This window comes from Ahaetulla prasina, chromosome 4 (assembly GCF_028640845.1).
Source record: "Ahaetulla prasina isolate Xishuangbanna chromosome 4, ASM2864084v1, whole genome shotgun sequence".
Lineage (NCBI taxonomy): Eukaryota > Metazoa > Chordata > Lepidosauria > Squamata > Colubridae > Ahaetulla > Ahaetulla prasina.
Genome location: NC_080542.1, coordinates 148,154,580 through 148,215,527, shown reverse-complemented (window position 1 = coordinate 148,215,527; position 60,948 = coordinate 148,154,580). Strand labels below are relative to the sequence as shown.

General features: G+C 45.5%; 2 protein-coding genes across 2 annotated transcripts; one reads left to right on the top strand and one right to left on the bottom strand.

Annotated features, from left to right (window-relative positions):
- Nucleotides 1-20,169: 20,169 nt before the first annotated feature.
- LOC131196752 (cathelicidin-related peptide Oh-Cath-like) lies at nucleotides 20,170-24,762 on the top strand. The gene is made up of 4 exons (XM_058179992.1): nucleotides 20,170-20,400; nucleotides 21,209-21,316; nucleotides 23,768-23,902; nucleotides 24,517-24,762. The coding sequence occupies exons 1-4, from the start codon at nucleotides 20,215-20,217 to the stop codon at nucleotides 24,637-24,639; spliced, it is 552 nt and encodes a 183-aa protein (XP_058035975.1). The 5' UTR covers nucleotides 20,170-20,214; the 3' UTR covers nucleotides 24,640-24,762.
- Nucleotides 24,763-30,064: 5,302 nt separating this feature from the next.
- On the bottom strand, nucleotides 30,065-33,895 carry LOC131196753 (cathelicidin-related peptide Oh-Cath). The gene is made up of 4 exons (XM_058179993.1): nucleotides 33,624-33,895; nucleotides 32,718-32,825; nucleotides 30,921-31,055; nucleotides 30,065-30,310 (listed from the first exon to the last, which is right to left on the bottom strand). The coding sequence occupies exons 1-4, from the start codon at nucleotides 33,807-33,809 to the stop codon at nucleotides 30,188-30,190; spliced, it is 552 nt and encodes a 183-aa protein (XP_058035976.1). The 5' UTR covers nucleotides 33,810-33,895; the 3' UTR covers nucleotides 30,065-30,187.
- Nucleotides 33,896-60,948: the final 27,053 nt, after the last annotated feature.

Below are 60,948 nucleotides of genomic sequence, written 5' to 3'. Positions count from 1 at the left end.
AAGAGAATTCTCCTAATCCATGGGACTTTGAGAACGGTAGTCTAAGGCAGCTGAACAATCTCTGGTTAGGAGGGGGAGGGGGGGCGTATTGAGCCTCACCTGCTAAGGCTTAAAAACCAATGTACAGGTAGTCCTTGATTTACAAGGAAATTCATTTAGTAACTGTTCAAAGTTACAGCACTGAAAATAAGTGTCTCAAGACTGATTCTTGCACTTATAACGGTTGCAGCGTCCTGGGGTCACATGATTGCCGTTTGCAACCTTCCCACCTGGCTTTTGACAAGCAAAGCCAGATTCATTTCACGACCGCATGATTCGCTGAACAACCATGGCAGAAAGTCATAAAATTGGGGGCGACTGACTTAACGAACGCTTGGCTTAACAAATGATGTTCTATTGTTTGCTGTTAGGATGGTGCTGGTTATCCAGCTTGGAGATATGTGGACTTCAATGCCCAGAATCCTCCCCCAGCCAGGCGGATTCTGGGATTTGTAGTCCATACATCTCCCAAACTCCCTAAGGTTAAAAAATTGCATTAGAAAACAATGTTTTGGACAGTTTGACTCTTTTTTTTCCCTCCCAAAATCATGAAATGATTTTAATTGTTTGGCTTCTTACTGAAAATTTTAGATTGCGTGCCTCAAAACTTTGAAGTATCCAATATAAAATTAAAGTATTTTAAATTTATATACATATATATATATAATGAAGTTGAAGATGATGAGCGAGACGTTGTCGAAACGTCACCAAGATACTCTCAACCTTACACGGGAAAAGACCTGAAAATGCCAAGACCATATATACACACACACACACACACATATATGTAGGTCTTTGGTTATTCGGGTTCTGGTATTCGGAGAATACCTGCATAAAATTTTACGCGGGAGAATACCCAAATAACCAAAGACCTACATACAAACACCCGTGAAACCTCCGAAAACACACACACACACATGCACGCACGCATGCATGCATGCATACATACATACATACATACATATATATATATATATGCGATATTGGAAGTGTCTTGGCGACACTTCCAATTTTACACGGGAGAAAACCCGAAACAACCAAAGACCTACATACAAACACCCGTGAAAGCCTCAGAAAACAAATATATGTATATTTATTTTTTAACAAAAAATAACAATAATACATATTATACATCGACATAAAACATATATTCCTTTTTTACATCAGCTTAATTCAAGCTTTATTTGAAGTTTTTTCCCCAACCCATCTCGGGCTTTTTGCAAGCGTAATGATGAAAGGAAAAAAGGATGAGAAATTTATTAGAAACCAACCAGAATCTCTCGTGTTGTGGTCCTAGAGTTCTTCCCCACAACTCCATTCTGTAACGCAGCGCTGACCCGCATTCCGGGCGTATGCGTGCTGATTTTTAAAGTTTTATTTTATTACAATTTGTCAAACGAAAACAGGAATAATATAAAAATACGATGACAGGGACGATAGGCGCGTCAGTGCGCTTATGCACGCGCGCTCCAGGACCTTTTACGTACGAAGTGAGGTCCGCGGAATTGCACGTGCGAACGCGCCGTATCCGTTTCCACGCAAGACTCCCCACCGGAATAGAGAGACCGGGTTTCGGCTCCAGCGATGCCAGATTTTTTCCGGCGTTGGCCTCTTTGGAAACTGGCGCGAGGGAAGAGCGAGGGAAGAGCGGGGCTCTTGGGGCTAACACCGAGGTTAGCCGCGGGATGCATTTCAATCCTCGCCCCGTTTTCCGCTTCGGGACCCAAAGAGGACAAAAGCCCTTCGCCACATAAGCGGCGAAGAGCCGGTTGCAAATGCGACCCCCGATCTCCGGGGCACGGACGGCGGCGCCCCAAGTCCGGGCAGCGCGCCCCTCCGTGCAAAACGCGGGGATGGTTGCAAAGGATGGGGGTGCGCAAAGTGGGTGAGGGTCGCGGAGGGGCTGCCCCGCCGTTCCGGCCAGAAGGGACCAGAGCGCCCGTCGGCGCCTTACCTGCTGAGGCTGCTCCGCTAGTCCTGCTCCGGCTGGCGCGACGGCGACGGGGTCTGAACGGCTCTGGGTGCTGCCCGCCGAGAAAAAGGAGTTCCCAACCGGATACCTACCCGCCCCCCGGCCCTGCCCCGCCTTGCCCTGCCCTGCCCTGCCCTCCGTCTGCTGGAGCCCTTGGGGGTGGCGCTGCTGCCTGGCTCTGTCACCGCCGGGCACGGTGGAGGGGATGCCCGACTGGAATTTTGCAAGAGACAACCCCCCCCTCTTTCCCCTTCCCAAAATCTTTGCACACCTGGGAATCCCTGCAAAAGGTCTTCGCACTCAGACTCTGGTCCAGAGTGGGTAACTGGGTGGGGTAGGGTGGGGTCTCCGTGGCTGGAGAGAAGGAAGGGGAGAATAAGAAAAGAGAGAGAAAAGAGGGAGAGAAAAAATGAAGAAAGAAAGAATGAAGGATAAGAGAAGATAAGAAAGGGAAAGTAGAGAAGAGGAAAGGAGAAAAAGAAGAGAAAAAGGAAGAAGAGAAGAAAGGGAAGGAGAAGAAAGTAGAGAAAGAAAATGAAGAGGAGGAGGAAAGAAAAGATGCAAAGGGAAGAAGATGAGGGGAGGAAAGAGAAGAGGAGAAAGAAAAGAGAAGGAAGAAAGAAGCAAAGGGGGGTATAGGAAAGAGAAGGAAAGAGAAAAGGAAACAAAAGGAGAAAGCACAAGAGAAAAGAAATGCATCTTGCTGGTTTCATTTCATTTTATCTGGCTATATACATCCTCTTTTCTGGGACACAAAAGTATTTCCTAGCAAATAAACTTTTTATAAATTCCCTTAAAATCTGAACTACTGAAGTGCCCCTTTTTCGAGAAAACAGCCTAGAAAGTCTTAAATGGATTCAGAGCCTTTGCAAAAGTTATACTTTGTTTTTCTAGATTCATGGAGATTTTCCATGGAAAATGAAACTGAGAAAAAAAATTGCAAGAAAGGGCTAGATTGACCTCGAAATTCCTCTAACGGAAATGGATTTTCAATGTCAGTGAATTGTTTGCTGTCAGGGCCAGATTAATAAATCAAGTAATCTCATTTGGGGCTGCAGGCAGAGAGTTTACTAATACAAGCTTCTCCTTTGCCTGAAAGGAGGTTTAAAATTTGGGAAAAAGTGGATTTTATTCTGACCTCTTAGAACGGTGCTTCTCAACCTTGGACCCTTTATATTATATTGACCATCAATTGTGTTGTAAATGTTGTACCTTGATGAACGTATCTTTTCTTTTATGTACACTGAGAGCATATGCACCAAGACAAATTCCTTGTGTGTCCAATCACACTTGGCCAATAAAAAAATTCTATTCTATTCTATTCTATTCTATTCTATTCTATTCTATTCTATTCTATTCTATTCTATTCTATTCTTTTTATGTACACTGAGAGCAGATGCACCAAGACAAATTCCTTGTGTGTCCAATCACACTTGGCCAATAAATAATTCTATTCTATTCTATTCTATTTATTATAGAGGGCTGGATGTCAATTCCCAGAATTCCCCAGTCAGCATGAAAGGGGGGGGGGGAAACACCCCAAAACTCCATCCAACCTTCTTTTCTACTGACTTTGGTTCCGAACCGGAGGCGTTTTGAAATGAACCTTCCCATTTCAAAGATGGCTATTGCCGGATGAGCAAAAGCCCAATTTTACAAGAAGCTGAAAAGGGAAAGCGCTAGGAGTTTTCTTAAAAATAGTGGGGCCGTTTTTAATAAGGGCAAAACCGCCTACTGAGTGGTGTGTGCGTTTTCCTCCTTGCAAAGGATAGTTAAAGGAAATTTTAATTTTCTCAAAACCATCTGGAATGCGGTTGCTAGCATTGATGAAGCCTGCAAAAATGCAGGTGCGTGCAAAATATAAGGGCTCCTGCCCTGACCTGGTGTGTGTGTGTGTGTGTTGGACTAGAAGACCTCTAAGATCCCTTCCAGCCCTATGATTATATTCCTATTCCTTGTGAAAGGAATTGTAGACTAGAAAGTTTTTGCTCTAGGAGGAACCAGATCAGCTGGGGAATCTGAAGTCCACTGCCTTGGCTGGGGAATTCTGGGAGTTGAGATCCAGGCATGCTGGTTGGGGAATTCTGGGAGTTGTAAGTCTACGCATGCTGGGTGTAGGATTTGGAAAGCTGAAATCTAACACATGCGTGTTAAGGGAATTCTGGGAGTTCAAGTCTTAAAGTCGCCAAGATCGAAAGACACGGATCCAACGCTGAAATGAGCGCCTGTCTTATAATAGAATAAAATAGAATAGAATTTTATTGGCCAAGTGTGATTGGACACACAAAGAATTTGTCTTGGTGCATCTGCTCTCAGTGTACATAAAAGACAAGAGACATTCGTTAAGAATCATTAGAATAGAATAGAATAGAATAGAATAGAATTTTTTTATTGGCCAAGTGTGATTGGACACACAAGGAATTTGTCTTGGTGCATATGCTCTCAGTGTTCATAAAAGAAATAGAATAGAATAGAATAGAATAGAATAGAATAGAATAGAATAGAATAGAACAGTGTGGCCAATTCTATAGAATTCTATAGAATTGGCCACGTGTGATTGCACAGACAAGGAATTTGTCTTGGTGCATGTGCTCTCAGTGTACATAAAAGAAAAGATACCTTCATCAAGGTACAACATTTACAACACAATTGATGGTCAATATATAACAACAGGGACTAGCATTTTAAGAAAGCCGGTTTGCCTGTTTTCCTTTCAAAGTCTATACATCAGATACGTTCCTTGATAAGCTTGGTTAAAATGCCTATGTTTAAGCCAGGTATAAGCTTTAAGAAAACGCGCTAGAGTCATTAGAAAAGAGGCTAAACGTGTTCTTTTGCTTTCTGGTCTCTGACACGTGTCTCTTTACCTCCAACTTCGATAAATGTTTTCAAGTCGGAGTAATTACATAGAGCTGCCTCCAGAGGGCAGCACACACTTTCCCAAGGACCAGAGCCTTCCCACAGCTCAGCTCTGAGCTACAAATACTCTTTTCTTTCAAAATAACATTTTCTATTCAGCTCTTACGGTTGGCTCCCCTAAGAAGATGAACTGTTTAGCTGGGTGATTGTCTTGCAATATTATATTAATTCTGTTTTTTAAGAAGAGACTGGACAGCCAAATTGCCTGAAATGGTAGAGGGTTTCCTGCTTGAGCGGGGGCTGGACTAGAAGACCTCCAGTGTCCCTCTATTCTGATTCTGATTCTGGACTGGGAAGGACTTGTGTTTATAGAAATAATCTCAATAAACATCTGATTAAAAAAAAATAAACCTTTCACCCAGTGAAAAAGTTTAAAAAGTTGTCTTGTTTAAAAAAAAGGAAGTGTGAAGGTCTATGGACAGTCCTTGATTTATGTCAGTTCATTTAGTGACCAAAGCAACAACGGCACTGAAAAAAGGGACTTTTTCACACTTACAACCGTTTGCAGCATGATCAAAATTCAGAACTCTTGCCAACTGACTCAGGTTTACGACAACTGCAGCATCCCAGGGGTCACGCGATCCCCCTTTGGCGACCTTCCGACGAGCAAAGTCAACGGTGAAAGCCAGATTCGTTTAACGACCGTGTGGCTTCACTTCACAACTGCAGCGATTCGTTTAACGACCCTGAATTGGAACCCTGAATTTGAATTTTTAAAGAAAAGACTTGAAATGGTATCCGATCTCCTGCTTGAGCAAGGGGGTTAGACTAGAAGATCTCCAAGGTTCCCTTTTAGCCGAAAATATGAATCCCCAATCAAGTGATCCAACCGAAAGTCAACACATACAGTTAGTCCTTGAGTTACGATCGCGATGGAGCCCAACATTTCTGTCGCTAAGTGAGACATTTGTCAGTGTCACCCCATTTTACCAGCTTTCTGGCCACAGCTGTTAAGCGAATCACTACAGTTAAGTTAAGTTAGTCACACGATTGTTAAGTGAAACTGGGTTTTCCATTGACTTTGTTTGTCCAAAGGCTGTAAAAGATGCTACTACCCTCATTAATATGACTCAGTTGTCAAACATCTATGTCAGGGGTGTCCAAACTTGGTCCCTTTAAGACTTGTGGACTTCAACTCCCAGAGTCCCTCAGCCAGCAAAGCTGGCTGAGGAACTCTGGGAGTTGAAGTCCACAAGTCTTAAAGGGACCAAGTTTGGACACCCCTGATCTATGTGGTCACTCATGAAGGTCTGTAAGTTGGGGAATAGTTTCTAAGTTGGTTTAAAATTTATAGATCTGCCAGAAAAAAAATTGGAAAGGAATGCAAATACAGGAAATCCTGAGATAATGGATATTATGAAGGACAAACTGGACTTCCTTAGGAAGCTCTGTTTTTAAGAATTTTTCAACAATGGGTGAGTGCAGAGAAATTTACATTTATGAACTTCGGGGGGTAGTCCTCGACTTACAACAATTCATTTAGTGACCGAAGTTACCACGGAACTGCAAAAAGTAACTAATGAGGTTTTCAGTGATGTTGTAACTTCAAACAGTCACTAATTGAATTGGTAAGTTGAGCACTACCCGTATTTCAAATGTATGTTAGAAATTCTGCACTATATCCTACAGCATCTTGAGTCTCCAAAGACCTATGCAAGGGTCCTTTTTGTAGACTTTAGTTCAGCATTCAATACCATCATTCCAGACATTCTTCTAACTAAGCTAAACCAGCTACAGGTACCGGAACAGACTTGTAAGTGGATCACAAGCTTCCTAACAAACAGGAAGCAGCAGGTGAAGCTAAGCAAGATCACATCAAATACCTGTACAATTAGCACAGGGGCCCCCCAGGGCTGTGTGCTCTCCCCACTTCTCTTCTCTCTGTATACCAATGACTGCATCTCCAATGATCCATCTGTTAAGCTGCTGAAGTTCGCAGATGACACAACAGTGATTGGTCTCATTCGAGACAATGACGAATCCGCATACAGATGAGAGGTCGAACGACTAGCCTTGTGGTGCAACCAAAACAATCTGGAACTGAACACACTCAAAACCGTAGAAATGGTGGTAGACTTTAGGAGAAACCCTTCCATACTTCCACCTCTCACAATACTTGACAACACAGTATCAACAGTAGAAACCTTCAAATTTCTGGTTCTATCATATCGCAAGATCTAAAATGGACAGCTAACATCAAAAACATCATTAAAAAAGGACAACAAAGAATGTTCTTTCTGCGCCAACTCAGTAAGCTCAAACTGCCCAAGGAGCTGCTGATCCAGTTCTACAGAGGAATTATTGAGTCTGTCATTTGCACCTCTATAACTGTCTGGTTCGGTTCTGCAACCCAACAAGAAAAACACAGACTTCAGAGGATAATTAGAACTGCAGAAAAATCAATTGCTACCAACCTGCCTTCCATTGAGGACCTGTATACTGCACGAATCAAGAAGAGGGCCTTGAAAATATTTACAGATCCCTCACATCCTGGACATAAACTGTTTCAACCCCTACCCTCAAAACGACGCTATAGAGCACTGCACACCAGAACAACTAGACACAAGAACAGTTTTTTCCCGAAGGCCATCACTCTGCTAAACAAATAATTCCCTCAACACTGTCAGACTATTTACTGAATCTGCACTACTATTAATCGTTTCATAGTTCCCATCACCAATCTCTTTCCACTTATGACTGTATGACTATAACTTGTTGCTGGCAATCCTTACGATTTATATTGATATATTGATCATCAATTGTGTTGTAAATGTTGTACCTTGATGAAGGTATCTTTTCTTTTATGTACACTGAGAGCATATGCACCAAGACAAATTCCTTGTGTGTCCAATCACACTTGGCCAATAAAGAAATCTATTCTATTCTAAATGTAAATGCAACATTTACATTTAGTGAGCATTTAATGACTGAAGTTACAAAGGCACTAAAGTGACTTAAGATAAGTTTTCACACTTACAACCGTTACAGCTTTCCTATGATCACATGATCAAAATTCAGACTTTTGGCCACTGACTCGTATTTATGACGGTTGCAGTATCCCAGGGTCACATGATCCTCTTTTGCGACCTCCTGACAAGCAAGACAAGGAGGAAAGCCAGATTCACTTAGCAACCATAGTTAACCAAGTTAGCAATGTAACTTTAGTGACTGTTCAGAGTTACGACGACACTGAAAAAAGCGACTTACGCCCATTTTTCACACTTGGAGACCGCTGCAGCATCCCCAGGATCACGTGATTGAAACTCAGATGCTTGGCCACTGACTCGCATTTATGACGGTTGCAGTGATCCCCTTTTGCGACCTCCTGACCGGTAAACCCAATGGGAAAGTCCGATTCACTTAACAACCATGTGTCTAACTTAACAACTGCAAGGATTCACTTAACAATGGTGGCAAGAACGGTCATTTAACGGGGTAACAATCACTTAACAAAGGTCTCACTTAGCAACAGATTGGGTCGATTGTGGTCATAAGTTGAGGACTGTCTGTATTTGAACCTGGATGGATCAGAGATAATGAGATGATTGTGGTAATTTTTGGTAGATAAAAAAACCCGAGTAAAATACAATAACGGATTTATTAACAAAGTTCAAAAGGCCTGAACTATTTTCTCTTCATATACACAATAGATGACAGGTCAAATCGGGTTGCAAATAGATCTCAAAGTTTATAAATTTTGAACCTGTTTTGCTAGAGGGGGACGTCATTGTTGCTACAATATTCAGCTAAGCTAAACTAAAACGTGCGTTTTTGTTTTTTGTCCTTTTAGTTCATATTTTTTCAGTGTTCATGACTAGTTTTGTTTCACTTTTGCTCATATTTTCTCCCCTTTTGAATAAAATCAAAATTAAAAGTCAGAAGAATCCAAGGGCTGGAAGGGACCTTGGAGGTCCTCTAGTCCAACTTAGTCCAACCCTACCTATACAGGTAATCCTTGATTTAATAACCAGAATTGAGCCCCAAATTCCTGTTGCTAAGTGAGACATTGGTTGTGAATTTTGCCCCATTTTATGACCTTTCTCGCCACAGTCGTTATGTGAATCACTGCAGTTGTTAAGTCAGTGACACGGTTGTTAAGTGAAACTGGGTTTTCCGTTGACTTTGCTTGTCGGAAGGTTGCAGAAGGAGATCACGTGACCCTGGGATGCTGCGATCGTCATAAACATGAGTCAACTGCCAGGTGTCTGAATTTTGATCACGTGACCACAGGGTGGTTGCAACGGTCGTAAGTGTGAAATATGGCCGTAAGTCACTTTTTTCCAGAGTCATCGTAAGTTTGAAAGATCACCGAATGAACTGTTGTAACTCGAGGACTACCTGTAACCCCATGGACTGTAGCATCCCAGCTTGGTGGCTTCCATAGGTCACATCTACCTGACCCACCAGAGCAGGGAGGGGAGGGAATGCTGCGGGTCCCATCCCCGAGGGAGATACACCTGGTGGGGCCCAGAAGAAGGGCCTCCTCCGTGGTGGCTCCCTCTCTCTAAGACTCTTCCGGAAGGCGCTGAAGACCTGGTTCTGCCAGGGGGCCTGGGGATCCCAGAGCGGGAGGGAGCCCATGAAATGGCTCCACTGATATGCTGTTGCCGGGATGGGAGGGTGATTTTATTATATTATATTAATTATTTGATTCTTTTTTTTATTAGTTTTATTGCTTTAAATGAGGTTTATTTTTAGTTTTTTTTTTATTATTAGTTTTATTGCTTTACATATTCTGTAAGCCGCCTTGAGTCACCATGGGCGAATAGGCGGCAATATAAATTAAATAAATACAAATAAATATATATATGTAGGTCTTTGGTTGTTCGGGTTTTCTCCCGTGTAAAATTGGAAATGTCTTGGCAACGTTTTGAGCAGCCTGCGGCAAGCCTGAAGATGATGCATGAGACTCTCGAAACGCTACAAGACATTTCCAATTTTACACGGAGAAACCCAACAACCAAAGACCTACATACAAACACCGTGAAAACCTCAGAAAACAAATATATATATATATGTATATTCTGTCTTCCTCTTTCTTCCATCTTCCTTCTTCTTTCTTCTGTCATCTTCTGTTTCCTTTCTTCTCTCTTCTCTTTTCTGTCTTCCTTTTTCTTTTCTTTTATGTACACTGAGAGCATCTGCACCAAGACAAATTCCTTGTGTGTCCAATCACACTTGGCCAATAAAAATTCTATTCTATTCTATTCTAAATGTAAATGCAACATTTACATTTAGTGAGCATTTAATGACTGAAGTTACAAAGGCACTAAAGTGACTTAAGATAAGTTTTCACACTTACAACCGTAACAGCTTTCCTATGATCACATGATCAAAATTCAGACTCTTGGCCACTGACTCGTATTTATGACGGTTGCAGTATCCCAGGGTCACATGATCCTCTTTTGCGACCTCCTGACAAGCAAAGACAAGGGGGAAAGCCAGATTCACTTAGCAACCATAGTTAACCAAGTTAGCAATGTAACTTTAGTGACTGTTCAGAGTTACGACGACACTGAAAAAAGCCCATTTTTCACACTTGGAGACCGCTGCAGCATCCCCAGGATCACGTGATTGAAACTCAGATGCTTGGCCACTGACTCGTATTTATGACGGTTGCAGTGATCCCCTTTTGCGACCTCCTGACCGGTAAACCCAATGGGAAAGTCCGATTCACTTAACAACCATGTGTCTAACTTAACAACTGCAAGGATTCACTTAACAATGGTGGCAAGAACGGTCATTTAACGGGGTAACAATCACTTAACAAAGGTCTCACTTAGCAACAGATTGGGTCGATTGTGGTCATAAGTTGAGGACTGTCTGTATTTGAACCCGGATGGATCAGAGATAATGAGATGATTGTGGTAATTTTTGGTAGATAAAAAAACCCGAGTAAAATACAATAACGGATTTATTAACAAAGTTCAGAAGGCCTGAACTATTTTCTCTTCATATACACAATAGATGACAGGTCAAATCGGGTTGCAAATAGATCTCAAAGTTTATAAATTTTGAACCTGTTTTGCTAGAGGGGGACGTCATTGTTGCTACAATATTCAGCTAAGCTAAACTAAAACGTGCGTTTTTGTTTTTTGTCCTTTTAGTTCATATTTTTTCAGTGTTCATGACTAGTTTTGTTTCACTTTTGCTCATATTTTCTCCCCTTTTGAATAAAATCAAAATTAAAAGACAGAAGAATCCAAGGGCTGGAAGGGACCTTGGAGGTCCTCTAGTCCACCCTAGTCCAACCCTACCTATACCGGTAATCCTTGATTTAATAACCAGAATTGAGCCCCAAATTCCTGTTGCTAAGTGAGACATTGGTTGTGAATTTTGCCCCATTTTATCACCTTTCTCGCCACAGTCGTTATGTGAATCACTGCAGTTGTTAAGTCAGTGACACGGTTGTTAAGTGAAACTGGGTTTTCCGTTGACTTTGCTTGTCGGAAGGTTGCAGAAGGAGATCACGTGACCCTGGGATGCTGCGATCGTCATAAATATGAGTCAACTGCCAGGTGTCTGAATTTTGATCACGTGACCACAGGGTGGTTGCAACGGTCGTAAGTGTGAAATATGGCCGTAAGTCACTTTTTTCCAGAGTCATCGTAAGTTTGAAAGATCACCGAATGAACTGTTGTAACTCGAGGACTACCTGTAACCCCATGGACTGTAGCATCCCAGCTTGGTGGCTTCCATAGGTCACATCTACCTGACCCACCAGAGCAGGGAGGGAGGGAATGCTGCGGGTCCCATCCCCGAGGGAGATACACCTGGTGGGGCCCAGAAGAAGGGCCTCCTCCGTGGTGGCTCCCTCTCTCTAAGACTCTTCCGGAAGGCGCTGAAGACCTGGTTCTGCCAGGGGGCCTGGGGATCCCAGAGCGGGAGGGAGCCCATGAAATGGCTCCTCTGATATGCTGTTGCCGGGGTGGGAGGGTGATTTTATTATATTATATTAATTATTTGATTCTTTTTTTTATTAGTTTTATTGCTTTAAATGAGGTTTATTTTTAGTTTTTTTTTTATTATTAGTTTTATTGCTTTACATATTCTGTAAGCCGCCTTGAGTCACCATGGGCGAATAGGCGGCAATATAAATTAAATAAATACAAATAAATATATATATATGAGTCTTTGGTTGTTGGGTTTTCTCCGTGTAAAATTGGAAATGTCTTGTAGCGTTTGTGAAGTCTCATCGTCATCTTCAGGCTTCAGCCGTGCTTCTGGGAGAAGCAGCTGAAGCTGAAGATGATGCATGAGACTTCGAAACGCTACAAGACATTTCCAATTTTACACGGGAGAAAACCCGAACAACCAAAGACCTACATACAAACACCCGTGAAAACCTCAGAAAACAAATATATATATATATATGTATATTCTGTCTTCCCTCTTTCTTCCATCTTCCTTCTTCTTTCTTCTGTCATCTTCTGTTTCCTTTCTTCTTTCTTCTCTTTTCTGTCTTCCCTTTTTCTTTTCTTCCATCTTCCATCTTCTTGGGCTAGAAGATGTCTGAGGTCCCTTCGAACTCTTTTATTCTGTTTTTCTGAACGCACGACTGTGGGGCACTGCAACCATCATAAATATAGGTCATTTGCATTTTAATCATGTGAACACCATGAAAGGTTGTAAGTTTTGAGGATCAGTTGTAAGTAACTTTGTTCAGGGCTGTTGCAATATTGAATGGTGTCTAAACAAAGGGTTGTAAGTTGAGGGCTACTTCTACATATATTGGTGAAGATGCTGTCCTAGAAACTAGGAAGTTGCAAGTTCTAGTCTCACTTTAGGCATGAATGCCGACAGATGGACTTTGGGCCAATCACCAGGAGACGGGGAGTGCTAGTCCCGCCTTAGGCACAAGAGCCAGTGAGTGGGCCAATCACCAGGAGACGGGGAGTGCTAGTCCCGCCTTAGGCACAAGAGCCAGTGAGTGGGCCAATCACCAGGAAACGGGGAGTTCTAGTCCCGCCTTAGGCACAAGAGCCAGCTGAGTGGGCCAATCACCAGGAGACGGGTGTCCTAGTCCCGCCTTAGGCACAAGAGCCAGTGAGTGGGCCAATCACCAGGAAACAGGGAGTTCTAGTCCCGCCTTAGGCACAAGAGCCAGCTGAGTGGGCCAATCACCAGGAAACGGGGAGTTCTAGTCCCGCCTTAGGCACAAGAGCCAGCTGAGTGGGCCAATCACCAGGAGACGGGGAGTTCTAGTCCCTCCTTAGGCACAACAGGCAGCTGAGTGGGCCAATCACCAGGAGACGGGGAGTTCTAGTCCCGCCTTAGGCACAACAGCCAGCTGAGTGGGCCAATCACCAGGAGACGGGGAGTTCTAGTCCCGCCTTAGGCACAACAGCCAGCTGAGTGGGCCAATCACCAGGAGACGGGTGTCAGCCAGCTTGCTGCATGGAAGTGGGGGTGGGGTGGGGCTCAGTTGAGGATTTTTCTTTGGAGCTTTGCTTATCTCCCCAAGGTCATTTCTTCTAGCTCTGGTATTCAGCAACCAGAGACAATGCATTTGAATCCAAGACTTTCTCAAAGCATTTCCTGGCCGGTCCTTGCACTCCGCTTGCCTAGCTACAATGTGTTTTTTTGTTGTTGTTTTTTTAGCCCTAGAGGTTTGTTTCAATATGATGCTTGGTGCACTTTTTTAAAAAAAAAATTTATTTTGTCACAGCATTATATACAAGCACATACAATGAAAGGGAACAATAGGACAGGAACGGTAGGCATGTTTGTGCGCTTATGCACGCCCCTTACAGACCTCTTAGGAATAGGGTGAGGTCAATAGTAGATAGTTTTTGGTTGAAGTTTTTGGGATTTTGGGAAGAGACCACAGAGTCAGGTAAAGTATTCCAAGCACTGATGATTCTGTTACAGAAGTCATATTTTCTGCAATCTAGATTAAAGCAGTTAACATTAAGTTTAAATCTATTGTTTGCTCGTGTATTGTTGCGATTGAAGCTGAAGTAGTCTTTGACGGGAAGGACATTGTAACAGATGATTCTATGAGTTAAATTCAGGTCGTGTCAAAGGCGGCGGAGTTCTAAATTTTCTAACCCCAGGATTTCAAGTCTGGTGGCATAAGGTATTTTGTTGTATTCGGAGGAGTGGAGAACTCTTCTTGTAAAATATTTCTGGACACGCTCAATTGTATTTATGTTAGAAATGAGGTGTGGATTCCAGACAATAGAGCTGTATTCAAGAATTGGTCTATCAATTGTTTTATATGCTCTGGTTAGTAGTGTAATCTTTCTGGAGAAGAAGCTACGCTTTTGGTTCAAGTCTTGCCTGACACAAGTTGCAGTCAGTTCTTTCCTAGTAGAACTACCTTTTCTCTAAATCTATGAAGCCAAGGGTTTTTTCTGTCGTAGGAAACAGCCCTGGCAGATGGCGAGTTCTAGTCCAGCAGGCTGGGTGACTTTGGACTACTTCCTGTCTCTCAGCCCAGCCCACCTCACAGGGTTGTTGTGGGGGAAAACAGGAAAAGGAAGGGATATTGTGGCATGTTGTCTGCCTTGAACTATTAATAACAATAATAAAGGTTTATGGAAACATCTAATGACAGATGATGGGTGCTACTAGACTATTGTGAATGTTGTCCTCAGCTGCCCTGACATTTATCGTTATGCCGATTAGTGGTTTTATTAAGTTTACCTTGGTTAGCTGCCAAGAGTTGCCGTTACAGGTGGCTGTACAAATGCATTCAGGTGAACTAACTGCACAGAGAAAGTCTACCAAGGTGGTGACTCAGAATCAACATAATTGATTCTGAGTCATAATTAGGAACATAATTAGGAGACTGAAGGAAGACGAGAGAAGAGAAAAGACTGAAGAGAGACAAAATAAGTCAGAAGGAAGAAGACAGAAGAAAAAAGAGAGAAGATTTAGAATTTAGAATAACAGAGTTGGAAGGGGACTCTGGAGGTCGTCTAGTCCAACCCCCTGCTTAGGCAGGAAACCCTACACCACTTCAGACAAATGGTTATTCAACATCTTCTTAAAATTTTTCAGTGTTGGAGCAGTCACAACTTCTGGAGGCAAGTTGTTCCGCTTATTGATTGTTCTAACTGTCAGGAAATTTCTCCTTAGTTCTAAGTTGCTTCTCTCCTTGATTAGTTTCCACCCATTGCTTCTTGTTCTACCCTCAGGTGCTTTGGAGAAGAGCTTGACTCCCTCTTCTTTGTGGCACCCCTGAGATATTGGAAGACTGCTATCATGTCTCCCCTAGTCCTTCTTTTCATTAAACTAGACATACCAAGTTCTTGCAACCGTTCTTCATATGTTTTAGCCTCCAGTCCCCTAATCATCTTTGTTGCTCTTCTCTGCACTCTTTCTAGAGTCTCTGCATCTTTTTTACATTGTGGCGACCAAAACTGAATGCAATATTCCAAGTGTGGCCCTACCAAGGCATTATAAAGTGGCACTAACACTTCACGTGATCTTGATTCTATCCCTCTGTTTATGCAGCCCAGAACTGTGTTGGCTTTTTTGGCAGCTGCTGCACACGGCTGGCTCATATCTAGATGGTTGTCCACTAGGACTCCAAGATCCCTCTCACAGTTGCTATTATTGAGCAAGGTACCACATATACGGTACCTGTGCATTTTGTTTTTTTTGCCTAAATGTATAACCTTACTTTTTTCACTGTTGAATTTCATTTTGTTAGATAGCGCCCAATGTTCAAGTCTGTCGAGATCTTTCTGCAACTTGAGCCTATCTTCTGGAGTGTTGGCTATTCCTGCCAGCTTGGTGTCATCTGCAAATTTGATGAGTTCCCCATCTATCCCCTTGTCCAAGTCATTGATGAAGATAGTAGACAGAAGACAGAAGACAGAAGAGAAAATACAAGAAGAGAGAAGACAAGAAAGAAGAAAGAAGACAGATCAATCAATCAATCAATCAATCAATCAATCAATCAATCAATCCCCCCTTCCTTGAAGTCACATTTATCCAAGGAACATTCTTCTTCTGCTGAACAGACCACCTCTTTGATGGTGAACTTCAGCTCTTGGGTACCTTCAGAAAGAAGACATGGGCAAGCAAAGGTGTTACTTTGAAGCCCCCCCTGCATCTTCTCCCATTTTAGACTGGGATCATTTCTGAATGAGTCTTGGTGGAGCCACCTGAATGGGGCTGCAGAGAAGAGTCCATGCAGGTTCCAGATGCTTTGCATTCAAGACCTGTCATCCTGATTGACTAGAGATGGAGGCTGTTAAGCAAGGAGAACACAGTGGGCAGAATCTTTTGTGTCAGCTAGTTCCCCAAAGTCTCAGGATCGCTTCCCAACCTTCGCCCCAACCACCACCAGCAAGGTCTTCCAGAAGAAACCTTCCATCGTTGGTTCTTCTGCTACGAAGCTCCTCAGCTGATGTGGTTCCTGAGACCAGGAGGTCTCCTTTTATGTCCTGATATGCAGGTCATCTTCTTGATGGCTGTTGGCCAAGGGTTTCCCAACCCAGTGAATTTTCTTTCCTTCAAAACGGGCTCTTTCCTTAAGAAGAGGGGACAGATAAACTGGGACTTTTGAGACTTATTTATTGTCCTCAGTGTTCTTCTGGCAGGTCTCCAGATCAACATTCGCAATTTCCCAGCATGGCTAAGGAATTCTGGGAGTTGAAGCCCAGCTATCTTACGTTGCCAAGGTCTTCAGATCAGCCTAAATTCCACCATGGAATTTTGTATGGGTCGTCTATTCCCATGCTCCTACTCTACTTCAACTCCTTATAGACTTCATCTCCCATAAGAAACTTTCTTTCTCCTTCTCCTTTTCCTTCTTCTTCTTCTCCTTCTCCTCTTTCCCCTTCTCCTTCTCTTCCTCCTCCTCCTCCTTCTTCTCCTCCTTCTCCTCTTCCTCCTTCTTCTCCTTCTCCTTCTCCTTTCTTCTTCTCCTCCTCCTCTTCCTCCTCCTCTGCCTGCTCCTCCTTCTTCTCCTTCTCCTCCTTCTCCTCCTTCTCCTCCTCCTCTTTCTTCTTCTCCTTCTCCTTCTCCTCCTCCTCATTCTCTTCCTCCTCCACTGCCTGCTCCTTCTCTTCCTTCTTCTTCTCCTTCTCCTCCTTCTCCTTCTTCTCCTGCTCCTCCTCCTTCTCTTCCTCCTCCTTCCTTTTCTCCTTCTCTCTCTTCTCCTTCTCCTCTTCTTCTTCTTCTTGGAAAAAAACAGGCCACTTGCCTTTTGAAAAAGCACCTTTGAAAGAGCATTTGTGTTGGCTACTAGTTATAACTTTATTTATTAGTTTGTTTTTGAAGCTTGGAACCACATCTGCTCTTTTTCAATCCTCAGGTATTTTCCTGGTGCTTTGAGATTTTTGAAAGATACGATAGGCTCACCTGTTGATTAGAAGACCTCCAATTCGGTAATTCTGTATTCTGTACAGACAGAGAAGATTCGGAAAGATCCCGTCTCAGATCCCCCATTTCCCCCTCTCAGACCTGCATTTGGGGGCCGTAATCAGACACCAGCTTTGCCAATGTAAACTCAGATTTGTCACAGAATTAAAGTCTGAGCTGAGGTGGGAAGGGAAAGATTGCAGCATGCAGAAGTGACCCGTTTAGGGAAATAGTGAAATGGAGAAATTGCAGAAATGTTTTTGTTTTAAGAACCAGTTAATAAATGCTGAAACGAGGCAGAGTAAGGCTGTTTCTTGCAAAATGCGATTCCTGTCAGGAGGGAAATGGACTTTTACAACAGTGGTGGGAATTCCTTCCTGCTTTCTCTGGGTGAAATTTGGGGTTTCCAGTTTTTCCCCCTCAACATATTCTTCTTTTGTTCTTCCTTTATCTCCCTTTTATTTCCTTCATTATGCTTAATCTCAATTGGAGGTTCACTTTTCTTAGCCTTCCTCCTTTCCTTTTCTCCTCTTCTGCTTAAATTCTGATTTTGATTCTCATTCTGATTTATTTTTATTGATTTTAACTTTAAAACATTAACTTTCATTTTTTTATTTGTTTTTATTAAATGGATTCTTTGGAGAATTTCCCCCCTGTTTTCAAGACCTTGGCTTGCTCTCTCTCTCGCTAGGTAGGTGAAGTAAGAAGCTAATTCACAGGTAGTTCTCGACTTACGACCACAATTTCCATTGCTAAGTGAGAGACAAGTGAGGTTTGCCCCATTTGATGCCCTTTCTTGCCATCGTTGTTAAGTGAATCAATGCTGTTAGTTAGTTAGTTAGTTACAGGGTTGTTAAGTGAAGGTCGCAGAAGGGGATTGTGTGGCCCCGGACGCTGCGACCGTCATAAATCTGAGTCAATCGCCAAGCTTCTGGATTTTGATCACGTGATGCTACAACTGTCGTGAGTGTGAAAAATGGTCATTAGGCACCTATTTTGAAATTCTGTTGTAACTTTGAACGGTCACTAAATCAATGGTCATAAGTCGAGGACTGCCTGTATTGGTTTGTTTTTATCTCCGTTTCCAGGTTCTGCAAAGAGTCAGAACCAAATGCTCCCCGTTGCACTTCTCACCCCACACCGGCTGAGTTGTGGGTTCGGTCTTTTGCGAGGACTTTCCCCACGAAGTTCAGGTGACTCAACTTTTCCTCTCTGGAGTTGGCCTCATCACAACCCTCCTTCGAAGGGTCTTACGACAAACGGGAGGGGCAAACCCACAACAATTAGGCCTTGCACAATCAGTCTCCTTTGCACAACCGTGTGATGTCACCCTCGACAGTGCTTGAAGGTGGGTAAATATCCCTCTTCTATCTCTCTCTCTCTCTCTCTCTTTCTTTCTTTCTTTCTCTCTCTCTCTCTCCACCCCTCCATCAACTATCATCACTCTGTTCATCTCTCTGTCTGTCTCTGTCTGTCTGTCTATCATCTATCTATCATTTCTATCCATCTATATATCTATTGTGTCTATCATCTCTCCCTCCCTCTCTATCCATCCATCCCAGGCAGCCCTCAACTTACAACCGTTCATTTAGTGGCCATCCAAAGTCACAACGGGCACTGAAAAAGTGACTTAGGGCCGCTTTTCACACTTACGACCGTTGGCAGAACCTCCATGGTCCCCTGATCAAAATTCAGACGCTTGGCAACTGAATCGTATTTACGACGGTGGCAGTGTCGAGGAGTCACGTGATCCCCTTTTGCGACCTTCTGACGAGCAAAGTCAAGACTGACTTAACAACCCTGTGACTGACTTAGCAACGGCAGCAATTCACTTAACCGGCAGGGCAAGAATGGTCGTAAAGCGGGGCGATACTCATAGCACTGGGACCTTAGAGGTCTTCTAGTCCAACCCCCTGCTCAAGCAGGAGACCTTATGCCAGTCTGGACAAATGGCTGTCGAATCCCTTATTTAAAAAACCCCCATAGAGACCTTATAGCAATGATTCCTCAGCCCATTTTTGAAAACCTCCATTGATGGAGCAGCCACAATTTCAGGCCCACAAATCTTAAACTTGCCAATTTTGGGAAACTCTCTACAGACTTTAGACTCTGCAGAGGGCTACCAAGGAAACCTTTCTCTCCTTCTCTTTCTTCTTGTCCTCCTTCTCTTTCTCCTTATCCCTTTCTCTCTCCCCTGCCCCCTCCTCCTTCTCAGAGAAAACCAAGTTGGAAGGAACCCTGGAGGTCCAATCCATGTTCCAGCAGGAGACCAGTGGTGGGTTGTTACCAGTTTGCCCCAGTTTGGGCAAACGGGTAGCTGCAGCGGCTCCACCCACCCACCTGGACAGTCTGTGCATCCGCAGAAGCTTCTGAGCATGTGCAGATGTAGCACGCATGAGCAAAGTAAGCCTGCCTATGTGAGCGAGCCCGATAGCAAAGGTAAATGAAACCCACCCCTGCAGGAGACCCTTCTCTCTCTGATCTCCTTCTCCTCCCCTTCTTCCTCCCCCTCCCCTCCTCCTTCTCAGAATAACGGAGTTGGAAGGGACCCTGGAGGTCTTCTAGTCCAACCCCCTGCTGAAGCAGGAGACCCTCCTCCCTCTCCCTCTCCTTCTCCTCCTTGGCAATTCAAAGAGCACCTTCACATAGGTTGACCTCAACCCCTCGGCCCTCCCCAAAGTTCCCCAGCCTGAGATGCTGGGGAAATGCCAAGATTGAGAAAACCTGATCTGGAAACCTGCCAGAAGAACATTTAGGATAGTGAATAAATTTCTAAACCCTGCTTCTCTGTGTGCCCCCCCCCCCAGCCCCGCCTCCTTTTCAGGAAGGACCTTGGAGAATTCAGTGGGGGGGAAACCCCGGTGGCCTCCCAGCAAGGAGATGACCTGCCCATCAGGGTATATAAGGAGGCCTCCTGGCCTGGGGACCCACATCAGCTGTGGAGCTGCCTAGCAGAGGAAGCCAGGATGGAAGGCTCCTTCTGGAAGACTTTGCTGGTGGTTGGAGCTCTTGCAGTCGGTGGGACCTCCTCAGTACCACACAAACCCCTGAACTATGATGAGGCCGTGGACCTTGCAGTGAGCATCTACAACAACAGATCTGGGGAAGACTCCCTGTATCGTCTCCTGGAAGCTGTTCCTCAGCCTGAGTGGGTAGGTACTCTCCAGTTCAGGTCCACCGAGGACTTGATCCTGATCTGTGTAGAGTAGAGTAGGGTAGACCCATCCTTTGTGGGAAGCCGTCCTGAGTGGTAACTGAAAAGGAGAGGCCCACTCAGTCTGTTCTCCCAGCACGGAGATCTTGAGGAGCCTTCATTTATGGTCTGCCTACCCTTCAGTTTGGGTCCATTGTGGGTTTGAAACCTAGAAACATAGAATAAAAGAGCTGGAAGGGACCTTGGAGGTCTTCGAGTCCAATGCTCTGCTCAAGCAGGAGATCCTGTCTTGTTCTGGACAAAAGTCTTTTTCTTGAAGACCTCAACCATAACTTCCGAAGGCAAGTTGTTCCATTGGTTGATTGTTCTGTCAGGAGCTTCTCTCCTTGATTAGTTTCCATCCATTGTTTCCCGTCCTGCCTCCGGGTGCTTTGGAAAATAAGTTGATCCCCTCTTCTCTGTGGCAGCCCCTCAAATATTGGGAAACTGCTATCGTGTCACCCCTGGTCCTTCTTTTCACTAGACTAGACTTGATTTGTCCTGCTTACACTTTTTGTAGAGTAGACCCTTCTCTCCTGGGAAGCTAGGTGAAATGGGGGAATGGGTTCCACCACGAAGATCTTCAAGATCCTTCAACTAGGATCAATCAGGATCCATGGTGGGCACAGAAACCAGAACTTCTGGGACCTGCATGGACTCTGCTCTGTAGATTTATCCTGGTGGCTCCATCAAGACTCCAAGGGAACGTGGGAGGAAGGTCAGGTGGCCTCCAGGCTAACCACCTGCTGGACTGTGTCTTCTTTCAGGATCCTCTTTCTGAAAGCAACCAAGAGCTGAACATCACCCTCAAGGAGACGGTGTGCCAGGTAGCAGAAGAACGTTCCTTGGAGGAATGCGGCTTCCAAGAAGACGGGGTGAGTGGCCGATGCCAAGCAGAGTTGGAAATGTATTTTAGAAGGAGACAGGGCCATGGGGCTTCTGTAGGGCCTTCCTTGCAGAGATGAAGCTACTTTGGTCCTGTGGGGTGTCCTTCCTCTCGTTTCTCCAAGTCAACTCTTAGTCCATGGATAGAGGAGGGACCCATGACAGAACAACAGAGTTGGAAGGGACCTTAGAGATCTTCCAGTCCAACCCTTTGCTCAAGAAGGAAACCCTTTTCTCCTTCCCCTTTCCCCTTACCTTTTCCTCCTCCTCCTCCTCCTCCTAGAGTTGGAAGGGACCTTAGAGATCTTCCAGTCCAACCCTTTGCTCAAGAAGGAAACCCTTTTCTCCTTCCCCTTTCCCCTTACCTTTTCCTCCTCCTCCTCCTAGAGTTGGAAGGGGCCTTGAAGGTCTTCCAGTCCAACCCTTGCTCAACCCCCACCTCCTCCTACTCTGACTAATAGAGCCAGAGAAGGGAGGTCTTCTAGTCCCACCCTCTGTTCAAGCAGGAAACCCTTTCTTTTCTTCCCTTTCCCTTTCCTCTTGTCTTCTTCTTCTTCTTCCTCCTCCTCCTCCTCCTCCTCCTCCTCCTCCTCCTCCTCCTCCTCCTCCTCCTCCTCCTCCTCCTCCTCCTCCGCCAAATAACAGAGTTGGAAGGGACCTCAGAGGTCATCTAGTCCAATCCGCTGCCCGAGCAGAAACCCCTCTACCTTTCCAGACAAACGGCTGTCCAATCTCTTCTTAAAAACCTCCACATTCCTGGGAGGGAGGAAAGAAAATTCCAGAGTTATAGAAGAGACCGAAAAGTTTAGAAGCCAAAGTCGGCTCCTCCCTTAGAAGTTTTTCACAGGGTGCCTTAAATAATTCACATAGTTGCTCACACTTTGCTAAGGTTTCGGTCTGCAGGTGTGCAGGCATAAAAGAAGAGACTACTTATAGAAACATCAGCATTTCTTTGGTCCTGTGGGGTGTCCTTCCTCTCGTTTCTCCAAGTCAACTCTTAGTCCATGGATAGAGGAGGGACCCATGACAGAACAACAGATTTGGAAGGGACCTTAGAGATCTTCCAGTCCAACCCTTTGCTCAACAAGGAAACCCTTTTCTCCTTCCCCTTTCCCCTTACCTTTTCCTCCTCCTCCTCCTCCTCCTCCTCCTCCTCCTCCTCCTCCTCCTCCTCCTCCTCCTCCTCCTCCTCCTCACACAGTTGGAAGGGGCCTTGAAGGTCTTCCAGTCCAACCCTTGCTCAACCCCCAACTCCTCCTACTCTGACTAATAGAGCCGCCCTCCCACTCTCTGTTCAAGAATGAAACCCTTTTCTTCTTCCCCTCCCCTTTCCTCTTGTCTTCTTCTTCTTCCTCCTCCTCCTCCTCCTCCTCCTCTGCTGCCAAATAACAGAGTTGGAAGGGACCTCAGAGGTCATCTAGTCCAACCCGCTGCCCGAGCAGAAACCCCTCTACCTTTCCAGACAAACGGCTGTCCAATCTCTTCTTAAAAACCACCACATTCCTGGGAGGGAGGAAAGAAAATTCCAGAGTTATAGAAGAGACCAAAAAGTTTAGAAGCCAAAGTCGGCTCCTCCCTTAGAAGTTTTTCACAGGGTGCCTTAAATAATTCACATAGTTGCTCACACTTTGCTAAGATTCCGGTCTGCAGGTGTGCAGGCATAAAAGAAGAGACTACTTATAGAAACATCAGCATTTCTTTTCCTGGTTTCGGGAACCTGTCAGGACAATAAGAGATTCACCCAACAGCAGCCTTGGAAGGAATTCCCCTGAAGTATAGGCAGTCCTCCACTTACAACAGTTCATTTAGTGACCGTTCAAAGTTACGGCGGGGCTGAAAAAAAGGGTTATTAACGTAACAAGTGCAGCGATTCACTTAACAACGGTGGCAAGGAAAGTTGTAAAATGGGGCCAAATTCATTCAATGAACATCTCGCTTGACAATTTTGGGCTGAATTGTGGTCATAAGTTGAGGACTACCCATACTTATGACCGTCTCTGCCTCCCCACGATCACATGATCAAAATTCAGATGCTTGGCAACTGACTCAGATTTATGACGGTTGCAAAGTCCCGGGGTCACATGATCCCCCCTTTTGCAGCTTTCTGACAAACCGGAACCCAGGTCCCCTGAATAACTGACATAACAGCTGCGGGGATCTGCGCAACACGGTCGTAAAACGAGGCGAGGCTCATGGGATCTTGCTTAGCCCTGAGAGAGAAATGTTGGGGTTGATTCTGGTCGTATCTGGAGGACCCCCTGCAGCTAGGGAGACCTTGGGGCTGAGCCATCTTAGCTTGTCTAATGTTCTCCTAGCAGGAGGTGGTCGGAGGGAGGTCAGGGGGGATCCCAGATTCCCGTGTAGGAAAGGAGGTTGTGGTCTCCGTGTAATGAAATCTGGGCACTGTCATCCTTCTCTCCCTGCCGTCTTCTCCTCCACAGATGGTCATGGGATGCACGGGCTACTATTTCTTTGGGGAGGCTCCCCCAGTGCTTGTTCTCACCTGTGAACCTGTGGCTGAAGAGGAGGTGGAGGAGGAGGGGAACCAAGAGGAAGAGGAGGAGGAAGACGAGAAGGTAAGAAGATGCCATGGTAGCCGGGCGGGGGGTCTCCTGGGAGGAGCTCCAAACCTAGAAGGAGGGTTGAACCGTTGGCCAAATGGAGGAGACCCCACCTCACTGGAGGCCATCCGCAGGGCACGTGATTTGGGAGAGGAGGTTCCACTTGTATGGTATCTACCAAGCTTTGGTTCCACCTGAATCAGCAACCAGCCCAGTCTTGAGATATGCTGGAAAGAGAATTCAGTCCTTTCTGGAAACAAGAGGAGAGGATATTTGTAGCTCAGGGCTGAACGGAGGAGGAGGTTAAGGAAGATGAGGAGGAGGAGGGGGAAGGAGAGAATGAAAGAGGAAAAGTGGAATGAAGGAAGGAAAGAAGGAAAGAGAAAAAGGCTGAAAGAGGAGGAGGAGGAGGAAGAGGAGGAGGAGGAGGAGGGGGAAGGAGAGAAAGGCAGAGGAAAAGTGGAATGAAAGAAGGAAAGAGAAAGAGAAGGAAGGAAGGAGGGAGGGAGGGAGGGAGGGAGAGAGGGAGGAAGGAAGGAAGGAAGGATGGATGGATGGATGGATGGATCTCAAAAGGAAATTAGGGGAAGGAGGGGAGCCCTGACCATGGTCCTTCTCTTCCTCTCTAGGATCAGCCCAGGAGGGTCAAGAGATTCAAGAAATTTTTCAAGAAGGCCAAGAAGAGCCTGAAGAAACGTGTCAAGAAATTCTTCAAGAAACCGAGGGTCATCGGGGTCTCCATCCCCTTCTAAGAGTGGATTTGGAAGGCCCCTCCGCTCTCCAGGCCAAAGAAAACCGGCAGTCCGTCCAATCATTCCCCCAAAAGATGTTCCAGCAATAAATAATGTATAAATAAATAAATATATATATACTCACGTATGGCTTTTTCCTTCTTTCCGATGTTTAAAAGACTAACAGAATTAAGGAGTTGGAAGGGACCCTGGAGGTCTTCTAGTCCAACCCCCTGCTCAAGAGGAGAACTTCTACTATTCTGGGTAAATGTTTCTCCAATCAATTAGGAACATAAAATCACATGACTGGATGGGACCTTGGCGGTCATCTAGTCCAACCCCCTGCTCAAGCAGGAGACTTTATGCCATTCTGGACAAATGGCTGTCCAATCTCTTATTTTAAAAAAAGCCCCACAGAGACCTTATAGCAATGATTCTATTTCAAAACAGAATTCTATTCCAAATAGAGTCTATTCAAGAGAGTCCATTTTTGAAAACTTCCATTGATGGAGCAGCCACAATTTCAAGCTTACAAATCTTAAACGTGCCACTTTTGGGAAACTCTCTACAGACTTTTAGACTCTGCACAGGGCTACCAAGGAAACCTTTCTCTCCTTTTTCTCACAAACAGATTAATGCAGGCAGTCCTTGACCTACGACAACAATGGAGCTGAGCGTTTATGTTGCTAAGTGGGACATTTATTAAGTGAATTTTACCTCATCTTATGACTTTTCTTGCCACATTTGTTAAGTGAATCCCTGCAGTTGGTAAATTAGGAACACTGTCATTAAGTGAATCTTGCTTCCCCTTGAATTTGCTTGTCAGAAGGTTAAAAAACGGACAAGGAAGGATGGATGGATGGATGGAAGGAAGGAAGGAAGGAAGGAAAGACAGATAAAAAGTGGAATGAAAAAAGGAAAGAGAAAGTGAAACAGGAGAAGAAAGGAATGGAGGAATAATTTCTGCAGAAAACATGGTCATTTTCCACTTGTCCAGCTTGGATCAGATCCAGGCTTTCTAAATTTTTATGCAAATTCAAATTTGAAATAGAATCCAAGATCCGAATCGATGTGGGAAGGAAAAGATCCATTAGGGAAATGGGGAAACGGCAGAAATATTTATAATGCAGTGTTTTTTTTAAAGGAAATAAATGCTGAAATGGGACAGAATAGGTCTATACTTTGCAAAATATGACTTTTTTGTTTAACAATTTTGTATTATTCAAAAAAGTATAATCACAGGAAAAACTTGTAAAAGTCCAGCCAGGGGTTATGAAATAAGTCAGAAGCCAAGTAGACACAAACCCAGAGACTGGAAAGCTTCGAAAAGTGCAATAAACACCCAGGCATGCTTAAGAAAACGAGCAGCTGAAGGGAGAAGGTGTTAAACATCAAACCTTCCTTGATTCTCCTTACTGAGAATTGCGGCTTTCAACTCACTCGCCTGTATTCCTTCCAAAAGACAATTTAGGTCCTTCTTAGTCCTCCCTTAAAAAAATAGGGAGCAGCAAAGCAGCCAAATTACCAAATTTAACGGCAAAGTCAGCAGCAGAAAAATAAACTCTCTCCCTTTATCATGCCACAATGCAGGAGGCTGCTGGCTTAAAAAATGTTTTTATAGAGACAGGTTAAAGAATTATAAGGAATGGTGATATCCAAGTTATTATTTTGTTTTGAGCCAACTGATAGACTCTTAATTATTTTACAACCCAAAAAATTGATATTTCTTGGTAAGTCAATGAATGAACCATCATTAGAGTATTAAAAGAAAAGTAAAGATCCATCTGTTAAACTACTGAAGTTCGCAGATGACACAACAGTGATTGGTCTCATTCCAGACAATGACGAATCCACATATAGACGAGAGGTCGAACGACTAGCCTTGTGGTGCGACCAAAACAATCTGGAACTGAACACACTCAAAACCGTAGAAATGGTGGTAGACTTTAGGAAAAACCCTTCCATACTTCCACCTCTCACAATACTTGACAACACAGTATCAACAGTAGAAACCTTCAAATTTCTGGGTTCTATCATATCGCAAGATCTCAAATGGACAGCTAACATCAAAAACGTCATCAAAAAAGGACAACAAAGAATGTTCTTTCTGCGCCAACTCAGTAAGCTCAAACTGCCCAAGGAGCTGCTGATCCAATTCTACAGAGGAATTATTGAGTCTGTCATTTGCACCTCTATAACTGTCTGGTTCGGTTCTGCAACCCAACAAGAAAAACACAGACTTCAGAGGATAATTAGAACTGCAGAAAAGATAATTGCTACCAACCTGCCTACCATCGAGGACCTGTATACTGCACGAATCAAGAAGAGGGCCATGAAAATATTTACAGACCCCTCGCATCCTGGACATAAACTGTTTCAACTCCTACCCTCAAAACGACGCTATAGAGCACTGCACACCAGAACAACTAGACACAAGAACAGTTTTTCCCCGAAGGCCATCACTCTGCTAAACAAATAATTCCCTCAACACTGTCAAACTATTTACTAAATCTGCACTACTATTAATCTTCTCATTGTTCCCATCACCAATCTCTCTCCACTTATGACTGTATGACTGTAAGTTTTTGTTGCTATCATTAAGGGTTAAATTGCAACCTATGACCATCATTTGTGTTGTAAATGTTGTACCTTTGAGGAAGTTTTTTTTCTTTTCTTTTTTCTTTTTCTTTTATGTACACTGAGAGCCTATGCACCAAAACAAATTCCTTGTGTGTCCAATCACAGTTGGCCAATAAAAAAATCTATTCTATTCTATTCTATTCTATTCTATTCTGTTCTGTTCTGTTCTGTTCTGTTCTGTTCTATTCTATTCTATTCTATTCTATTCTATTCTATTCTATTCTATTCTATTCTATTCTATTCTATTATGTTCTATTCTATAAACAAATCAATACTCCCCAAATCAGATTCTTCAAAATAGACCTTCAAACTTCCTCCTTTTTATAACTTTAAAAACAGGACAACCTTTCGAAGATCACTGATAAGAGAGGTTTGTTTTTCTGTTAGTTGTTTAATTGAGATTGTTTCTATGGCCACCCATTGGAAAAACAGATTAACACAGGCAGTCCTCGATTTATGATCACAATGGACCTGAAAATGTTGCTGAGTGAGAAATTTGTTAAGTGAGTTTTGCCTTATTTTATGACTTTTCTTGCCACATTTGTTAAGTGGATCAGTGCAGTTGATAGGAACACGGTTCCCTTGACTTAGCTTGGCAGAAGGTTGCAAAAGGCAAGGATGGAAGGAGGGAGAGAGGGAGGGAGGAGGGAGGGAGGATGGAAAGAAGGAGATATATAGGGAAGGAAGGAAGGAAGGAAGGAAGGAAGGAAGGAAGGAAGGAAGGAAGGAAGGAAGGAAATTGTGAGAGATTTATTGTGACAATGGATTGCTAAACTGCACCTCTCCCCGGCCATCAACTGACCATAGCAAAACCAAACACCAAAATCCAGGTTGTGGGCAAAAGGATCTGTTTAGTCACACTTGGCCATAGCCACAAAAAGGCTGCACACACACCCTCCACACAACGAAAGGAAAGCCAACAGATACCAAGAAGGACAATTAAGATTGTGTCAGCGTTCCAGAAAAAAAAACCCCTCTTCTGGTAAAGGCTCCGAAGCAAACATCTTTCAAAGTTCTTTTACTAGCATAGTCAAACTGGCACATCTGGATAAAGTTCGAATCTGGAGATCCGGGCTTTTCCTCAGTAGTACAAAACCCCAGACCAGCCCCCCCCCCCCCCGACTCCTCTGCCGATCACATGCCGGATCACGTCCCATCTCGAGGCATCACTCCCACCCCTCCGTCTCCAGATGCAGGCTCGGCCTGACCTTGACCGGCAGGAAGAATGCTATTGTGTCTAAAGGCCCCTTTCTACTAACCCCCCCCCCTCCTATTTTCCCACACAGGAGAAAGTGGCAGCGTGTGGAAGCCTCCGGCCAATATGGCTTCCAAAGCTGACAGATTGACCACTTGAGAGAGTCACGTACTAGGACCAGCACATACACAAATCCCCCCACCCCCAAGGACCAGCCCCACTATAACACAATGTCTGTGCACCCCATTTCCTTTGTAGCTGCCACGAAGAACAAATCTTGGGGGGAAAATGGTTCACCTCCTTTCCCCAGAAACACTTTTTGAATCTTTTAACCCACCCACCCTCCCTCCCTCCCTTCCCTCCTTCCTTTCTTCTTTCCTATCTTCCTTCCTCCCTTCTTCCCTCCTCCTTCCCTCCCTCCCTCCTCCCTCCTTCCTTCCTTCCTTCCTTCCTTCCTTCCTTCCTTCCTCCCTCCCTCCCTCCCTTCCTTCGTCCCTCCCTCCCTCCCTCCCTCCCTCCTTCCTTCCTACCTTCCTTCCTTCCTTCTTTCTCTCTCCCTTCCTCTCTCCTTTCTTTTTCCTATCTTCCTTCCTTCCTTCCTCCTTCTTTCCTCCTCCTTCCTTCCTCCCTCCCTCCTTCCCTTCCCTTCCCTTCCTCCCTCCTCCCTCCCTCCCTCCTCCTTCCTTCCTACCTTCCTTCCTTCCTTCTTCCCTCCCTCCCTCCCTCTTTCCTTTCTTTTTTCCTATCTTCCTTCCTTCCTTCCTCCCTTCTTTCCTCCCTCCCTCCCTTCCCTTCCCTCTCCTCCCTCCCTCCTTCCTTCCTTCCTACCTTCCTTCCTTCTTTCCATCTTCCCTCCCTCCCTCCCTCATTCCTTCCTTCCTCCATCTCTCCCTCCTTTCCATCCTTCCTTCCCCCCTTTTCAACCTTCTGACAAGCAAATTCAAGGGGAAGCAAGATTCACTTAATGACAGTGTTCCTAATTTACCAACTGCAGGGATTCACTTAACAAATGTGGCAAGGAAATTCATAAGATGAGGTAAAATTCACTTAATAAATGTCCCACTTAGCAACATAAACGCTCAGCTCCATTGTTGCCGTAGGTCAAGGACTGCCTGCATTAATCTGTTTGTGAGAAAAAGGAGAGAAAGGTTTCCTTGGTAGCCCTCTGCAGAGTCTAAAGTCTGTAGAGAGTTTCCCAAAAGTGGCACGTTTAAGATTTGTAAGCTTGAAATTGTGGCTGCTCCATCAATGGAAGTTTTCAAAAATGGACTCTCTTGAATAGACTCTATTTGGAATAGAATTCTGTTTTGAAATAGAATCAGTGTTATAAGGTCTCTGTGGGGCTTTTTTTAAAATAAGAGATCAGACAGCCATTTGTCCAGAATGGCATAAAGTCTCCTGCTTGAGCAGGAGGGTTGGACTAGATGACCTCCAAGGTGCCAACCAGTCGTGTGATTCCATGTTCCTAATGATTGGAGAAACATTTGCCCAGAATAGTAGAAGTTCTCCTCTGAGCAGGGGGTTGGACTAGATGACCTCCAGGGTCCCTTCCATCTCCCTAATTCTGTTAGTCTTTTAAACATCGGAAAGAAGGAAAAAGCCATACGTGAGTATATATATATATATTTATTTATTTATACATTATTTATTGCTGGAGCATCTTTTGGGGGAATGATTGGACGGACTGCCGGTTTTCTTTGGCCTGGAGAGCGGAGGGTCCTTCCGAATCCCCTCTTAGAAGGGGATTGAAACCCCGATGACCCTCGGTTTCTTGAAGAATTTCTTGACGCGTTTCTTCAGGCTCTTCTTGGCCTTCTTGAAAAATTTCTTGAATCTCTTGACCCTCCTGGGCTGATCCTAGAGAGGAAGAGAAGGACCGTGGTCAGGGCTCCCCTCCTTCCCCTAATTTCCTTTTGAGATCCATCCATCCATCCATCCTTCCTTCCTTCCTTCCTTCCTCCCTCTCTCCCTCCCTCCCTCCCTCCTTCCTTCCTTCTCTTTCTCTTTCCTTCTTTCATTCCACTTTTCCTCTGCCTTTCTCTCTTTCCCTCTCCTCCTCCTCCTCTTCCTCCTCCTCCTCCTCCTCTTTCAGCCTTTTTCTCTTTCCTTCTTTCCTTCCTTCATTCCACTTTTCCTCTTTCATTCTCTCCTTCCCCCTCCTCCTCCTCATCTTCCTTAACCTCCTCCTCCGTTCAGCCCTGAGCTACAAATATCCTCTCCTCTTGTTTCCAGAAAGGACTGAATTCTCTTTCCAGCATATCTCAAGACTGGGCTGGTTGCTGATTCAGGTGGAACCAAAGCTTGGTAGATACCATACAAGTGGAACCTCCTCTCCCAAATCACGTGCCCTGCGGATGGCCTCCAGTGAGGTGGGGTCTCCTCCATTTGGCTAACGGTTCAACCCTCCTTCTAGGTTTGGAGCTCCTCCCAGGAGATCCCCCGCCCAGCCACCATGGCATCTTCTTACCTTCTCGTCTTCCTCCTCCTCTTCCTCTTGGTTCCCCTCCTCCTCCACCTCCTCTTCAGCCACAGGTTCACAGGTGAGAACAAGCACTGGGGGAGCCTCCCCAAAGAAATAGTAGCCCGTGCATCCCATGACCATCTGTGGAGGAGAAGACGGCAGGGTGAGAAGGAGGACAGCGCCCAGATTTCATTACACGGAGACCACAACCTCCTTTCCTACACGGGAATCTGGGATCTGTCCTGACCTCCTTCCGACCACCTCCTGCTAGGAGAACATTAGACAAGCTAAGATGGCTCAGCCCCAAGGTCTCCCTAGCTGCAGGGGGTCCTCCAGATACGACCAGAATCAACCCCAACATTTCTCTCTCAGGGCTAAGCAAGATCCCATGAGCCTCGCCTCGTTTTACGACCGTGTTGCGCAGATCCCTGCAGCTGTTATGTCAGTTATTCAGGGGACCTGGGTTCCGGTTTGTCAGAAAGCTGCAAAAGGGGGGATCATGTGACCCCGGGACTTTGCAACCGTCATAAATCTGAGTCAGTTGCCAAGCATCTGAATTTTGATCATGTGATCGTGGGGAGGCAGAGACGGTCATAAGTATGGGTAGTCCTCAACTTATGACCACAATTCAGCCCAAAATTGTCAAGCGAGATGTTCATTGAATGAATTTGGCCCCATTTTACAACTTTCCTTGCCACCGTTGTTAAGTGAATCACTGCACTTGTTACGTTAATAACCCTTTTTTTCAGCCCCGCCGTAACTTTGAACGGTCACTAAATGAACTGTTGTAAGTGGAGGACTGCCTATACTTCAGGGGAATTCCTTCCAAGGCTGCTGTTGGGTGAATCTCTTATTGTCCTGACAGGTTCCCGAAACCAGGAAAAGAAATGCTGATGTTTCTATAAGTAGAATTTAGAATAGAATTTTTTTTATTGGCCAAGTGTGATTGGACACACAAGGAATTTGTCTCTTCTTTTATGCCTGCACACCTGCAGATCGAAATCTTAGCAAAGTGTGAGCAACTATGTGAATTATTTAAGGCACCCTGTGAAAAACTTCTAAGGGAGGAGCCGACTTTGGCTTCTAAACTTTTCGGTCTCTTCTATAACTCTGGAATGTGTTTTCTCCCTCCCAGGAATGTGGAGGTTTTTAAGAAGAGATTGGACAGCCGTTTGTCTGAAAAGGTAGAGGGGTTTCTGCTCGGGCAGCGGGTTGGACTAGATGACCTCTGAGGTCCCTTCCAACTCTGTTATTTGGCGGAGGAGGAGGAGGAGGAGGAGGAAGAAGAAGACAAGAGGAAAGGGAAAGGGAAGAAAAGAAAGGGTTTCCTGCTTGAACAGAGGGTGGGACTAGAAGACCTCCCTTCTCTGGCTCTATTAGTCAGAGTAGGAGGAGTTGGGGGTTGAGCAAGGGTTGGACTGGAAGACCTTCAAGGCCCCTTCCAACTGTGTGAGGAGGAGGAGGAGGAGGAGGAGGAGGAGGAGGAGGAGGAGGAGGAGGAGGAGGAGGAGGAGGAGGAGGAGGAGGAGGAGGAAAAGGTAAGGGGAAAGGGGAAGGAGAAAAGGGTTTCCTTCTTGAGCAAAGGGTTGGACTGGAAGATCTCTAAGGTCCCTTCCAACTCTGTTGTTCTGTCATGGGTCCCTCCTCTATCCATGGACTAAGAGTTGACTTGGAGAAACGAGAGGAAGGACACCCCACAGGACCAAAGTAGCTTCATCTCTGCAAGGAAGGCCCTACAGAAGCCCCATGGCCCTGTCTCCTTCTAAAATACATTTCCAACCCTGCTTGGCATCGGCCACTCACCCCGTCTTCTTGGAAGCTGCATTCCTCCAAGGAACGTTCTTCTGCTACCTGGCACACCGTCTCCTTGAGGGTGATGTTCAGCTCTTGGTTGCTTTCAGAAAGAGGATCCTGAAAGAAGACACAGTCCAGCAGGTGGTTAGCCTGGACCTTCCTCCCACGTTCCCTTGGAGTCTTGATGGAGCCACCAGGATAAATCTACAGAGCAGAGTCCATGCAGGTCCCAGAAGTTCTGGTTTCCGTGTCCACCATGGATCCTGATTGATCCTAGTTGAAGGATCTTGAAGATCTTCGTGGTGGAACCCATTCCCCCATTTCACCTAGCTTCCCAGGAGAGAAGGGTCTACTCTACAAAAAGTGTAAGCAGGACAAATCAAGTCTAGTCTAGTGAAAAGAAGGACCAGGGGTGACACGATAGCAGTTTCCCAATATTTGAGGGGCTGCCACAGAGAAGAGGGGATCAACTTATTTTCCAAAGCACCCGGAGGCAGGACGGGAAACAATGGATGGAAACTAATCAAGGAGAGAAGCTCCTGACAGAACAATCAACCAATGGAACAACTTGCCTTCGGAAGTTATGGTTGAGGTCTTCAAGAAAAAGACTTTTGTCCAGAACAAGACAGGATCTCCTGCTTGAGCAGAGCATTGGACTCGAAGACCTCCAAGGTCCCTTCCAGCTCTTTTATTCTATGTTTCTAGGTTTCAAACCCACAATGGACCCAAACTGAAGGGTAGGCAGACCATAAATGAAGGCTCCTCAAGATCTCCGTGCTGGGAGAACAGACTGAATGGGCCTCTCTTTTTCAGTTACCACTCAGGACGGCTTCCCACAAAGGATGGGTCTACCCTACTCTACTCTACACAGGTCAGGATCAAGTCCTCGGTGGACCTGAACTGGAGAGTACCTACCCACTCAGGCTGAGGAACAGCTTCCAGGAGACGATACAGGGAGTCTTCCCCAGATCTGTTGTTGTAGATGCTCACTGCAAGGTCCACGGCCTCATCATAGTTCAGGGGTTTGTGTGGTACTGAGGAGGTCCCACCGACTGCAAGAGCTCCAACCACCAGCAAAGTCTTCCAGAAGGAGCCTTCCATCCTGGCTTCCTCTGCTAGGCAGCTCCACAGCTGATGTGGGTCCCCAGGCCAGGAGGCCTCCTTATATACCCTGATGGGCAGGTCATCTCCTTGCTGGGAGGCCACCGGGGTTTCCCCCCCACTGAATTCTCCAAGGTCCTTCCTGAAAAGGAGGCAGGGCTGGTGGGGGGGGGGCACACAGAGAAGCAGGGTTTAGAAATTTATTCACAATCCTAAATGTTCTTCTGGCAGGTTTCCAGATCAGGTTTTCTCAATCTTGGCATTTCCCCAGCATCTCAGGCTGGGGAACTTTGGGGAGGGGCGAGGGGTTGAGGTCAACCTATCTGAAGGTGCTCTTTGAATTGCCAAGGAGGAGAAGGAGAAGGAGAGGGAGAGGGAGGAGGGTCTCCTGCTTCAGCAGGGGGTTGGACTAGAAGACCTCCAGGGTCCCTTCCAACTCAGTTATTCTGAGAAGGAGGAGGGGGAGGGGAGGGGGAGGAAGAAGGGGAGGAGAAGGAGATCAGGGTGGGTTTCATTTACCTTTGCTATCGGGCTCGCTCACATACGCAGGCTTACTTTGCTCGTGCGTGCTACATCTGCACATGCTCAGAAGCTTCTGCGGATGCACAGACTGTCCAGGTGGGTGGCTGGAGCCGCTGCAGCTACCCGTTTGCCCAAACTGGGGCAAACTGGTAACAACCCACCACTGGTCTCCTGCTGGAACATGGATTGGACCTCTAGGGTTCCTTCCAACTTGGTTTTCTCTGAGAAGGGGGAGGGGGCAGGGGAGAGAGAAAGGGATAAGGAGAAAGAGAAGGAGGACAAGAAGAAAGAGAAGGAGAGAAAGGTTTCCTTGGTAGCCCTCTGCAGAGTCTAAAGTCTGTAGAGAGTTTCCCAAAATTGGCAAGTTTAAGATTTGTGGGCCTGAAATTGTGGCTGCACCATCAATGGAGGTTTTCAAAAATGGGCTGAGGAATCATTGCTATAAGGTCTCTATGGGTTTTTTTTTAAATAAGGGATTCGACAGCCATTTGTCCGGAATGGCATAAGGTCTCCTTGCTTGAGCAGGGGGTTGGACTAGATGACCTCCCAGGTCCCATCCAGTCGTATGATTCCATGTTCCTAATGATTGGAGAAACATTTGTCCAGAATAGTAGAGGTTTACCTTTTGAGCAGGGGGTTGGACTAGAAGACCTCTAAGGTCCCATTGCTATGAGTATCGCCCCGCTTTACGACCATTCTTGCCCTGCCGGTTAAGTGAATTGCTGCCGTTGCTAAGTCAGTCACAGGGTTGTTAAGTCAGTCTTGACTTTGCTCGTCAGAAGGTCGCAAAAGGGGATCACGTGACTCCTCGACACTGCCACCGTCGTAAATACGAGTCAGTTGCCAAGCGTCTGAATTTTGATCAGGGGACCATGGAGGTTCTGCCAACGGTCGTAAGTGTGAAAAGCGGCCCTAAGTCACTTTTTCAGTGCCCGTTGTGACTTTGGATGGCCACTAAATGAACGGTTGTAAGTTGAGGGCTGCCTGGGATGGATGGATAGAGAGGGAGGGAGAGATGATAGACACAATAGATATATAGATGGATAGAAATGATAGATAGATGATAGACAGACAGACAGAGACAGACAGAGAGATGAACAGAGTGATGATAGTTGATGGAGGGGTGGAGAGAGAGAGAGAGAGAGAGAGAGAGAGAGAAAGAAAGAAAGAAAGAAAGAAAGAAAGAAAGAAAGAAAGAAAGAAAGAAAGAAAGAAAGATAGATAGATAGATAGAAGAGGGATATTTACCCACCATCAAGCACTGTCGAGTGTGACATCACACGGTTGTGCAAAGGAGACTGATTGTGCAAGGCCTAATTGTTGTGGGTTTGCCCCTCCCGTTTGTCGTAAGACCCTTCGAAGGAGGGTTGTGATGAGGCCAACTCCAGAGAGGAGAAGGACATGCTGAGTCACTTGAACTTCGTGGGGAAAGTCCTCGCAAAAGACCGAACCCACAACTCAGCCGGTGTGGGGTGAGAAGTGCAACGGGGAGCATTTGGTTCTGACTCTTAGCAGAACCTGGAATCCCAAAAAGGGAACTCTTGAATCTGTGTCTCACGATATCACCTGGTTTTATTATGTACTCCTTTGTTCCACTGATTTTATTTTGCCTTTATTATTTTTATAAACCATTCAAGGGGGCTAATATTCCATCCTCCTATTTTCCCCACAACAACAGCCCTGTGATGTAGGTTGGGCTGAGAGAGAAAGACTGGCTCAAGGTCACCTGCTTGGCATTCATGGCTACGGCAGGACTAGAACTCCCCGCTTCCTGGTGATGGGCCCAGACAGAGTCACCCAACTGGAGTTCAAATATAATGCGGGACCATAATGACCTCTGAGATGCTGGACTAGTTTCAATCTATGATTTATAAAAATAATAGAGAATTTTTTAAAAATTCAAAAAGGGGAGCCTGTGAGTTACGTGCTTCTGTGTTATTGTGACTATTGCTATCCTCAACCGCAATGGGTTGCATGGTGATGATTGCTGGTTTTGTAAAGTTTTAATTAGACATTTGCACAGAGTTGTTGTGGCAAAACAGGTTGATGTACTAAAGGATTAAAGCGAATAAGCCACAAAAAGAAACTCTACCCAGGTGTTGGCTGAGATTCAACAATGGTTTGAGGGAACATAATCCTAAAACAGATTAATCAATCAATCAATCAATCATATAAGGTTGGACGGGTGAGAAGTTGTGGATGGTAGCTGGGTGTTCGCAGTTTCATGTTAGAAAAGTGGCTATTTTTCAGAGCTTCTGGATTTGGACATAAAACAAACCAATACAGGCAGTCCTCGACTTATGACCATTGATTTAGTGACCGTTCAAAGTTACAACAGCGTTTCAAAATAGGTGCCTAATGACCATTTTTCACACTCACGACGGTTGTAGCATCACGTGATCAAAATCCAGAAGCTTGGCGATTGACTCAGATTTATGACGGTCGCAGCGTCCGGGGCCACACAATCCCCTTCTGCGACCTTCACTTAACAACCCTGTAACTAACTAACTAACTAACAGCATTGATTCACTTAACAACAATGGCAAGAAAGGACATCAAACGGGGCAAACCTCACTTGTCTCTCACTTAGCAATGGAAATTGTGGTCGTAAGTCGAGAACTACCTGTGAATTAGCTTCTTACTTCACCTATCTAGCGAGAGAGAGAGCAAGCCAAGGTCTTGAAAACAGGGGGAAAATTCTCCAAAGAATCCATTTAATAAAAACAAATAAAAAAATGAAAGTTAATGTTTTAAAGTTAAAATCAATAAAAATAAATCAGAATGAGAATCAAAATCAGAATTTAAGCAGAAGAGGAGAAAAGGAAAGGAGGAAGGCTAAGAAAAGTGAACCTCCAATTGAGATTAAGCATAATGAAGGAAATAAAAGGGAAATAAAGGAAGAACAAAAGAAGAATATGTTGAAGGGGAAAAACTGGAAACCCCAAATTTCACCCAGAGAAAGCAGGAAGGAATTCCCACCAGGGTTGTAAAAGCCCATTTCCCTCCTGACAGGAATCGCATTTTGCAAGAAACAGCCTTACTCTGCCTCGTTTCAGCATTTATTAACTGGTTCTTAAAACAAAAACATTTCTGCAATTTCTCCATTTCACTATTTCCCTAAACGGGTCACTTCTGCATGCTGCAATCTTTCCCTTCCCACCTCAGCTCAGACTTTAATTCTGTGACAAATCTGAGTTTACACTGGCAAAGCTGGTGTCTGATTACGGCCCCCAAATGCAGGTCTGAGAGGGGGAAATGGGAGGGAGATCACAGTCATGGGGGATCTGAGACGGGATCTTTCCGAATCTTCTCTTAGGACGTGATGTTTCCGGTAACAACCTTCTTTTTCTTGAATAATTTCCTAAAGCCTTCCTTGAGCTTTTTGAAAACTCGGAGGAATCTCTTCACCCGTTTGGGCTGATCCTAGAGAGGAAGAGAAGGAGGCTGTTTGGTCAGGGCTGGTTCCCCAACACTCAGGACGAAAAGCAAGGCACGTTCGGAACAGTCCTCGAATTACGACCCCAACCTTTCTGCTGCTGAGCGAGAAGTTTTATTAAGTGAGCTTTGTCCCCATTTGATGACTTTTTTTGTCACAGTGGATGCGCGAATCGCTGCGGTTGACAGATGAGTAACCTGGTCGTTAAGTGAACCCCCTGGACTTTGCTGGTCAGAAGGTCGCAAAAGGGGATCACGCCACACACACTCACCCCCGGGACACTGCGACCGTCATAAATACGAACCGGTTGCCAAACGTCTGAATTTGGACCACGTGACCATGGGGAGCCTGTGAAATACGGTCAGGAGTCACGTTTTCCAGTGCTACCGTTGTAACTTTGAACAGTCACTAAACAAACTGTTGTAAATCGAGGACTATCTGTACAGAATTACCGAATTGGAGATCTTCTAATCGACAGGTGAGCCTATCGTATCTTTCAAAAATCTCAGAGCACTAGGAAATTACCTGAGGATTGCAAAAGGACAGATGTGGTTCCCAGCTTCAAAAAAGGGAAAAAATACAGAAAACTACAGACCAATCTGCCTAAAATTAGTACCTGGGAAGATACTGGGGAAAAATAATCAAAAAACAGATCTGTAAACATCTAGAAACAAATAAAGTTATAACTAGTAGCTTGCATGGGTTTGTTTAAAAACATCACGCCAAAACAATCTTATTTCATTTTATGACAAAGAATAGAGCAGTGAAATGCTGTGGATATAGTATACTTAGACTTCAGTAAGGCATTCGACACAGTAGACCACAACTGATTTCTGGATAAGCCACGGAGGATAGACAGCATCACCCCCTGATGGATTTGTAGCTGGCTGACAAACGGTACTCAATGAGTAGTCTTTAACGGTACTTCATCTACATGGAAGGAAGTAAGCAATGGGATACCACAAGGTTCCGTTTTAGGCCCAGTACTCTTCAATATATCTTCATAAATGACTTAGACAAGGGAATAGTAGGGGAACTCATCAAATCTGCAGATGACACTCAGCTGGCAGGAATAGCCAACCGCCCAGAAGACAAACTCAGGATCCAAAAAGATCTTGACAGACTTGAACAATGGACCCTATCCAACAAAACGAATTTTAATGTGGAGAAAAGCAAAGCTTTACATTAAGGCAGGAAAAACCAAAGGGACACGTATAGGTTAGGTGAAACCTGGTTCAAAAAACAGGAACTGGGAGAGGGACCTTGGAGTCCTAGTGGAAAAATCCCTTAAACATGAACCAGCAGTGTGAGGAAGCAGCCAAAAAAGCTAATACACTCCTTGGTTGTCTAAATAGAGACATAGAATCAAAATCACGTGAAGTCTTACTACTGCTTTATAAAACCCTTGTAAGGCCACACCCGGAATACGGCATCCAGTTTTGGTCACCACATTACAAAAAAGATGTTGAGACTTTGGAAAAAGTGCAGAGAAGAGCAACTAAGGTGATTAAAGGCCTGGAGACTAAAACATACGAAGAACGGTTGCAGGAGTTGGGTATAATGAAAAGAAGTCGAACGAAAAGAAGGACTAAGGGGGACATGATAGTCATGTTCCAATATTTACGGGGCTGCTACAAAGAAGAAGGGAGGGTCGGACTGTTTTCCAAAGCACCAAAGGGGAAGACAAGGTAAGAAAGCATGATTGGAAACTAACCTAGGAGAGGAGCAACCTAGGATTAAGAAGAAATTTCCTAACAGTGAGACCAATCAACCCAAGGAAGAACTTGCCTTCGGAAGTTGTTGGTGTTCCATCACTAGAGGTTTTCAAAAAGAGATTGGACAACAATTTGTCTGAAATGGTATAGGGCAGCGGTTCTCAACCTGTGGGTCGGGACCCCGTTGGGGGTCGAATGACGATTTGCCAGGGGTCGCCTAAGACCATCGGAAATATGGGAAGTATACTTGCGAGTCGAAGAATCGCGCTCCAATGGTTGACTCCACAAGCCAGCTGCAGGCTCTTCAAATTGCTAGCCAAATTCGGCTTCAGGCGCGATGAATTAAAAAAGAGAGAAATCTTTGCTCTGATGTCTCCCTCTCAAGCCAGCTGCAATCACTCCCAATCACTAGCCTAATCTGGCTTCAGGCGCCATAAACTTAATAGGGGAGGAGTCTCCGCTTTAATGCCTCTGTCCTCAAGGCAATCGCAAGCAGCTCAGATCGCTAGCCAAGACGGCTTCAGGCGCGATAAATTCAAAACGAAAATAATTTTACGATTGGGGTTGCCACATCGTGGGGAATTGTATTAAAGGGGTTGCAGCACTATAAAGGTTGAGAACCACTGGTATAGGGTCTCCTGCTCCAAAGGGGATTGGACTAGAAGACCTCCGAGGTCCCTCCCAATTCTATTATTCTATGTTCTAGTCCCGTGATGGTGAACCTATGGCATGCAGCGCCTTTCTGTGGGCACACGAGTCGTCACCCCAGTTCAGCTCCGCCATATATGTATGCATGCCTCCCACCTGCCAGCTGGTTTTCAGGTCTCTGCCTCACATGCGAGGGACATGTGCAGGGGCCCGCACATGCATGGGGGCACATGCGGGGGACGCATGTATTGAATTTGGTGGGTTCGGGCATGTGAGCCCACATTCACATGCACGCGCTTTGGGGACTTGGTCCGGAAAAGGATAGCCATCACTTTTCTAGTCCAACCCTTCAGCTCAAGCAGGAGACCCTATATAATTTCAGACAAATGGTTGTCCAATCTGTTCTTAACAACCTCCACAACTTCACAACCCACAACTTCTGAAGATAAGTTGTTCCACTGGTTAATTGTTCTCATTGTTGCAACCGAATAACAGAACAGTTGGAAGGGACCTTGGAGGTCTTCTAGTCCCACTTCCTGCCCGAGTAGGAAACTGTATTCCAGGGGTCTCCAACCTTGGCAACTTTAAGACTTGTGGACTTCAACTCTCAGAATTCCTCAGCCAGCTTTGAGTTATTTGAGAAACACAGATGAAACACAGCATTTTTTATTTTATTTTTTTGAGAAGGGAAGGGGGCTTCAAGAAGGAAATTCTGCCCATTTCTGGGGCACAGGAGGCTATGATTTAAGCTCAAACCCAGAACTTTCAGTTTCAGAAGCTGGAATGCAGGAAGCAGGCAATACATTTGCACGATCTTGCAGAATAACCGCCAGCCTCTCCTTTCCCACCCGACCCCTTAAAAAAAGCACCTTGGATCAAAAGCACCTTGGATCGAGTTATTTACTCAAGGTGCTTCTCCGCCTTTTGAGAAGACCCCCGTCTGCAAAGGCTAAGTTCTCAAAATGGGGAACCTTAAGAGGACTTCTCGGCAGAGTCCGAAAGGAAACAGGAAGAGAAATTCTTATGGCTTTCCAGAAATGACTTAATTACGTTTAAGTCAACAGTTATAATGTTTAATATCTCAGCAGTGGGCAGGTCACTGGTTAAGGAGGAACCAAAGGTTGAAAGATACCCATAAATGGAATTTCCTCTCCAAAACATGGGGCATAGAACTTCCTCCTAGGTTTGAAGGGCGTCACAGGAGGCCCCAGAGAGTCCAGCACCTTCTAACCTTCTCCTTCTCCTCCTCTTATTATTTCTCCTTCTCCTCTTCCTCCTTCCTCCTCTCTGCAAACCAGGGGTGAAATCCAGCAGGTTCTGACGGGTTCTGGAGAACCGGTAGCGGAAATTTGAGTGGTTTGGAGAACTGACAAATATCACCTGCAGCTGGCCCCAGAGTGGGGTGGGAATGGAGATTTTGCAGTATCCTTCCCCTGCCGCGCCCACCCCTGCCATGCCCACAGTAAAAAAAATTGGATTTCACCACTGCTGCAGAGCCCCTTCCCTTCTAGCATTGATGACATTCCCTAGAATAGAATAGAATAAAACAGAATTTTTTATTGGCTAAGTGTGATTGGAAACACAAGGAATTTGTCTTGGTGCATATGCTCTCAGTGTACATAAAAGAAAAGATACGTTCATCAAGGTACGACATTTACAACACAAATGATGGTCAATAAATCAATATAAACCATAAGGATTACCAGCAATAAAGTTACAGTCACACAGTCATAAGTGGAAAGAGATTGGTGATGGGAACGATGAGAAGATTAATAGTAGTGTAGATCTCATAAATAGAGATAGTAAATAGTTTGATAGTGTTGAGGGAATTATTTGTTTAGCAGAGTGATGGCCTTCAGGAAAAAACTGTTCTTGGGTCTAGTTGTTCTGGTGTGCAGTGCTCTATAGCGTCGTTTTGAGGGTAGGAGTTGAAACAGTTTATGTCATGGATGTGAGGGGTCTGTAAATATTTTCACAGCCCTCTTCTTGATTCGTGCAGTATACAGGTCCTCAATGGAAGGCAGGTTGGTAGCAATTATTTTTTCTGCAGTTCTAATTATCCTCTGAAGTCCGTGTCTGTCTTGTTGGGTTGCAGAACCGAACCAGACAGTTATAGAGGTGCAAATGACAGACTCAGTAATTCCTCTGTAGAACTGAATCAGCAGCTCCTTGGGCAGTTTGAGCTTACTGAGTTGGCACAGAAAGAACATTCTTTGTTGTCCTTTTTTGATGTTTTCGATGTTAGCTGTCCATTTTAGATCTTGCAATATGATAGAACCTAGAAATTTGAAAGTTTCTACTGTTGATACTGTGCTGTCTAGTATTGTGAGAGGTGGAAGTATGGAAGGGTTGGATCATGAAACATCTGCAAAAAAACCACCAAGTTCAGAGAGCACCAAGGACTTCAACTGAGCTACAAATTTCACAAATTATTTAATTACGTTTCCGGCATGTCTCAACACTGGGCAGGCTGTTGGTTCCTTCCTCCTCCTCCTCTTCCTCCCTTCAAACTCTCCTCTTTCTAGCCCAGATGACGTTCCCTAGTTGGGTCCTGAAATGTCTGCAAGAAACCCACCAAGCTCGGAGAACACTAAGGACTTGTCAGTTCAGCTCTGAGCTACAAATTTCTATGGTTTCCACAAATTACTTAATTATGTTTCCAGCATGTCTCTACATTGGGCAGGTTGCTGGTTCAGGTGGAGCCAAAGCTTGGGAAGATGCCATTGAGGTGGAACCTCCTCTCTAAAAGATGTGGCAAATTGTAGGGCCTCAGCTGAGATGGGGTCTCCTTTGCCTTGCCAATGGTTCAACATCCTTCTAGGTTTAAAGGAGGCTCATGGCAGGAGGCCCCATCGATCACACTGAGTTCTTCTTACCTTCTCCTGCTTCTCCTCTTCCTTCTTCTCCACTTCTGCTCCTTTCTCCTCCTCCATTCTACCCACAACTACACAGGTGAGTACAACCACTAGGGGCCTCTCATCAAAGAAGTTGTAGAAGTTGACCACCTGCAGAGCAGAAAAATGCATGAATAAAAGCAGATATAGGTGTCCCAAGATAATGTTGCCAGATCCAATCAGTCAACAGGACCAAACATTGTAGTCTTTTGGGCTGGTTCTGGAGACCATCCTCATAGAACTTCCCTTTCTCCAGAATGTGGAATGTGGAGATAGAGATAGAGATAAAGAGAGAGAGAGAGAGAGAGAGATAGAAAGAGAGAGAGAGAGAGGGAAGTTACCTGAGGATGGGCTTCAGCACAAGTCTGAAAGCTTGGAAGACTAAATCTCTGGACCTGGTCACCAACTCAGATTGGCTCCTGCAGAGAAAAGATTGCTGAGATTCAAGCCGTCTCCCAGAATTGATTACATGGAGGCCATCATCTGATTTCCTAAGGAGGAATCTTGGCTCAGCCCCTGACACTGCTTCAACCATGTCCTTCCAACATGGTTAGACAAGCTAAGCTGGTTCAACCTCAGTCTCTCCATGCACCCTTTGGGGGAACAAGAAGCAACTCCTGAAGAGTTCAAGTATTGGGTCCCTTCTCCAACCATGGTGGTGGATCTAAGTAAAAGTTGACTTGGAGAACCCTAGAGCAGGGGTCTCCAACCTTGGTCCCTTTAAGACTTGTGGACTTCAACTCCCAGAGTTCCTCAGCCAGCTTTGCAAAGCTGGCTGTGGAACTCTGGGAGTTGAAGTCCACAAGTCTTAAAGGGACCAAGGTTGGAGACCCCTGCCCTAGAGGAATAATGTCCTCCAGGACAAAGGTGGAAGGGAAAGAAGCAATATTAAATATGCTCTTTCTTCAACCCGGTGGGGATGGACACCCAGTTTCAGCTCTGCCAGGAAGGTCCTACAGAGGTCCCGTGGCCCTAACTCCATCTACCATAGATCACTGGCATCAGTAACTCACCCCGTCTTCTTTGAAGTCACATTCATCAAAGAAAATTCACATCTTCCAACAGGCACATGGTCTCTTTGATGGTGAAGTTCAGCTCTTTTTTTTTTTTTATTGAAAGAGTTTTTAAAAACAAAAACATTTCCCCCCCCTTTTTCCCCCTCCCTCTCAAAAAAAACCCCTTCCCCCCTCCCCCCCCCCCCGGCTTCCCGGGTCAATCACAAGGTATTGTTATACATAAACCAAACATAGAATAAAATTTTCCCTTCCAATCCAAATAACCACATCCAAAGCTTTTCATCTCCCAACCCCCTCCCCATTACATAAAATAATACTTCCTAATTATTCAAAGGCAATCTGATATTTTTTAATCTGATATCTATTTTGTAGATAATCAATCCATTTTTTCCATTCAATTAAATATCTTTCCTGCGTATTGTCTTTTAAAAACGCTGAGATTTTAGCCATCTCAGCCAAATTAATAACTTTCAGTATCCATTCTTCTATTGTGGGTAGGTGAAGTTCAGCTCTTGATGGCTTTCAGAAATGGGATCCTGAAACAAGCGGATGGTTAGTTTGAAGGCCACCTACACCTTCTCCCATTTTACGTTGGAATTCTTTCTGAATGACTCTTTTTTTTTTTTATTCAAAAAGTTTTACAAAAAAATTTTTTCCCCTTTCCCCCCACCCCCGCTCCCCCCTCCCTTCACAAACCCCCCCCCCGACTTCCCGGAACAAACACAAGGTATAGTTAAAAATAAAACAAACATATGCTAAAAAAATTTCTCTCCCAACTCTATTATACTCCTACAATCATCAATTCCTAACTTCCCCAAAACAATCAAAATAATACATCCTAATCATTCAAAGGCAGTCTGATATCTCTTCATCTGATATCTGTTTTGAATATAGTCAATCCATTTTTTCCATTCATTTAAATATCTTTCTTGTGTATTGTCTTTCAAAAAGGCTGAGATTTTTGCCATCTCAGCCAAATTGACAACTTTCAATATCCATTCTCCTATTGTAGGTACTTCTTTTTTCTTCCAGTACTGTCCTATCAGTAATCTTGCTGCTGTTATTAAATTTAAAATCCGTTTAGTCTCAATTACTGTACAGTATGTAATAATTCCCAACAAAAAAAAATGCAGCAGGAACTTTATCTTCTTTTTCAGAACATTTTGTATAATCCACCAAATTCTTATCCAAAAAGCCTTAATGTTTTTACAAGTCCACCAAATATGAAAATATATAGCGTCATCACAATTACATCTCCAACATTTTGCTTGCATATCTGGATACATACACATAGTTTCTTAGGATCTAAATGCCATCTATAAAACATTTTGTAAAATCCACCAAATTTTTATCCAAAAGGCCTTAATGTTTTTACAAGTCCACCAAATATGAAAATATATAGCGTCATCACAATTACATCTCCAACATTTTGCTTGCATATCTGGATACATACACATAGTTTCTTAGGATCTAAATGCCATCTATAAAACATTTTGTAAAAATTTTCCCTTAAATTCTGTGCCTGCGTAAATTTTACATTTCTAAGCCCAATTTTTCCCCCCAAGTTTCTAACAATATTGGCTCCTGAAAATTTTGTGCCCACTTTATCATACAGTCCTTTACCAAGTCCCTTTCAGAATCTATTTCAAGTAACACATTATACAATCTCTTTATATGTTCCTGAGACTGGTTTCTAATTTGCTTTACCAAATTTCCCTCGTTCTGCTCTATACCAATTTTCTGATCTTCCTTCCATCTAGCATGTAGTTACCCATATTGAAACCAAGGATAATTTTTCCCTTCTACTTTTAATACGAATGACTCTTGATGTAGCGAATGACTCTTGATGTAGCCAGCAAATGCGGCTAAAGAGAGCAGAGTCCGTGTGGGTTCCAGAAGTTCTGGATTCCATGCCCATCATCCTGACTGACCATAGATGAAAGCTCTTGGAGAGCTCCATGCTAGGAGAACAGGGTGGCTGCATTCTTCGTTTCTCACTAGTTCACTGGAACTCTCAGAACTGCTGTCCGTCAGGGATGGGTCTTCTCTACAACAAGCCCCCAGTGGACCTGAACTGAAGAGTACGTACCCAATCAGGCCCTGCAAGAGCCTCCAGAAGCTGATACACACAGTCTTCCCCTGCTTTGCTATTATAGATGGCACCTGCAAGGTCCACAGCCTTCTCATAGGTCAAGGGTTTATTCTGTGGTAGTGAGGAGCAACCAAAGACTGAAAGAGCTCCACCAGCAGCCAGGTCTTCCAGAAGTTCCCTTCCATCGTTGGTTCTTCTGCTATGGAGGTCCACAGCTGATGTGGTGATCAGGAGCAGGTCTCCTCCTTTTATGTCCTGATACACAGGTCATATGCTCTCTGGCTGACGGCCAAAATTTCCCCCCACTGAATTTTCTGAGGTCCTTCCTGCACGATCTTCTTGGGAGGGGGACTGACACAAAAGGGGATCGGCCAGGAAGCGTTTTGTTCAGGTGGGAAACTGGAGTATAAAGAAACAGGTACAGACTCATGCAGAGCGATCGGTGTAGATGATAATAATCACTTCCATTTTTTTCCATTCACGAAGGTTAGGGACAGATGCCAAGGTGTAACTGAAGTTACGCCTTGGTCTCCTGAGTAGGAGACCTTCAACGGTATTGTGCAGGATCTTCCGCCTTTGGCACTTTCCAGGTTGCCTGTGACAACCCAGCAATGGTGGTTGTGTTGCTGACCTTCGTACCTCGCTGTCATCTACGCCAGGGGTCTCCAACCTTGGCCCCTTTAAGACTTGTGGACTTCAACTCCCAGAGTTCCTCAGCTAGTTGTGCTGGCTGAGGGATTCTGGGATTTGAAGTCCACAAGTCTTAAAGGGACCAAGGTTGGAGACCCCTGGACTAGAAGACCTCCAAGCCCTTCCAACTCTGATCTTCTATTATCAGTGGCCCACAAAGCCCCAGATTCAAGGTGGGGAACCAGAATGTTGAACGAGCAATTTAGGAGGCTGATTGGTTGGACTGTCTTTCTCCAGTGGTTTCTGCTTGCCCCACCATTCATTCATTCATTCATTCATTTAGTCATACTAAATGACTATGGGGTTTTGTACATAGGTTTTTTAATAAGGGTTTTTTAAAGGGGGGGAGGGAAGTGACGGGAGGGGGGGGAGATCCCGTCGGGGAGGGTTGGTTCAGTCCCAGTCCCAGTTCACGGTGTTTTTTCATCTGGTCCGAGGGAGGGGGTGAGGGGTTCGCCCAGAATTGGAAGTTGGTTCCATCTGTACGGTAAGTGGGAGGGGCAGATATGGCGGAAGCAAGGGGTCAGATTCTTTGGGAGCACGTGTTCGCTGTTTAAAAGCGATCGCGTGCTCCGGCCCCCTAGTCTTTCCCCGTTCCCCGGAAGGTCAGGATCCTCAGAGCCCGGGCCTCCGGTTGATGTTGTGCAATGCCCGGTCCGTGGTTAACAAGGCCCCCCTGATTTGCGATCTTATCCAGGGGGAATCCACGGACTTTATGGGCATTACGGAGACCTGGTTGGGTGCAGAAGGGGGGGTGCCCCTAGTTGAACTGTGCCCGCCAGGTTTCCGAGCATTCCATCAACCAAGGGCCCAGGGTAGGGGTGGAGGGGTGGCGGTTGTAATGAGAGAGGGTCTAGAGCCGAGAGAGACCACTGTTCCTCAGATAGCCGGCTGTGAATCCCTTCTTGTGAAGTGGGGCCATAAGAATCAGATGGGTTTGTTGATCGCATACCTGGCTCCTTGCTACGTGACTACAGCCCTGCCTGAGCTACTGGAGGTGCTTGCCGGGGTGGCTGTTGAGATCCCCAGACTTTTGGTCATGGGTGATTTCAATCTGCCATCGGCTGGCTTGTCATCAACAGTGGTTCAGGAGTTCCAGGCTTCCATGACGGCCTTGGACCTGATTCAAGTAACTGATGGCCCTACTCACACGGGGATCCGCTGGATCTGATTTATATCTCTGGACAGTGGTTTAATGATCTGGTAGTAAGAGATTTAGTGACAATACCGTGTCATGGTCAGATCATTTTCTCCTCCGCCTAGACTTTCAGACCGCTACTCACCACTGCAGGGAGACGGAGCCAATGCGTTGGTTCCGTCCCAGGCGCCTGATGGACCCTGAGAGGTTCCAGACGGAGCTTGGGCTGCTCCTGAGGATCTTACCCATGGCACGACTGAAGAACTAGTCGCGGCCTGGGAACAGGCCGCTGGGGCTTTGGACCGTGTCGTGCCTTTGCGGCCTCTGACCCGGCGCAGATCTCGATTAGCTCCTTGGTTCTCTGAGGAGCTGAGAGAGATGAAACGCCGGAGAAGACGCCTAGAGAGCACCTGGAGGTCCAGCCGCCCGGTTGATCGACACTAGTTAGGTCTTTTCAAAGACCTACCTAGTGGCACTGAGGGTGGCGAGGCGTTCACGCCCTCCCTCATTGCGCCGGCAGATAACCGCCCGCCGCCTGTTGGGTGACCCGCCCTCTTCACCAGGGGACGGGATGACCCACACAGGGACGTGCCGAGGAGTTTAGTGGTTATCTATACGATAAAATCGCTCAGCTCGGGATAGCTTGGACCAAGATTGCGATGATCCAGATGAGATGACTGAGGCTCGCCTTGTTGATGTGGTTTGGGATGAGTTTGATTCTGTGGCTCGAGGACATGGACAGGTTGCTGGGGGGGCTGCATGCCACTACATGTTTACTGGACCCGTGCCCTCCTGGCTGGTGCTGGCCACTCAGGATGTGACACGAGGCTGGCTCCGGGTATTATAAATGCTTCTTTGATGGAGGGGTCTTTCCGCTGCCTTGAAAGAGGCGGTGGTGAGACCCTCCTCAAGAAGCCTTCCTGGACCCAGCTATTTTGGGTAATTATCGCCCAGTTCCAACCTTCGCTTTGTGGCTAAGGTTGTAGAGAGTGGTGGCACGGCAGTTCCTCAGTACCTGGAGGAAGCTGTCTATCTAGACCTGCTCCAGTCCGCCCGCCCGGTTATAGCACGGAGACAGCTTTGGTCGCTGGTGGATGACCTCTGGAGGGCCAGGATAGGGGTTGCTCCTCTGCCCTGGTCCTGTTGGATCTCTCATCGGCTTTTGATACCATCGACCATGGTATCCTGCTGCGCCGGTTGGAGGGGTTGGGAGTGGAGGCACCGCCATCGGTGGTTCTCTCCTACCTCCGACGTCGCAGACGGTGTTGACAGGGGGCAGAGATCGCCGCAGGCGCCTCACTTGTGGGTGCCGCAGGGGTCGATTCTCTCGCCTCCTGTTCAACATCTACATGAAGCCGGGCGAGGTCATCAGTGGCTTTGGGGTGAGTTATCATCTGTACGCTGATGATACTCAGCTGTACTTTTCCACCCCAGGCCACCCCAGCGAAGCTGTCAAGTGCTGTCCCGTTGTTTGGAGGCCGACGGGTCTGGATGGGGAGAAACAGACTCAGACTCAATCCATCCAAGACGGAGTGGCTGTGGATGCCGGCATCCCGGTACAGTCAGCTGCAACCGCGGCTGACTGTTGGGGCGAGTCACTGGCCCCAACGGAAAGAGTGCGCAACGTTCTCCTGGATGAACGGCTGTCGCTTGAAGATCACTTGACGGCCGTCTCCAGGAGAGCTTTTACCAGGTCCGCCTGGTCCGCCAGTTGCGCCTTTCTTGACCGGGATGCCTTATGCACGGTCACTCATGCTCTCGCTACTGACTGGATTATTGCAATGCTCTACATGGGGCTACCTTTGAAGTGTACCCGGAGACTGCAGTTAGTCCAGAATGCAGCTGCGCGGGTGATTGAGGGAGCACTGTTGCTCCCGGTAACACCTCTCCTGCGCAGTCTGCACTGGCTACCTGTGGTCTTCCGGTGCGCTTCAAGGTTTTGGTTACCACCTTCAAAGCGCTCCATGGCTTAGGGCCCGGTACTTACGGGACCGCCTGCTGTTTCCACATGCCTCCCACCGACCCGCACGCCTCACAGAGAGGGTCTTCAGGGTGCCGTCCCAAGCAGTGTCGGCTGGCGGCCCCCAGGAAGGTCCTTCTCTGTGGGAGCACCTACCTCTGGACGAACTTCCCCGGTTTACGCCAATTGCCTGACCTTGGACCTTCCGCCGAACTGAAAACTTATTTATTTATACAAGCAGGACTGGCCTGACTTTTTAAATTCTAAATTTAAATTTTAAACTTTTAATGGTAATTTTATTGGGTATTTTTATGGTCAATTGACGGTTTTAATTTGGCCTTTTATTGAATAAGCTTTTTAATGGTTATTTTAATATGTATATTAATTGTTTTAAATGAAGGCTGTACACCGCCCTGAGTCCTTCGGAAGAAGGGCGGTATAGAAGTTTGATAAATAATAATAAATAATAATAATACAATATATATAAGCATAAGTGTGAAATAATTATGCAATATATAAGCATATATATGAGTATGAGTATGTAATAAGTATGTAATAACTATATTAATTGTATATTATTTTTCTTTTCTTTTATGTACACTGAGAGCATATGCACCAAGACAAATTCCTTGTGTGTCCAATCACACTTGGCCAATAAAATTCTATTCTATTCTATTCTATAATGAAAGGAAACAATAGGACAGGAACGGTAGGCACGCTTGTGCTCCTATGCACACCTCTTACAGACCTCTTAGGAATGGGGTGAGGTCAATAGTAGACAGTTTTTGGTTGAAGCTTTGGGGATTTTAGGAAGAGACCATAGAGTCAGGTAGTGTATTCCAAGTATTAACAACTCTGTTACTGAAGTCATACCTTGATGAACGTATCTTTTCTTTTATGTACACTGAGAGCATATGCACCAAGACAAATTCCTTGTGTGTCCAATCACACTTGGCCAATAAATAAAAAAATTCTAAATATTTTCTGCAATCAAGATTGGAGCGGTTAACATTAAGCTTAAATCTATTGTGTGCTCGTGTATTGTTTATTTATTTATTTATTTATTTATTTGATTTTTATACCGCCCTTCTCCCGAAGGACTCAGGGCGGTGTACAGGCAGAATAAAACCAACAAAAAACAATATACAATATACAAAATTAAAATCAATTAAAAACTTATTAAATGAGCCTGAAAAATTTAAGAAATTTACCATAAAACCAAAAACCCCATTAAAATTGCTAAAAATTTGAGTTTAAAATTCCATTCAAGCCAGCCCCGCGCGAATAAAGAGATATGTTTTCAGTTCGCGACGGAATGTCCGAAGGTCAGATATCTGGCGTAAGCCCGGGGGGAGTTCGTTCCAGAGTGTGGGAGCCCCCACAGAGAAGGCCCGTCCCCTGGGGACCGCCAGCCGACATTGTTTGGCGGACGGCACCCTGAGGAGTCCCTCTCTGTGAGAGCGTACGGGTCGGTGGGAGGCATGTGGTAGCAGTAGGCGGTCCCGTAAGTACCCAGGTCCTAGGCCATGGAGCGCCTTAAAGGTCGTGACTAGCACCTTAAAGTGCACCCGAGAGGCCACAGGTAGCCAGTGCAGCCTGCGCAGGAGAGGTGTTACATGGGAGCTGCGTGCAATTGAAGCTGAAGTAGTTGCAATTGAAGCTGAAGTAGTCTTCGATGGGAAGGACATTGTAATAGATGATTCTATGAGTTAAACTCAGGTCCTGTCGAAGGCGGCGGAGTTCTAAATTTTCTAAACCCAGGATTTCAAGTCTGGTGGCATAAGGTATTTTTTGTATTTGGAGGAGCGGAGAACTCTTCTTGTAAAATATTTCTGGACACGTTCAATTGTATTGATGTCAGCAGTGTGGTGAGGGTTCCAAACAGTCGAGCTGTATTCATGAATTGGTCTAGCAAATGTTTTATATGCTCTGGTTAGTAGTGTAGAGTTTTTGGAGAAGAAGCTAGGTAAGATTAGGTTTACAACTCTTAAAGCCTTTTTTGCGATGTAGTTGCAGTGGGCTTTGGCACTTAGATATGAAAACATTTCTAAGAGATAGGGCAGGTTCAAGGTCCCTTTTGTCAAGCAATGACCAAAGGCCCATTGTCGTCTCTGGGGCAGCACGTGAACTGTGAAAATCCCCCCCCAACATCCGGATGTTCTCAACCCTGTTAGACAACCCCCTCCCCCCCAAACAGGTTCTGCATTTCTGACAATTTCCTCCTCCAGCACCAGGACATGGGGCAGGCAGTGGGGTGAACGCTGATGTTGGTGGGGATTTGTGATTGAGATGGATTGTTTAGCTGGGCGATTGTTTGCAATTGTGGGTATTCATCTTTGCGCACCGTCCTCATTGTGCGATGGGTGGCCGTGGAAACCATCAAACCACAGATTAAAGAAATTCATATCTTTCCATGCAATGACCCTTGGAAGGGAGTGGTGTTTTTCAAGTTGTAAAAGAAAGGAAGTCAAATAGCACAAGAGAGAAAAACACTTTGGTGTAGGGGTGAAAGTGCTGGTCTAAAGACCAGGAGACGGTGAGTTCTAGTCTTATCTTAGACATGAAAGTCAGATGGGTGACTCTGGGCTAATTACCAGGAGACAGTGAGTTCTAGTCCCACCTTAGACATGAAAGTTGCCTTGATGACTGTGGGTCAATTACCAGGAGACGGTGAGTTCTAGTCCCACCTTAGACATGAAAGTTGCCTTGATGACTGTGGGCCAATTACCAGGAGACGGTGAGTTCTAGTCCCACCTTAGACATGAAAGTTGCCTTGATGACTGTGGGTCAATTACCAGGAGACGGTGAGTTCTAGTCCCACCTTAGACATGAAAGTTGCCTTGTTGACTGTGGGCCAATTACCAGGAGACGGTGAGTTCTAGTCCCACCTTAGACATGAAAGTTGCCTTGATGACTGTGGGCCAATTACCAGGAGACGGTGAGTTCTAGTCCCACCTTAGACATGAAAGTTGCCTTGATGACTGTGGGTCAATTACCAGGAGACGGTGAGTTCTAGTCTTATCTTAGACATAAAAGTCAGATGGGTGACTCTGGGCCAATTACCAGGAGACGGTGAGTTCTAGTCCCACCTTAGACATGAAAGTTGCCTTGATGACTGTGGGTCAATTACCAGGAGACGGTGAGTTCTAGTCCCACCTTAGACATGAAAGTTGCCTTGTTGACTGTGGGTCAATTACCAGGAGACGGTGAGTTCTAGTCCCACCTTAGACATGAAAGTTGCCTTGATGACTGTGGGTCAATTACCAGGAGACGGTGAGTTCTAGTCCCACCTTAGACATGAAAGTTGCCTTGTTGACTGTGGGTCAATTACCAGGAGACGGTGAGTTCTACTCCCACCTTAGACATGAAAGTTGCCTTGATGACTGGGTCAATTACCAGGAGACGGTGAGTTCTAGTCTTATCTTAGACATAAAAGTCAGATGGGTGACTCTGGGCCAATTACCAGGAGACGGTGAGTTCTAGTCCCACCTTAGACATGAAAGTTGCCTTGATGACTGTGGGTCAATTACCAGGAGACGGTGAGTTCTAGTCCCACCTTAGACATGAAAGTTGCCTTGATGACTGTGGGTCAATTACCAGGAGACGGTGAGTTCTAGTCCCACCTTAGACATGAAAGTTGCCTTGATGACTGTGGGTCAATTACCAGGAGACGGTGAGTTCTAGTCCCACCTTAGACATGAAAGTTGCCTTGATGACTGTGGGTCAATTACCAGGAGACGGTGAGTTCTAGTCCCACCTTAGACATGAAAGTTGCCTTGTTGACTGTGGGTCAATTACCAGGAGACGGTGAGTTCTAGTCCCACCTTAGACATGAAAGTTGCCTTGATGACTGTGGGTCAATTAGCAGGAGACGGTGAGTTCTAGTCCCACCTTAGACATGAAAGTTGCCTTGATGACTGTGGGTCAATTACCAGGAGACGGTGAGTTCTAGTCTTATCTTAGACATAAAAGTCAGATGGGTGACTCTGGGCCAATTACCAGGAGACGGTGAGTTCTAGTCCCACCTTAGACATGAAAGTTGCCTTGTTGACTGTGGGTCAATTACCAGGAGACGGTGAGTTCTAATCCCACCTTAGACATGAAAGTTGCCTTGATGACTGTGGGTCAATTACCAGGAGACGGTGAGTTCTAGTCCCACCTTAGACATGAAAGTTGCCTTGATGACTGTGGGTCAATTACCAGGAGGCAGTGAGTTCTAGTCCCACCTTAGACATGAGAGTTGCCTTGATGACTGTGGGTCAATTACCAGGAGACGGTGAGTTCTAGTCCCACCTTAGACATGAAAGTTGCCTTGATGACTGTGGGTCAATTACCAGGAGACGGTGAGTTCTAGTCCCACCTTAGACATGAAAGTTGCCTTGATGACTGTGGGTCAATTACCAGGAGACGGTGAGTTCTAGTCCCACCTTAGACATGAAAGTTGCCTTGATGACTGTGGGTCAATTACCAGGAGACGGTGAGTTCTAGTCCCACCTTAGACATGAAAGTTGCCTTGATGACTGTGGGTCAATTACCAGGAGACGGTGAGTTCTAGTCCCACCTTAGACATGAAAGTTGCCTTGATGACTGTGGGTCAATTACCAGGAGCGGTGAGTTCTAGTCCCACCTTAGACATGAAAGTTGCCTTGATGACTGTGGGTCAATTACCAGGAGACGGTGAGTTCTAGTCCCACCTTAGACATGAAAGTTGCCTTGATGACTGTGGGTCAATTACCAGGAGACGGTGAGTTCTAGTCCCACCTTAGACATGAAAGTTGCCTTGATGACTGTGGGTCAATTACCAGGAGACGGTGAGTTCTAGTCCCACCTTAGACATGAAAGCTAGCTGAGAGCTCTTTGGGCTATCTCCCTCTCTCTCAAACTCCCTCACGAGGGTGTAGTTGTGGAGGAAATAGGAAGAGGAAGAAATATTAGCTATATTTGCTGCCTTGTATTATTTCTAAAAACAATAAAGGCAGGTTAAAAAACATATACAATAACGTATGGAAAGTCATCTGTTGAGTGCTACTGTATTATTGTGGCTGTTGTTCTCGGCAACAACGGTATGCATTGTGATGATTGTTAGTTTTATGCACTTTTAAATTGGAAGTTTGCCCTGAGTTGCTATTGCAAAAGAGTTGGCTGTATTAAAGGATTAAAGAGAACAAACTTTCTTTCTTGAAAGAGAAACTCCATCAAAGTGTTGGCTAAGATTCACCAATAGTTTAGGGAACATAATTAGAAGACAGACAAATCAAACAATTGGTTAGAGAAGATTTGGAAAACCAGAGGTGAGAAATTATGGACAGTACCTCACTATTCCTGGCCTCGTGTTTGCTGGGAAATTTTCAGGATTTCTGGATTCAAAGATTAAAAAATTTAATGATTAACAGCTGTTTTCCTCTTATTTAATTTTAGCAAGCAGAGTCACTGTTCATCCTTGAAAACAATGCGTGGGCGGGAAGGCGCAAACTCTGCTTGCAAACTAAGCAGAAAGGAGAAAAAGAGAAGAAGTAAAGATAGGAATAATTCAGGTAGTCCTCGACTTATGACCACAATTGAGCCCAAAATTACTGCTGCTAAGTGAGACATTTCTTAAGTGAGTTTTGTCCGATTTTTCGACTTTCCTTGCTACACTTATTAAATTAGAATTAAATTATTAAATTAGTGTTAATTTAACCTCAGAATTATTAAATTAATATTATATTAAATTAGTTCAATTTTTTCTCGCCATCTACATGTATACATCCGAACTAGACTGCGTTGTTTCTCTGTGTCATATATGTGGGTATATACATAATTTTCTATTAATTAATTTGTTTATTTAATTATTTATTTATTTATTTAGCCACATTTATTTAGTGTATATTGAAGGTGGTGACCCTTTGAGAGCTGTATGAAATGAATTTTCCTTTTAATATATGCCAGTTAGCATACATTCAAAATGACAATAAAGTTATTCTAAGTCTAGTCTTGTTAAGAGAATCTGGCTTTCCAATTGACTTTGTGTTAGAAATTCTGTTTTAACCCCAGAGCAAACAAAGAGTACAAGTACCATGTGCTTTACTGCTCAACTGTTTAACTGTAACAGGAAACAGGAAACTCTAAGAACAAAAGAGCATAGAGTATATACTCTATGCTCTATATACATAGAGCATCTGTACTGCAATCTACATAAAAATCTCATATAGGGAAAGAATTGGGAATAAAGGAACAGAAACTGTTGAAATAGAAGGAAAACAAGAGAAATAGAGAACAAATTAGAGGAAGGATATAAAAACCGCTTTCGCCATGAACAAAAAAAAAATAATCTTTGTACAAAGGAGAGACTGTTCTGCTCTGTTCAGAATTTATTTCCATTTTTTAAAAGCTGCCTTAGAAGTATTTCTGCCAATTTCCCCATTTCCTTCTACTGCTTTCCCTAACTCGTCTCTTCTGCCTGCCCTAATACAGGTGGTCCTCGACTTATGACTTCAACTGAGCCCAAAATTTCTCTTCCTAAATCAAGCAGCTGTTAAGTGAGTTTTACCCAAGGCCTTTCGTGCCTCTGTTAAACGAATTGCCCTGCGATTGTTTTTTGTTTTTTTAAATTTGCATTTATATCCCGCCCTTCTCCGAAGACTCAGGGCGGCTTACACTATGTCAAGCTATAATCTTCATCCATTTGTATATTATATACAAAGTCAACTTTTATTGCCCCCAACAATCTGGGTCCTCATTTTACCTACCTTATAAAGGCTGAGTCAACCTTGGGCCTGGTGGGACTTGAACCCGCAGTAATTGCAAGCAGCTGCTGTTAATAACAGACTGTCTTAACAGTCTGAGCCACTCAAGGACTCAAGGATTGTTAAGTTAGTCACACGGTTGTTAAGTGAATCTGGCTTTCCCATGATCACGTGACCCTGGGGCACTGTAACACCGTCATAAATACAAGTCAGCTGCCATGCATCTGGATTTTGATCACGTGACCGTGGGGATGCCACGATGGTCGTAAGGGTGAAAAACAGTCATAAGTCTTTTTTTTTTTCAATGGCATTGTAACTTTGAGCGGTCCTTAAACAGACCTTTGTAAGTCAAGGGCTAGGTGTATGAGCCAATTGCTACATGGGGCCCGGGGTAAAATGCTTCTGGATCAGATGGGATCGCGTGATCCAGTAGCGATCGTGGCTGGTAGTTTGGCAATCCGGTAGCGATGGCGGAGCAAAGCTCCACTCACCCGCTTGGGGCATCATTACTTCCTGGTTTTAAGCGCATGCGCTTCCGAACCTGTAATGTATCTTTAAATGGTTTTGGCGGGAAACAAGCACGTTGCTGATTGGTTGAAGCCGCCGGTTGAAATGTATATAAGGAGAGGTTTTTCCCCAGCCTGGTTGCTGGGTTCACCCTATATTAAAGAGCTGTTGTCACTACCCTGGTCTCCAGCCTCGTTACTTCCCGAACTTAACACTGGCGACGAGGATGGGATCTCGAGGCTAAGGAGCACCAGAATTGAGCTGAAGCACGGAAGAACCGAACCCAGCAAACTCAGGGCAGAAACGCGGAGATGGCCAGCTACACTCCGCACCGCTTGACCCAGCCAGAGAAATGGGGAACGACATGACCCGCTTCGAAAGCTTCCTAGAGGCAAACGAACTGCAAGGAGTTCCAGACAACCGCAAAGGGCATATTTCCTGAGCCACTGCGGTCCCGAGGTCATCGACATCGCGGAAGCTCTGGCAGAGCCAACGCCGTACAATCGGTATCGTGGCAAACTCTGCAAAATCTATTGAAGAACCATTTCGCCAACACCGCCCAAATACGCACGGCGCTTTGAATTTGGAGAGCGAGACAGCAAGAGGCGAATCCATCAGCGATTACATGGCCGCCTGAAAAGCCTCCAAGGACTGTGGGTACCGAGACTTGGATGAGGAGCTGTTAGAGCAACTCATCCGTGGGGTCAGAGACATTCGCTTATGGAGGCGGCTGCTATCAAAAAGCAATCTATCGTTGGCAAACGCCTGGACGCCAGAGCTCATGAGATGTCCACCCAAGGCGGAAACCCTACAAAGCCACACAACGGCGAGCCGAAATCAACCCCGTCCACAATGAAGAAATCCAGACCGAATCAGACGGCGAGGATGAGGAAGGAGTTTGCCTCACCGAGAGAAGGGGCAAAGAAGACCGGGAGGAATGCGGAAGTTGCAGAGGGCAACACCAGCGTCAACGATGCAAATTCAAGGACGCTACATGTCGGCGGTGTGAGAAGAAGGGGCATCTGGCTCAAGTCTGTCGAGCACCCCAGCCTTCCCGCCGAAGATTCAAAACGACCAATCAGAGCGCAGGATCGGCAAGGCGACCCGCGATTGGTCAAAACAAAAAGGGCGCGAACTCAAATCGAACGACCTTGATCATAGGCCGTGCAGCAACCCGCGTCGAGAAGAAAATCTTCACTAAACCAAAAATCGAAGGAGTGCCGTGCCGACTAGAAGTGGACACTGGGTCAGCGATCACAATCATGTCCTGGGACACTTTTGCGAAAGCGTTGCCAAGAATCGCCAAACGCAAACTGCAAACACAGCGGCTACGAGTTCACGACTACCAAGGGAATCGCATCCCTGTTCGAGGGACCACCTCCGTCCGCGTCGAGTACGGACCACACAAGAAGACCCTGCCAATCACGATAGTCAAGGGGACCCTGCCAAGCCTGTTGGGACTAGACTGGTTCCGCATTGGGCATGGGAGTGACTGGCATCTACAGAAGTGACTTTAACCTAAAAGACACACTCATGAACGAGTTCAAGATGTCTTCAAGGACTGCCTGGGCAAGTACAAGGGGACCCCTATTTCCTTCAATTTAGACCCCAGGTAGCCCCATACGGTTAAAAGCAAGGAGGGTCCTTTGCCCTTAAACCCAAGATTGACAAGGAGATAGACAAGCTCATCAGTCAGGGATACTGGTGCCAGTCGATCATGCAAAATGGGAGACGCCAATCGTCACCCCAGTGAAACCAGATGGGTCAGTTAGAATCTGCGCTGACTACAAGGCAACGTTAAACAAAGCCTTGCAAAAAGCGCTACCCGGTCCCGTGGTGCAACATTGCTGCACTCCTGGGGCAAGGGCACGCTTTTGCCAAATTAGATTTGGCCCAAGCCTATCAACAACTGCCCGTAGACGCCAACACAGCCAAGCCCAGACAATTGTGACTCACAGAGGTGTTTTCAAGTGTACCCGGTTACAGTTTGGGGTGAGTGTGGCACCTGGTCTATTCAAAATTTAATGGAGCGACTTCTGCAAGGGCTCCCGGGGTAGTCCCTATTTCGATGATGTATTGTATCAGCGAAAATTTAGAAGAATTGGGGAGCGTTTGAGAAAAGTTCTGGGCATTTTCCGTCAGCCGGTCTAAAGGTTAAAGTGAACAAATGCCAGATAGGGGTAGAATCTGTAGAGTTCTTGGGCTACAGAATAGACAAGGAAGGAATTCACCCACTGAAAGCAAGGTCAAGGCAATAAGAAAGGCTCCAGCGCCTAAAACAAAACAGAGCTACAGGCATTCCTGGGTCTAGTGAATTTTTACGGTCTTTTAAAAATAAGGCAACCGTTGCGAGCCGCTACATAAGTTACTGGGAAAGAATACTGCTTGGTCTTGGGGAAAGTCGGAAGCTAGGGCTTTCAAGCAGTAAAACTACTCGAGCGATAGCTTACTGGTTCAGTATCATAGCTCAATGCCATTGGTATTAGTTTGCGATGCTTCCCCACGGGTGGGGCTGTGCTCAGCCACAGGCTTCCAAATGGCACAGAAGCCCCAATAGCCTTCTACTCCAGAACGATGTCCTCGACAGAGAGGAACTATAGTCAGTTGGATAAGGAAGCGCTAGCTATTGTGTCAGGGTAAAAAGTTTCACGAATACGCTTTTGGTAGAGACTTTGAAATTGTTACAGACCATAGACCACTGTTAGGTACTGGCTGGCGACGCCCCCAACGCCTGTGGCACTTTCGCCACGATTGACCCGATGGACTATCTTCTTAGCCGCCTATTCCTACAAGCTGCAGCATCGGCCCGGAAAAGAGTTGGGGCATGCGGACGCTTTAAGCAGATGCCCACTACCAGGGGCGATTGAAGACCCCACCCCGGGGACGCCCATATTGTTAATTGACTCTCTGGACTCTGGCCCAGTCACATCTAAGGAGGTGGCTCGGGCGTCATACCGGGACATTACCTTGAGAACTGTACTTGGTTGGGTACAAAGAGGGTGGCCCGCTGCGCCGGGCGAGCGTTTTAAAGAATTTGTTAAAAAACGTGAAGAGCTTTCGGCTCAAGGGGGGTGCCTGTTATGGGGGGATAGAGTGGTGATCCCGGAAAAATTGAGAAAAAGGGTGTTGGACCTCCTCCACGAGGGTCACCCAGGGATCGTTAGGATGAAGGGTCTAGCGAGAAGCTATGTGTGGTGGCCCTTGATGGACTCAGAAATCGCTGAAAGGGTAGGGAAATGCCAGGCCTGCCAGGAGTCCAGACCGCTACCCCCAACGGCCCCGGTTCGGGAATGGGAGAAACCCCAGGGCCCCTGGTCTAGAATACACATTGATTTTGCCGGCCCCTTCCACGGCCAAACTTTCCTGGTCGTAGTAGACGCCTACTCCAAATGGCTGGAAATCATTCTCATGAGATCCATGACAGCCGAGGCCGTGATCTCAGTCCTACAGCATCTATTTGTAACCCATGGGTTGCCCGACACGCTAGTTTCCGACAACGGCCCGCACCACGGCAACCCAGTTTGAGGAGTACTTGGCAGAAGAGGGCATCCGACATGCCCTCTCGGCGCCTTTCCACCCTGCGACGAATGGCCTTGCAGAGCGTCCGAGCGCAAAAGAGGCATTGTCCAGACTCAAGCCAGGCGACTGGCAAACAAAATCGATGTTTTCCTGGCCGTCCAACACAGAACCCCTGTGTCACAACCGCAGAAGCCCAGCCGAATTATTAATGGGCCGAAGCTCAGGTGCCCACTAGACCGTTAAATCCAAACTATACCGGAGGGTTACAAGGGGAAAT

Bases quoted from the DNA above. Each gene is read 5' to 3' on its own strand.
- LOC131196753 (XM_058179993.1), bottom strand. From the start codon at position 33,809: ATGGAAGGCTCCTTCTGGAAGACTTTGCTGGTGGTTGGAGCTCTTGCA. The intron at 32,826-33,623 runs GTAGGTACTCTC...GTCTTCTTTCAG, and splicing joins CTGTTCCTCAGCCTGAGTGG to GATCCTCTTTCTGAAAGCAA. The intron at 30,311-30,920 runs GTAAGAAGATGC...CTTCCTCTCTAG, and splicing joins AGGAGGAGGAAGACGAGAAG to GATCAGCCCAGGAGGGTCAA.
- LOC131196752 (XM_058179992.1), top strand. From the start codon at position 20,215: ATGGAAGGCTCCTTCTGGAAGACTTTGCTGGTGGTTGGAGCTCTTGCA. The intron at 20,401-21,208 runs GTAGGTACTCTC...GTCTTCTTTCAG, and splicing joins CTGTTCCTCAGCCTGAGTGG to GATCCTCTTTCTGAAAGCAA. The intron at 21,317-23,767 runs GTGAGTGGCCGA...TCTCCTCCACAG, and splicing joins GCGGCTTCCAAGAAGACGGG to ATGGTCATGGGATGCACGGG.